This window comes from Mastacembelus armatus, chromosome 24 (genome assembly GCF_900324485.2).
Source record: "Mastacembelus armatus chromosome 24, fMasArm1.2, whole genome shotgun sequence".
NCBI classification, from domain to species: Eukaryota; Metazoa; Chordata; class Actinopteri; order Synbranchiformes; family Mastacembelidae; genus Mastacembelus; species Mastacembelus armatus.
Window position 1 is genome coordinate 17682034 of NC_046656.1, and position 69385 is coordinate 17751418.

General features: G+C 39.4%; 7 protein-coding genes across 24 annotated transcripts in view; 3 read left to right on the plus strand and 4 right to left on the minus strand.

Moving 5' to 3' along the window:
• The window catches only part of nfkbie (nuclear factor of kappa light polypeptide gene enhancer in B-cells inhibitor, epsilon), an 8030-nt gene extending 3953 nt beyond the window's left edge, over positions 1 to 4077 (minus strand). Inside the window, exon 1 of the mRNA XM_026318941.1 lies at positions 3357 to 4077. Coding sequence (XP_026174726.1) covers positions 3357 to 3673 — 317 coding nt within the window. The 5' untranslated portion in view covers positions 3674 to 4077. The remainder of the gene's footprint in view (positions 1 to 3356) is intronic.
• Positions 4078 to 6987: 2910 nt separating this feature from the next.
• Positions 6988 to 11137, plus strand: tmem151ba (transmembrane protein 151Ba). Its single transcript, XM_026318672.1, has 2 exons — positions 6988 to 7071; positions 9704 to 11137. Exons 1-2 carry the CDS (start codon positions 6988 to 6990, stop codon positions 11135 to 11137), a joined length of 1518 nt encoding a protein of 505 aa, XP_026174457.1.
• drc5 (dynein regulatory complex subunit 5) lies at positions 7206 to 21757 on the minus strand. 4 transcript variants are annotated; one of them, XM_026318668.1, is made up of 6 exons: positions 21713 to 21757; positions 20722 to 20895; positions 20061 to 20629; positions 18845 to 19294; positions 17862 to 17969; positions 7206 to 7381 (listed from the first exon to the last, which is right to left on the minus strand). In XM_026318668.1, the coding sequence occupies exons 1-6, from the start codon at positions 21750 to 21752 to the stop codon at positions 7211 to 7213; spliced, it is 1512 nt and encodes a 503-aa protein (XP_026174453.1). In that variant the 5' UTR covers positions 21753 to 21757; the 3' UTR covers positions 7206 to 7210. The 4 variants fall into 4 exon arrangements, with proteins under 4 accessions (XP_026174453.1, XP_026174454.1, XP_026174455.1 ...); XM_026318669.1 differs by having other exon boundaries at positions 21641 to 21714; XM_026318670.1 differs by having other exon boundaries at positions 20722 to 20898; positions 21641 to 21714.
• Positions 21758 to 23956: 2199 nt separating this feature from the next.
• On the minus strand, positions 23957 to 29933 carry rnf8 (ring finger protein 8, E3 ubiquitin protein ligase). Of its 8 annotated transcripts, none has more exons than XM_026319180.1 (10): positions 29727 to 29933; positions 29370 to 29498; positions 28118 to 28545; positions 27780 to 27987; positions 26998 to 27060; positions 26735 to 26824; positions 26531 to 26638; positions 26217 to 26428; positions 25382 to 25431; positions 23957 to 25205 (listed from the first exon to the last, which is right to left on the minus strand). In XM_026319180.1, exons 1-10 carry the CDS (start codon positions 29847 to 29849, stop codon positions 24958 to 24960), a joined length of 1659 nt encoding a protein of 552 aa, XP_026174965.1. In that variant the 5' UTR covers positions 29850 to 29933; the 3' UTR covers positions 23957 to 24957. The 8 variants fall into 8 exon arrangements, with proteins under 8 accessions (XP_026174965.1, XP_026174964.1, XP_026174967.1 ...); XM_026319179.1 differs by having other exon boundaries at positions 23957 to 25208; XM_026319186.1 differs by having other exon boundaries at positions 25064 to 25205; positions 26224 to 26428.
• Positions 29934 to 30631: 698 nt separating this feature from the next.
• Positions 30632 to 37137, plus strand: aida (axin interactor, dorsalization associated). Of its 2 annotated transcripts, XM_026318046.2 has the most exons (11): positions 30632 to 30922; positions 31638 to 31704; positions 31788 to 31841; positions 32369 to 32423; positions 32510 to 32573; positions 32670 to 32773; positions 32915 to 32923; positions 33936 to 34058; positions 34363 to 34485; positions 34645 to 34762; positions 34850 to 37137. In XM_026318046.2, the coding sequence occupies exons 1-11, from the start codon at positions 30816 to 30818 to the stop codon at positions 34947 to 34949; spliced, it is 924 nt and encodes a 307-aa protein (XP_026173831.1). In that variant the 5' UTR covers positions 30632 to 30815; the 3' UTR covers positions 34950 to 37137. The 2 variants fall into 2 exon arrangements, with proteins under 2 accessions (XP_026173831.1, XP_026173832.1); XM_026318047.2 differs by lacking the exon at positions 32915 to 32923.
• A 421-nt stretch (positions 37138 to 37558) lies between these two features.
• mia3 (MIA SH3 domain ER export factor 3) lies at positions 37559 to 52916 on the minus strand. 5 transcript variants are annotated; one of them, XM_026318045.1, is made up of 29 exons: positions 52741 to 52916; positions 51762 to 51895; positions 51583 to 51669; positions 50967 to 51438; positions 48768 to 50405; positions 47432 to 47761; positions 46909 to 47039; positions 44720 to 44851; positions 44457 to 44478; positions 44276 to 44364; positions 44113 to 44190; positions 43864 to 43974; positions 43709 to 43780; positions 43501 to 43605; positions 43164 to 43286; positions 42984 to 43071; positions 42781 to 42833; positions 42567 to 42657; positions 42328 to 42466; positions 41827 to 41989; positions 41691 to 41726; positions 41518 to 41585; positions 41325 to 41410; positions 40936 to 41049; positions 40241 to 40303; positions 40108 to 40154; positions 39921 to 39989; positions 39087 to 39483; positions 37559 to 38319 (listed from the first exon to the last, which is right to left on the minus strand). In XM_026318045.1, exons 1-29 carry the CDS (start codon positions 52859 to 52861, stop codon positions 38069 to 38071), a joined length of 5310 nt encoding a protein of 1769 aa, XP_026173830.1. In that variant the 5' UTR covers positions 52862 to 52916; the 3' UTR covers positions 37559 to 38068. The 5 variants fall into 5 exon arrangements, with proteins under 5 accessions (XP_026173830.1, XP_026173825.1, XP_026173828.1 ...); XM_026318040.1 differs by having other exon boundaries at positions 48768 to 51438; XM_026318043.1 differs by lacking the exon at positions 40936 to 41049 and having other exon boundaries at positions 48768 to 51438.
• A 1130-nt stretch (positions 52917 to 54046) lies between these two features.
• Positions 54047 to 59206, plus strand: taf1a (TATA box binding protein (TBP)-associated factor, RNA polymerase I, A). Of its 3 annotated transcripts, none has more exons than XM_026318144.2 (11): positions 54047 to 54267; positions 54844 to 55043; positions 55261 to 55424; positions 55729 to 55842; positions 55937 to 56135; positions 56429 to 56550; positions 56684 to 56842; positions 57149 to 57215; positions 57414 to 57537; positions 57632 to 57786; positions 58043 to 59206. In XM_026318144.2, exons 2-11 carry the CDS (start codon positions 54914 to 54916, stop codon positions 58093 to 58095), a joined length of 1287 nt encoding a protein of 428 aa, XP_026173929.1. In that variant the 5' UTR covers positions 54047 to 54267; positions 54844 to 54913; the 3' UTR covers positions 58096 to 59206. The 3 variants fall into 3 exon arrangements, with proteins under 3 accessions (XP_026173929.1, XP_026173928.1, XP_026173931.1); XM_026318143.2 differs by having other exon boundaries at positions 54847 to 55043; positions 58043 to 59205; XM_026318146.2 differs by having other exon boundaries at positions 54048 to 54125; positions 54847 to 55043.
• Positions 59207 to 69385: the final 10179 nt, after the last annotated feature.

The following is a 69385-nucleotide window of genomic DNA, read 5'->3' on the forward strand; positions in this document are numbered from 1 at the left end:
AGTTCTTAATTTAGACTAACCTACAGTAAAACAACACAAAGAGGCCTCCTGAACAAACAGATCTGAAAGCATTCAAATCAAAGTGTAACTTTAATTGGTTGAAACTAATTCATGTGCACCACTTAAGGCTTTGTAACCGGCTGAGACTGACTGTGTCAGAAAACAGCATGGACTGTTAAATGTACATTACTGTGCTACCTTAAAGACGAAAAGTGAATTTATCTTCTTTCACAATAAATGTCATTTAACCAAACGCTGGGCGCCGCAGCCTTATTCAGAGACAGACGGTGTGGGATCAAAAGTTTCTACAAACTTTCAAAGCACAGACATTTCATTCAACTTTCCACTTAGAGCAAGTTACTGATTGCCTTCTGAGCTCAAGTTAAATGATTGCATTACTAAGCCAATCGTTGCAGGATTTAATAATTCCTAAAATAATACTAAATTAATTATCAGTACAGTCTCTGATTGGTTAGATCTTAATCTACAATGTTGTGCAATGGTTGACACATTACTCATTACTCAGAAACTGAAATTAATATTCTGACCATGTGCTGTGGACTCTAAATTATGGTTAGGTGCATGGCACTTATTTCAATATATTTTTTAATGTGTCTAGATTTTAAATGAGCCTACGAATGGAAAAGAAAAGAAAAAAAAAACCTAACAGAATATAGTCTAGAAAAGTGCAGTGGACTCCAGTTTGGAGCCACCAGAACTATTCCTAGAGTTGGACGCCTAGTCAAACTATTAACCTGGTGAGGGGAGAGGAACAAGAACAGAAACCAACAGTCACTAACAGAACTCTAGGCATCCTCAGCAGAGATAGGAGAACCAGAACAATGACCATCTCAGCAGTACTTCCACCAATCAGGCCTTTATTGTTGAGAGGACAGATGGACGCCACTTTGAGGTAAAGACGTGAGATCCAAAAGCCCAGATTTAACCCCAGAAACAGCAGTGGACAGACCTGAAGTTGACAGTTCACAGATGCTTCCCACAAAACCAAACAAATGTTGAGATGATCTGCCAGAATAAGGATAAGTAGCCCAAATCCAGATGTGCACAGCTTGCGGAGACTTAGTAACTGTCATAACAGCTCACAAACAGCTTTCTTCAAAATAGTGAATAAAGGGGTTTCAGTTTCTCATAAATAATAAATAAATACATTTTACCCATTTAACATCAAAGCTACAGCACAGAGCTTGTAGAATGTGAAGGGAACTGAATACTGCTTGAAGCTACAGCATGAGTGATATCAATCTTCACAACAACTTTTCACACCCGAGTCACAATTAAATAAATATGGGGACTCAATCCTTCCTTGTTTTGCTGAAAAAGTCAACTACTGTTTTTCGATCAAAACATATTGCAAAATATTAAGAGTGGGACAAAAAAAATTACAGGAGGTAAGCTTCATCATCATCATCACCATCATCAACAACATAAACATAGTTCTACAATGCTCTTGTCGTTACTGCAAGTAAACAACTACAGCCCATCACCAGTTGTAACTGGTTTGGTATTGTCTGTAAAAAGAAGGAACTGGTCATATATAACATCTATGCAGCATATATCAAAATACAGCTACTTTCGAAACAATTGTTATTCAAGTTTTTTTTGTTTTTTTTTTTGCAGTACATTGCTTGCTTGCAGCAGATGATAAGCTGCTTTGTCTCCAGGTCAGTTATAATAACCTGAATATTTTGGGGTTAAAACCAGCAATCTGGATACGTTACCCTACTCTGGGAAAACGTGTTGGGCATTTTTCACTGCAACTGTAAATTACTTGCAGTAACTTATGCATAAGCTTATGCATTATTAAACTTTTGTCCCACCCGTCATTGTTATCACTGATTTAAATGTCTGCAGAATAATGGATTTGCACTTCCAGCAAGTCAAGCTTCTGAGCAACATTTTAATGTGAAAGGGACTTCCTGGTTTCGGTAAGACTTGAATGAATAAGAACTAAAAATCCCACAGGGGAAAATAATTTTTGCATGATTCTCACTCACTCTAAGCAGCACATTGTGGTGTTTTTCAGGTGCTTTTATTCCCTCCCAGGTATCTATAGTTAGGGTGTGAGAATGAAACCATGTGGCCCCAACAATCAGCAACCGGAAATGAAAAGAGGTCAGAGACACAACAACACTTCTGCAACACAGTGACTGCATTACAGTAGTCACTAACGAGCATGCTTTCACGTCAAAACAGACTGATGACATAGCATTACATGAGTGGGACACAGCAGAAGGTCTACATGGGCTGATAAAGCTTTGTGTGGAGGTTGAGATGTTTGGATTGTGTGCAAAAAGCTGCAGTTTCATTGACTCAAACTGAGAAATAAAGAGCAGCAAACAGCCACTGGCATCTAACCAACCGACATTTGATGCCTGGTCCGGTAGAAAAAGAAAAGAAAAAGAAAAAGAAACACAGAAGCTGATGAATTATGAATTTCTTGATCCACCAGTAAAGATGCGTACACTGTCCTATCCTGATCAACAAGTTTCAGGGATCAAAAGCAGACTACTCTGCTGCCTCACAGCATGTGCTTTGTCTGTACTGCATGGGGAAGTCCAGGCCTATCTGTTTCACTTCTGTTTTCTGACGGAGAGAGGCCTCACAGAAGTCCGTCCACATTCGTGACACCAAGTTCATTAAAAACTGTCTGCAACAGGATCACACCTTTATGAAATCCCCTTCAAAACCTGTACCATGGGAAACTGCCACAAAGTCAATGAGCCTGACCAATTCAAAAAAACTGCCATTTGTGGGTGTGTTAAGTTCATCATTTCCAGTGGAATAAAAAAAAAGAATTTATGAGCTAGAACCACCACTAGATCTCAAACTATCTGCCATGAAATTATTTCTCAAATTAGCTGAATCTGCAACTAGTTTGCCATCTGATTGACCAATAAAGACATATTTCAAGCAAAAAAAACAATAAATACTATGTGAGAGAGACTTTGCTGCTTCTTTGTTTTATATCAGTAGGAACATGCCAAGGGAGATATGTTTACTTTTTTGGTCATTTTAAAGATCAAATGATTAATCAGCCAACCAACCAGCTGCTGATGGTGAAGTAACCATCACCTGGCAGCTGACAGACTCTGGTAATTACAGTGGACAAGTTAAAAATGAAGTTATGAAAAGAGTAAATTTCCTCTTTCTAATGTTTATTCACTTTGGGATATTTGGGTCCAAAAGTTGAAAACTGTTTTTGAAATTTGTTTAAAATGCTTTTCACCATATTTGAACTTTTTACCACCTGTGTGCAGCAAAGACTCAGGCAATGTGGGAAAAGTCCGGCAGCTTCTTAATTTCAATAAAAAGTTAGATAATAAACAAAAACCTACGTGTCTCCTTCTTCAGTAATAGTTGTGAGCAGGTTCTCCTCCTGTTCAGACAGTTCAGCGCTTTGTTTCTGCTCCTCCCGGCCGCTGGAAAGTTTGCAGCCCTCCAGACTGTCTGACAGACTCTCCCCCGTGATGGACGAGGAGCCGTACGCCGAGTCCAGGCGCTCTTCCATGGCGGAGGACTTCTCCCTCGGCTCGCTGAAGTCGGAGCTATTCTCCCGGGGCTCCTCCAGCTTCAGCGAGCGATACGAGTCGATGCCCGAGTCTGTGCGGTTATCCTCCAGAAAGTTGTCTTTGCCGCACTCGTCGCTCGTCATGGTGATGAGTGGCCTCGCTGGGTTTCCCTCTCCCGCCTTCCCCGAGTACTTAAACTCTAGCAGCGGATGTTTTTCGGGGAGAGCCCGCGGACACCTGAGGAAACCACCGCTCCTTTGTGAATCCAGAGACTGAGCCGCTGCGTCTCATGCCACTAACCGAAGAGACATTACCCCCAAGCAGCAACAGGCCTTCGGTTATAACGCTGGGATCTTTTTAAAAGTCTCGAAACGCGACACAGTCATCCCCAGAAGTGACGGAAAGTGCTGAATAACAAGCGGCCGCCAGTCGTCTAAAGAGCCGATACCAGCATGGACTCCAGGTGGTGAGCTACGAGCTATGAAAGGCGATCAGGGGAAGAGCTGACATGTGAAAGTCGAAGCTGTTTTTGTCACGCGGGGGAATCCCCAGTGCGCGTGAACGACAGCACACGCGCCCGAGCACGCACCGGTCACCTGGAGAGACGTAACGGGCCAGCTCAGAGTGGAATAAGCGTGATTTTCAAAATAAAAGTGTTTCACAAATCGACACGACCTCGGTGGGATAATTTCAGATCTGGGCTTTGACATGTCAGATCTAGGGTTTAGCGCATTTACACAGAGGTGGAATAAGTTTTCAGAGGTTTTACTTAAGTAAAAATAGCAGTAACACTGTGAAAATACTCCACCAGAGGTAGGAGTCCTGCCTTCAAATCCTACTTAGGTGAAAGTGTCTGCTATCAGCAAAACTTACTGATTATGGAGTAAAATCACAAACAATATTATATGTATGATGTTTAATATTGCATTAATGTACAGCATATGTTGAACTTGTTTAAAATTGGAACAAGGTGAAGTACTTAATAAATTGTGGATAATTTAATAAACAACAGATAGTCTGTTTACTAGGCATGAAAGTTATGAAACATTCATTCATTATACCCCTTTATTCATAACCAGGGTCACAGGGATCTGCTGGAGCCTATCCCAGCTCTCTTTGGGTGAAAGGCAGGGGGACACCCTGGACAGGTCATTAGTCCATCACAGGGTATGAAACATGTAACTTGAAAAGTAACTAGTAACTAACAACTACCTATATTAGACAGTTAATTTCTGTAATACATATGTTGGAAGATTTTTAATGAGTACATGTTAGTAGCTGACACTTGATTTAGTTCAGGTCTATTATTTATGTCATGTGCTCTATTTCTTCTGTGAATCTGGGGGGCTTTAGCTTACATTCTACGGTTAAAATATGATACTCTGTGGCTGTTTTATATTCTGATTATATATATGCCATCAATACACTCAGCACAAGAAACGCTACACATTCAACACTCTGGATACGTTTTTTTTTTAAGTCACAACCGGAAGACACATTCAGTGCAGTAGCAGGCTTGTTAGGCAACTGGTAGCAACATAAAACCACTAACACATGAGTATTTATAGGATTTTAGTCATTTTTTTTCTCAGATGCTGTGAAAGCTGAATTTGTTTTACATAAAGCTTGACTAATTTAATTTGTGATCCCATTGTGCAATGAGCTCCTGTCTAAGAGTGACTGTAGGGTCACTCTGCACTTTGACGTACAGTATTTCACAACTCCACATCATACATAATTGTATACTTGTGTAACATGCAGCTCCAGTATTTTTCCATTAATTATCTTCATATTTCCTGTCTTGACCAAAGGCCCTAACCCAGGAGAAGATAATGCATGTAAGTAGGATGTGAAATTATAATTCTAACCTCAGAAGAATTCAGGAATAACCCATTTCATTTCTTGTTTCACTTTCTTGCTTGACAATGCTTGTTGTGGTTTGGCCTTTAGAGGGCTCATTTCCACAACTGCTGCACTCTGCTTCTGAGAGGACCAGATCCATCATAAATACAGTCTACTGTTGCCATCTGTTTTCATGTCATCTTCTGTTATGTTTACTCATTCCACTTTCTGCCAGCAGTCCAGTCCAATGTCCGTACTGTAGGCTATGAGAAAATGTGTGGCAGGATTGTAAGGTAAATAGTTCTTGTCTAAATGGTGCTGTTTACAAAAGAAGGAATGGAAAGAATGTAAAACATTTTTATGCATGCTTATACGGATTGTGTGTTATTTCTCATAAACCTTGATCAGGCTACCCCATATTCTGAATATTTTGTCTATTCCAGTCATAGGAGGTCAGTCATATCATCTAAAATCACATTAACATTAAGTCAGACCATATTTCAGCTCAAACTGCCACCTCTTAAATTCATCTCTGGAATACCGATCCTCTGCGTAGGCCGTATGTGGAGGAGTGTGGAAGTTGATCGGATATCCAGATGTTTCCACAAATGTGTCTCATAATTTTAAAACAGTGAAATTCCAAGATGCTGCAAAGTCATCGTACTATTCATATCTGATGTGTGGAAGTGGAAGTTTCATCCAGTGGCATAAAGAAAAATAAAAGTCTTTAATCTAATGACTAATAATAACTGAGCGGATGATTAAATTAAAAGTATACTAGTATAATGATACATATGCATAGCTCCACTGTGAACTGTCTACAACTCGGTTCTGAAGATGTACACTGTTATTGCTGTCTCATTTTGTATTGTATTGTACTGTATAAATCTTTTGTCTTGCTGCCATTTGGTACAATACATAACCTATGGTCTTAGAAATGAAACGTAGACATCACAGGACTATTGTACTACACACTGCTTTTTTCCTGTGTTTTATGTCTGTGATGCTGGCTAGTGTATACTGTACAGATTTAATATTTGTTTTTTTCATCTTTATAGCCATCTCCTTTTTAAAAAATGTTCTCCGTGTCATAGTTCAGGATTGAGATATTATGATCTTTTGGTCCAGACTCCATGCAGGTGATGCAGCTAATGGGACGCAGGGGGTGGGTTTGTCTGTGCAGCAGCCTCTTATTTACGTTGTGGTGTCGGGGTGGCTGCTCACACGTGCCGCTGCCTGTCGTCTTTGTCCTGCTCCACAGCTTCACAGGCTGCCATGGACACTGTCTGCAGGGAGCGGAGCTGACTGCCGCCTTTGCCATTTCCTTACATCGCATCCCTTGCAGCTGTCTTCACCATTACACCGCGAGGGGCGTCTCAGGCGATTCTGCGTGTCTTCCGAGCCACAATGACCGGATTCCCGTAGGCTCTTATACCCAGCGTCGTCTGCACACCTGGAAGATGCTGGGATGATGCATCCTTTCACATGGGCGCCGTGTAGCCTAAATTTGGTTTCTTCTGGATGATGCACACAGGGGTTCTCGGTCTGTTTATGTTTGATCCTGATTTGGAACCCCCCCATCCCAATAGGAAATCCATGCACCGTGATCATCATCATGTCCCCAGCATCGGCTGTGACGGCCAGTGAAAGCAGCACCACCACCGTGCCCGAAGAGGAGCCGGACAGCCCGCGGGAGGAGGTAAGGACACATTGTTTGCAGAGTCCGGGCTAATTTTCTTACCCAAACGCGTGTGGGGCAAATTCAGCCTGAAATTAGTGTTTCACACTCCACTGAAACCACAGTGGAATCCCAGTAATGTCACTATAGTGATTTGGGTTTAACCGGAGCTCATCACTGTTTTTATTAGTGGAAGAACACATGAACCTGTACATGCAAGCGCGCACCCGAGGGTGTGAACGTGCATAGATGTCTTCCCTCCAGACAAGAGGTTTCCAAACAGAGGTTTAGGGGCCTGTTGTGGGTCCTGAAGAGGATCCAAGCAAATCGTCTGAAACATGAAACAGTGTAATATCATCATAATATCTGTGGTACAGTGAGAGAACACAATGGCTGCTGCGTGCAAATGTTTCCACACAGTTTTTGCCCCATGAGAAAACCTCTCACAGGAACAAACTATGTGGGTTAAACACTGTGTGAGCACAGATGTACCTGTCAATACTTCACAGCATCTGTCACTTACAACTTCCGTCCATTGTCCTGACGCTGATAAAACAGGCTGAAACATATTTTTCTATACAGGGAAGGTTGGATTCAGTTCATTAGGATTTTTTTGTTTGGGCAATAAATGTAATATTGTTTATCAGTAGGATTTTCTTCGTCTTTACTGTTGCTGTGTAGACACCCCCACCACACACACATGTTGCTCAAGTTACATATCCATTACACAAGAGGGTTTTTATATAACCTAGCTGGTCTTATTATGTCAAGAGAAAGTGTCCATGAGTTTGAGAAGCATTTATTTAAAGACACCACACTGGTCTCATAAATTGTGAAGCTTCTCATGTCAGAAGGTTTTTACTGGAGCAGGTGTTTTGTAAAATATTGATCACATTTCAAAACAGCCTTTTTTTCAAAACAACATTCATTCATAGATATTTCGATTTTAAGTTTTCATATTATTATATGTATATATTATATGCTGTGAAATGTCAGTAAAAAGGTTACTGATATGATTGTAAATTACAAAGGTAAAATTAGGATACACATGGTTCTATGTATGGTGTATATACCCTACTGACGTACGTTTTGTACCATATCTGTGTCAAATACAAATATTTGTTGGTCTAACTCAGATCCTAGATCTAATAGAACTGGTCTGGTCAGAGGAATTTCTGTCTGATGCAACAGAAATGTCAACACCTCTGTGTTCGTCTGGTGAGTCACTTCCTAACAGCTCGAACAGGTTCATCTGTGATCTAAAGCAGGGACTTTTTAATTGGAAAGTCATATTTGTTGCAATACGTAATGTGTAATAAAATATTAAACCACTAATGCAGTTACCCTAGCTTATTTGATATGCAGAATATTTCCTGCTACACAACTGCTCATCTTTGTCCCTGCTACTTAAATAGTGCCTGTAACATGTAGTATGAGCCACAATCTGTGTCATGTTGTATTGATTTATTGTTCTTGAGGGTGTGCAGGAAGCCAGTGAGTAAATACTCCGTTTGCAATAGGTTCACCTCGGTGGGGAATTTCAGTGTTAACGCCTTTTTCCCAGTGGGGTGTAACCTTGGGTTGGTAAGGGACTTAGGGACCATGTGACTAAGGTGGGGAAGATAATTAAAGAGAAATAACATCTATTATTTATGCTTGTCAGTCACTCAAAGAGCAGAAACCTGACTTGTTGAATTCAATACATCGGTGCAGTGATGCTCATTATTTAACTGTGGTCTCTCACATGCAGGGGTTTACTGATAGACTGTCCTATATGGAGAGGAGAACCTTTGTTTATTTACCGTGAGTAAATAAACTAAGGTCTTGCTACTGTACAAATCTAGTGTTTGATGGTGGACTCCACACCCCAATGTGATGTCTGTCATATAGATTTTTTGAATGATATTGAATGATATAATCCATCTTTCCTGGGCCTTCTGAATCTCTGCCGTGTTTGTGCCAGCGCTCTCAAAAGGCGTGGCTAGCTCTAGATGCAGGCACTGGGGCTTGCTGTACCCTGAGGTGATAAAGGATGACACCAGCTTTATGCTGCCGGAGTCAAACGACTGCTGTTTTCTTGTTGGCTTGACATTAAATTGTGGGATCTAGCCCTCTGAATATTTCTATTATACTCCTTCTCTGAAATGTAATTCATGATGACATAAGCATACAGTACTGTATGTATCATATCCACATCCACACATCAGGTAAACAGAAACGCACAGGGTTCCATACTGACTACAAAGTAAGTAACACTGTAGTGACAGTTTTTCTTGAATTTGATAAGATCATGATCATGAGAGTGGATGAAACTTTGATCATAACAAGCACAGACCAAGACATGAGCACAACTCATGCATAAACTATGCAAAAGCACTTTCAACGCAGAAAATTTCCTTAAATATTTTACATGCTAGAGCCGGTGCTTTTTAACTATTTCTAACTTTACACATAACAAATATTTAGATCATATTTATACATCAAAATATTATAATATATGTAAAATGTGTCTAACCCTTTAGAATGCTAGAATTAGAATTATTTAGTCTAGTTGAGAGTTATATTCTGTCAATACACACATTATCATTCACAGTATCATAAAACATATTCATAATTGCTCTACTGACTTGCTGCTTTTCTTTTCATATTGTAGCAGCGGCCCCAGAAGCAGTCCTTGACTAAGTCCCTGTGCCAGGAAACTCACTGGAAATGTCTGCTGCTGTCCCTGCTGATGTATGGCTGTGTCGGGGTGATGGTCTGGTGCCAGATAACCAAGGTCACACGCCTCTCGTTCGACAGCGCTTACAAGGGAAAGTCTATGATGTACCATGACAGTCCCTGCTCCAACGGCTACATCTACATCCCTCTGGCCTTCCTAGTCATGCTCTATGTGGTCTACCTGGTGGAGTGCTGGCACTGCTACACCAGAAATGAGCTGCAGTACAAGGTGGATCTGGACAGTGTGGCCGAGCGCATCCAGCGAATGCAGCAGGCCACACCCTGCATCTGGTGGAAGGCCATTAGCTATCATTATGTCAGGAGGACACGTCAGGTGACGCGCTACCGTAATGGAGATGCATACACCACTACCCAGGTGTACCATGAGAGAGTCAACACCCACGTGGCTGAGGCAGAGTTTGACTATGGGAACTGTGGGGTTAAGGACATCTCTAAGCACCTCCTAGGCCTGGACAGCTTCCCTATCACCAGGCTGAGGTTCACTAAGTGCTTTAGCTTTGCCAATGTGGAGTCAGAGAACTCCTACCTGACCCAGCGGGCCAGGTTCTTCACGGAGAATGAGGGTCTGGATGACTACATGGAAGCCCGTGAAGGTATGCACCTGAAGAATGTAGATTTTAAGGAGTATATGATTGCCTTTTCTGACCCCAGTCACCTTCCTTGGTATGCATCCAACTCCACTTTTTGGGTGGCAGCTGCTTTCACCCTCTCCTGGCCCCTACGTGTGCTGACAGAGTATCGCACTGCTTGTGTACACTACCATGTAGAGAAGCTGTTTGGCTTTGACTATGTGCCAGTAACACCATCTGAGGAGCGGCCATATTGCCGACACATCCCACGAGTCAACACAATTGACAGCACAGAACTGGAATGGCACATCCGCTCCAACCAGCAGCTTGTGCCCAGCTACTCAGAAGCAGTTCTCATGGACCTGGCCCAGCTCTCAGGAAGCTGTAACAGCTACTCCATATGTAGAGGCTATAGGCAGAACTGTGAACGCTGCCACCGTGCCATCAGCAGCTCCTCCATCTTCTCTCGCAGCGCTCTCAGCATCTGCAACACGGGGAGCCCCCACATCCCCTTTAGCGCCAGTCGCTTCTCACTGGGCCGACTGTATGGCTCCAGGCGGAGCTGCCTGTGGAGGAGCAGTGGGAGCCTGAACGAGCAGTCCTGCCCCACAGAGAGCACACGCTGTCTGTCAGACCAGCAGACCAGTGAGGAGAACCCTCCAGCCTATCAGGATGCGCTTTACTTCCCAGTGCTCATTGTACATCGCAATGAAGGCTGCCTCAACCACGACCACCGCTCCCTGCACAGAAATGGCTCCTGTGTAGAGACTTCCCTATGACCCACGGTTCCCACACTTGTCTGAGAATATACAGGAATGGGGAGAAACCTCTTAATCCCTGGGTTGAGAAGATAATAACTTCTGCTCCTTTCTTTTACAACTGAGGTAACTGAGTCAAGTTGCCACAACTACAGTAAGAGCATCAAACAAACAGAGAATAAAGCATGTGTGGGAAGGTCTGAACGGACTTAACAAGTCAGTGAAAAGAGACCTGGTGGTCTTGATGGGATTGGTGTTTAAAAAACAGTGCGGCTTTAAAAGACCATACAACCACACATAAGTGTCACATACAGCACTGCACCCTCGAGTAACAAAGAAATACCATGCAGAATCATGTCCTATTGTAAATGCCATATCTACAGAGCTCACTCATGGAAAATTTGACATGGGTAATACTTCCAAGTATTTGAATCCTAAAATGGGTCTTGACACAGTGGTAGCCTAAGGAATTGCCAAGAAACAAAAGTTAAAGATAAAGATAAAAAATGAATTAAATCTTGAGTGAGAACTCAAGTACTGAGAAATTCCTTGATCCACCCATCTTGGGAGTTATGTAAATTAGGTGAATTGTGATGGAAAAAGATATCAGCACTGCTGTCAAAGCATACTTAACAAAACTAAATAGCTCTGCTGAATGAAAATATATATTTTAAGAATTAAAAAAGTGCAAATATAAACTTCGAACATCTGCATGTAAAAGATTTTGATACTAGGTGATTTAAATCTATTCATTCAAAACCAATGCTCATGGAAATCCATGTTAAAAAGGATTACATTTTCATAGTACAAAAATAAATGTCTTATGCAGATGCTAAACTATATAGTTGGGAGAAATTGACTGGGTTGCATGACATTATACTCCCTGGCTTCCTAAATATAGCAACACAGTCGATGAATAATTAAGCACAGGTGGGCTAAAGGGCACAAGACCTTCAAACTGAATCAACACCTCTTCAAACTGTTTAATTACTACTAAGTGTATCATTTCTATAATGGCCAACTACAGTAATAAACCACACCATAATATTGATGGATAATTGTTAAATCAGCTAGTTAAAAGCTCAAAGAACCATTTAATGTCATATTTGGCAATATTTTTATTCAGCCTACCTCTTTATTTAAGTGCCTAGCAATCAACTCTTATTGACAAGCAGAGTTACCACACCTGAAGTCATCTCATCCCAACATGTTTCCATTAAAATTAGTCAAATTTACCCTGACAATAACACAAAGTACATGTATGTGAGAAACATGATGTATTAGTCGATCGTTTTTTAAATACAAAGGTCCTAAGAATCAGATCCTAAATGCAGATGATTTTTCTTTATAATGGACCATAGCTCTTGAATAGCCAGCTCTGTGTTGCTACTGATGCTGCTGCTGATGCATAGCAGAGAGACAGCCAGAGAGCTGGCCATCAAAGCAGCTAGAAACAGGCAGACCTGGATTCATTACGGATAATGTCAGTTTTAATACTCAACTGAGCGAATGCAGTAGCTTAGTCATGGTGAATTCTGTTTTACAGCTAAGCCATGTACAATACATTTTAAATGGAAATGAAGTGAAAATCAGGCATGAGACAACTTATACTATAAGAAATAATAGGTAACAATTGGCTTCCAAGATGCAACTGCCCATACCGCTGAAAAATAACACTCAGAATGTGCTTTATTTCTTCCATTGTTCCTCAACATTTCTGAAAAGCCTTTTAAAGCTACTTTAATTGATAAAAAGAAGCACTGTGCTTATTTACAAAGTATTAATTTACAAACCAGCCTGTCACAAGACCTGCAGTGAAAGATAATCTGGAATGGATTGTTGGCAGATCATTTACTGCCATTAGACATCTGAATCATTGGATTTCTAAGTACAGTAAGGATCTTGTCTGTGGTCAAGATATTTTGTGTTATTTCCTGTAACAGCTGGTCTTTCTAATAATGGGCTTATACTGTAAATTCTGACCAATTAGCCATATTCATTACATTCCATGTGTGGTGTTAGGTTTGTAGTTGTGAACTGTCTTTATAGCAATACTAGAGAATACACTAAAATAGTCCAAAGCAGCATGACATGATAAAAATACAGATTCTATCAAAACTGACATTTTATTCAACAAATGACAGTTTGGAATAAAAACTCTCTACACAGTTTTTACAGCTGCCTGGACATCTATGCACCCCCTTAAACTCAGGATAGCATTACACCCCTGGTCATTAGTCCTCTGCTCCAATTTTAGGTTTATGCAGTTACAAAGACATTCATTTTGCTTTTCAAAGACTTTTGCATGGATCTCCTGCATAGTAACTGGATCAACAGGTTTACAAACAGTGAATGCTGAACACATAACTTTACTAATGTCCCATTTCACGATACAAGAGGGAAAGGGACAGAAGCAACTCAGAAAAGAGAGATGTCTTAATCAGTTCTTTACCAGGATTTAGGTTGCACCAGCCATTCACAGTCATCACTGAGTTTGTTTGTTCACAGAAACTATGAACTAGTTTCAAACTGATAAATTTTGCACCATTATAATATTTATGTGAAAATTTGCACCATTATAAACATGTGTCATTAAATATCTGTGGCAAGCAACAGGAAAACAGGCCCACAGTATCATGAGATGTACAATAAGTTACTAATGTTTAGGGGGAAATTTATATATTCAGCTTAATGGGAATTACTTTGTACATGTCGATATTTATTTGATTTATGTTTGGATTCAAAGAGCAGTAGACAGTATGCAATGAAATGTAAACATGTATTTAGTAAACACATAAATAATAGCACAGCCAAATCAAAACTTTCTGACAGCTGGTGCAACCTGCTCCTGGTGACACTTACTGTTTGTACATATTAAGATCCTGTTTAAAAGGAAAAGTGTTGTGCGATCTGGGAACAATGCCTAATTACTTTGTTTCAAAAGATTAATGAGAAGACCAATAATGTTCTGGTGTCTGTACGGCAAATAAACTATTGCCAGCAGCAGGCTGGAAATTGGGGAAACAGCTAGCTTGGCTCTTTGTGAAGGTTACAAAATCCACTTATCAACATCAGTCAGACTCACACATTATAGTTTGGCACATAGTATGCTTAGCTGTTTCACTGTTTCCAGTCTTTATGATAAACTAATCGACTGCTGGCTCTACTTTCACATTTAATAGTCAGGCTTCAGTGGTCTACTCTCAACAAGAAAGCAAATAATCATCCTGCAAAAATACTAAAATTATTTCTTTCCTTTAATGGTTTATGGGTTATGCACTACACAACCATTCTGGACAACATAAAGAACATTTTTTCACTAACAGGAAATCAAATGAGATGAAGGGATCGAAATTCATTCATCGATTGATTCTGAGTCGTGGAGGACTGGATCATATCCCAGCTTGCATTGGTCAGAATTCAAGAGGACTTGGATGTCCTTGTACTGTAAAACCCAGAGGACATACCAAACAAGAGTGTGCAAACTCCACGAGAGATTAAAATGTACTATTGAACTTGTAAGAGGTGGATACAGGGAGAGTAAATATTGGATTTCAGCCACAGTTTCATACTGAAGTATCATATTCTCTCATTCATGATTAGCCAACAATCCTCGATGATGGCTTCACTGTGATATTCATATGTAGTCGTAAGGATGGAAAAAATGTTCACCAGTGCAATGTTTACACAACAGTGAAAATAACATTTGGGTGTTGAAAATGGTTTTAAATCTGATTGGAAGGTTCATAGTGAGACATTTTCTCTATAGATGACTGTTAGCAACGTAAAGCATTGAACCCTTTATCATGTCTGTCATGTAGATTAGGTGGTTATACGTAGTCTTTCACTGAATAATGTTCCGGGGCTCATCTTTTTCTATAAAAATGTGGATTTTCAAGACTGTAGGTCAGAAGGGATTTGTACTGTAAGTAAAATAGAGATGGGAGGTTAGAATGACTGTTATGGATTTTGTGTTTAGTTGAGTGTGTCTTACACTGAGGTAACTGGAGCAACATTTTTGATGTTAAACTGAGTTTGTTAAGTCACAAACAGCAATACAAACCCTTTTTAAATGCTATAGAACGCAGTCAACAGTGTCTTTGTGTTACATGTTTGACAGATTTTTGTTTCCCTTTAAACAAATTTAAACAAACACAATTTTAGATACAAAAAATGCTGGTAGAACCTATGACTAGTTTAGGAATGAGGAACCTATGGTATACAAATCTTTTTAAGGGAAGGTTGAGTAATTGGTCTTAGTGATTACTAATTGAAATAACACCAGTAATCATAGATTGATGTATATATTTTTGAATTAGTACATCACGAACATACAGAATAGCTTTGCCTCTCTTCATATGTTTCTACAAAATGACTAGTGATTCCTGAAAAGTTAAAAACTGGGCAAACGTGACATTAATTACACTTGTTTTTGTTGCTGCCTAGCAAATGTGTTACACTATTAACCAGTAGATGTAGGTAGAAATAAAACAACGCAAGTCTGTATGTATTTCAACACCACCACAACGTTGCCTTGAGGTTACATAAGGACTGAATACCAAATCTGTGTAGCAAAGTGGATAAAAACTCCTCAATAAACTGAACTGCTCACTAAAATGTGTCAAAGATTAATCTGACAACTGTTGCCTCAGATGTGATGCTACATATTTTGCAAAGTGTGTATTTTAATTGTGACAGCTGACAATATGACCAAACCAAACTACATACAGTGGGTACAGAAAATATTCAGACCCCTTTAAATTTTTCACTCTTTGTGTCATTGCAGCCATTTGCCAAAATCAAAAAAGTTCATTTTATTTCTCATTAATGTACACTCAGCACCCCATCTTGACAGAAAAAAACAGAAATGTAGAAATTTTTGCAAATTTATTAAAAAAGAAAAACTGAAATATCACATGGTCATAAGTATTCAGACCCTGTGCTCAGTATTGAGTAGAAGCACCCTTTTGAGCTAGTACAGCCATGAGTCTTCTTGGGAATGATGCAACAAGTTTTTCACACCTGGATTTGGGGATCCTCTGCCATTCTTCCTTGCAGATCCTCTCCAGTTCTGTCAGGTTGGATGGTGAACGTTGGTGGACAGCCATTTTCAGGTCTCTCCAGAGATGCTCAATTGGGTTTAGGTCAGGGCTCTGGCTGGGCCAGTCAAGAACGGTCACAGAGTTGTTCCGAAGCCACTCCTTTGTTATTTTAGCTGTGTGCTTAGGGTCATTGTCCTGTTGAAAGGTGAACCTTCGGCCCAGTCTGAGGTCCTGAGCACTCTGGAAGAGGTTTTCTTTCAGGATATCTCTGTACTTGGCCACATTCATCTTTCCTTCAATTGCAACCAGTCGTCCTGTCCCTGCAGCTGAAAAACACCCCCACAACATGATGCTCCCACCACCATGTTTCACTGTAGGGATTGTATTGGGCAGGTGATGAGCAGTGCCTGGTTTTCTCCACACATACAGCTTAGAATTAACACCAAAAAGTTCAATCTTGGTCTCATCAGACCAGAGAATCTTATTTCTCATAGTCTGGGAGTCCTTCATGTGGTTTTTGGCAAACTCTATGCGGGCTTTCATGTGTCTTGCACTGAGGAGAGGCTTCCGTCGGGCCCCTCTGCCATAAAGCCCCGACTGGTGGAGGGCTGCAGTGATAGTTGACTTTGTGGAACTTTCTTCCATCTCCCTACTGCATCTCAGGAGCTCAGCCACAGTGATCTTTGGGTTCTTCTTTACCTCTCACCAAGGCTCTTCTCCCACGATTGCTCAGTTTGGCTGGACGACCAGATCTAGGAAGAGTTCTGGTCGTCCCAAACTTTTACCATTTGAGGATTATGGAGGCCACTGTGCTCTTAGGAACCTTGAGTGCTGCAGAAATTCTTTTGTAACCTTGGCCAGATCTGTGCCTTGCCACAGTTCTGTCTCTGAGCTCCTTGGGCAGTTCCTTCGACCTCATGAGTCTCATTTGCTCTGACATGCACTGTGAGCTGTAAGGTCTTATATAGACAGGTGTGTGCCTTTCCTAATCAAGTCCAATCAGTTTAATTAAACACAGCTGGACTCCAGTGAAGGAGCAGAACCATCTCAAGGAGGATCAGAAGAAATGGACAGCATGTGAGTTAAATATGAGTGTCACTGCAAAGGGTCTGAATACTTATGACCATGTGATATTTCAGTTTTTCTTTTTTAATAAATTTGCAAAAATTTCTACATTTCTGTTTTTTTCTGTCAAGATGGGGTGCTGAGTGTACATTAATGAGAAATAAAATGAACTTTTTTGATTTTGGCAAATGGCTGCAATGACACAAAGAGTGAAAAATTTAAAGGGGTCTGAATACTTTCCGTACCCACTGTACTAGAATCTAAATAGCAGAAAAACCTTATGGCCTGACATCATATACATTTGATGAAGGATCATTGCAAATCAAACAGCAAAATCAGCAAAGAGAAGCAAACTGCAAATAGCAGACAAATAAATACCTGATTAGAGTTAATTTTCCCTCAGAAATGAGATATAGGAACATTAGAACTGGACAACTGCACCTTTTGTGCTTCAGATTAAACCTTTTTTAGTTTAGCTATGTGCTTTGTTCTGAGATACAGCATTGGCATACAAATGATTCTGACTTAATACACGGGGCCAGGATCAATGTCTGTATTAAAGAAAGAAGCTATTAATGTCTACTTTCCTTCTCTTGAGCTTGTTTCTTTTCTTCTAAACTCTGGTTGGTCCAAATCACCTTGTTAATGGCAGAAACGATCTGATCATCAACCTTCGTCAGGCGGATATCACATTCTGTTAGGCTGGTGTTGCAAGACATCGCCTCCTCTAGAGCTTTGCCTCCATTCTGCACATATGAGGAAAGACAACAAACAAATGCCCATGTTGAACACATCACAGGACCTTGTTACCAAAAAGGGCTGAGGAAGGTCTTAATAATAACCTTGAAAATCAATTCTGCAGCTCTCCTACTTTCTAAACTGCTTATTGTAAGTGTCACCAGTGTTATTTTGTTATGTCTGAAACAGGCATTTCTATTTTTGTAAAGAGTAGACCAAGGTCAAAGATACTGATGCTACTGCATGCTGCATTTCTGCTATGTGGGAGATTTTTGATCCTCTGCAGTGTATTCCACTCAGAGATACAGTATACAGTGAAATCTTGAAGAGGAGAGAGCAAAAGGAGTGGAAAGTTTAGATCTACCACTCATGGGGAAACAACACTTACTCAGCTTTCCATTATTGCATGTTTTCCACATATATCTATGAATAATTGAAAATCCTTGTACTTTAAAGCTATTCTGACTATTTACTTCACAGTGCTGTGTCTACGCAGGCACTAGCATGCGTTGGCATAAAAAGTGTTAACTATGATAACATTTTGGAGCGATAGATGAGCAGCAGATCTCCTCAACTTTTTAAATTGATTTTGTGTTAGGTGAAGAATTGATTGTATCAGCTTTATACCATTAACTTCAAAGTACAAAAGAACAGTAAAGTTAAATCAAGTATATCTTGGGCCAAATTATAAGTGTGCTCAAGTGCAGATGCAGTTGACAATCTAACTTGTCAGTCTGCACAACACTGAGCTCAGGTTCAACATTTTTTGCCCCAGTAACAGTAAGGATCTAGTTTTCATTTTTTAAACCAGTCAGGTGGTTTTCTGTTGTGTTAACCACTGCAACAACAAAGAATCAAGTTAATCCCAAATGACTTCACTTACCTCACCCAGATTGTTGCAGGAGAGATTGATGCACTTCAGGGTGTTATTCTGAACTAGCACTTTAGACAGAGCAATGGCAGTCAGCCCCGTCACTTCATTGGCTCCCAGGTGCAGGTGCAGTAAAGTGTTGTTGTTCATCAAGGCCTTACCTATGGCCTGACCCCCTTCATCTCTCACTCGGTTCAAACGCAGGTTGAGGGACAAAAGAGTGGAATTTTTGGACAAGGCATGAGCCAAAGCTTTGGCCCCTGGGTCTCTAATATCATTGTCACACAAGTTCAGGATCTCTAGTTTACTCATGCTGAGCAGTTTACCAATGGCTCTGGCTCCTCTGTCTCCAATCAGGTTGTGAGAAAAGTCGAGCTCCCTCAGGGATGGGTGGTCCAGAAGGTTTTTCACCAGCAGTCGGCACTTTTTATCCTCTATGTGGCTTTGATGGAGCCTTAAAAGCTGCAGAAACAGTACAGTATGAGGATTAACAAGAATCTGTCGTGAGTCTTCCCATGTAGTAGAAAAACTGACACATTAGGACCACAGATAAAATGTCAAACAATAGTGGGCAGTGCTGTACATAATGTAAAATAAAGTCAGAAAATAAAAAAATACCAACTATTACAATTTGTAAATTAGTTGATTCATTTAGAACTTAAGTCATTTATCAGGCAAACATGCTAAACCTATGCTCTGTGATTTTTCATTTGACATTTTTTTAAATTGAGTATCTTTGGGCTTTGGATGATGATGATGTCACCTTATGCTCTGAGCAATTATAATGAGAATTTTAATTACCTTCTGTCTAAATATAGACCAAAATATAGACCAAATGATTTATTTAAAAACATTAGCATTAGCTGCAGCCTTAGGTTTCCATATCACGCACAGATATAGTAGATGCCATGCTCTCATGCAGTAATAAATTCATGTGACAAAACTTTTGCATCAAATAGTGACTTATTTAGGTTGCTGCTAGAGGCTCTTCTATCTTTTTTGATGTAAGTAGAGCATGCATTTAATGCTTAAGTTGTGCCAACAACAATTTTCTTGTTTCATGACAGTGGGAACATTTTTATTATAATGCTTTTTAACTGGCAAGAAAGTATGGAATGTTAAAATACAAGAAACAAAATGTTTCAGACATTAGGGCTCCGTACCTGCAAGGATGCAGACCTACAAAAGACAGCATACCATAAACCACTGAGGAGGAATCAATAGTTACCTTTAATGTCTTACAGGATTTAAGTGCCGTGGCGAGAGACACACAATCTCTGTCAGTCATCTCAAACATCTTCCATTCGAAGTTCATACCACATTGCTTGACCCTGTATACCAAATGGAGCTCTTCCAGGCTTGTCAATTTGTCAAGCAGGATGTTGAAGTCAAAGTGGTCCATGGAGGGTGTATCATAATCATTGTCACTTGCCAACTCTAAGGCATATTCATCTTCCTCTTTCTTGGGCTCTTTGATTGGTGGCAGCAACTGGGAGATGTCCAGCCTTTTAATATAGTTTTTACAATACGACACCATCTCTTGAACTGTTTTTGGCTCTGTTACACCTGGAATAAAGAGCTCAATAATGTTCTCCATGGACCTCTCAAGGAACATTCGTTTCCAGCTGTGGCCATAATGTGAGACATCACAAAGTTCCCAACGCTGCTCACAGCACCGCTTCCAGTAGACACCATCACTGATCATGCTGGCTGTCACATCCAGAGGCAGCGAAGGAGATAGTCTTTCCTGGATTAAGTCTTTCTCGACTGGTGTAAGTTTTTCATAAATGGGCTTTTCTGTAATAATTTTAAATTCTAGTTATTCTCTGTGTAGTGTGTAAAAGAACATATAATTACAATATAATTAACAACTACAAACAAAAGCATACCTTTAAAGTTCTTCACAATGCTTTGCAGGCAGAGGTTTGATAAACAAGGAACTATATTCAGGGACCAGTCTGGATCTTCAGCAATGATCCTCCTTGTTCTTCTGCAGTCCTCAGGTACATTGAGTTGGGCCCCTGGAGAAAAAGTGGACTTGGACATGGTTGCAGGGTCTTCCTCTGCTTAGAAAGAAGAAATGTTAAATTATAGATATAATATATATACAATATATATATATAACACATGTTTCACATGTAAGCATTTGGAAATAGACTTTCTTATTTTTTGGTGTAAATATGTGTCGATAACTTGTTTTAGGGCATGACCCATACCTTAAAAGGTTAGTGAAAACGAATTAACCCTTATATGCATAAATTATGAGAAAATAGATCAAGATTTTTAATGATTATTTATATTATTCAAATTAGAAATTTGGGCTAAAAGGTATTTAACTGTTCACACATTTGGCCACCTTGCAACAAAAGAGTAAAAAGGCCTATGAGCCAGTTGATAATAAGGAATACCACATTTTGTGAGGTTATCTATAAGATGAATGACAAAAAAATGAAATAAAACAATCAAAGTGATATTAACAATTGTAACTACTACAAAATGGATAAACGTGAAAACAAATCCTTTGCTGATGAAAACTCATTTTCAGCTCATTCTTGGTTGAAATATATCAGTTATAAAACTACCAACACCAATTAGGTAACAAACGGTGGACTAATAACTCAAAACCGCGATAATCATGAGATCATGATAATGTAACCTTAAATTAACTGTCCATAATTGTGGACAACATGCACGAAAGAGTTCAAATATGGGTTTTAGCTAAGGCTGACATGTTAGCTAGCTAGCTAACTAGTTATACGTTGGTTCGCGAAACAAACCTGTCTCTAAAATTAACGCAAGTAGACTCACATCAACATAGCTAACCAGGAAATATTTTATTTTTGTCTTCTTCCACTTAGCTAATCCCTGTTTACACTTTACCGTATTCACCTGCAGTGGTCCGGACTTCACCTGTCTCCATGGTAACAGGACGCTCACGGTTTAGTTCACGGGAGTTTGAACTTTGTGCTCTGAACAAGAGGGTCGGTTTACGTAACGTTAAATGACAAACATGTTGTGGCTAGCCTTTACGGTTTCCATTGCCTTATACCATTTCTAAATGAGCAAATATTGGAAAACAGGGTGAAGAAAAACGCGAATTTTTTGTTCGACTGTCACAGTCACTTCTTCCTTTCACAAAGTGCAGTCATTCAGAGTTTGTAACACGTGGATCTGTCTATCTATCTATCTATCTATCTATCTATCTATCTATCTATCTAGTTTGCAAATGCCAAATCTATGTGTGAAAGATTATCTAAAATGCATTATTTATTAATTATCTAACTGAGAAAGAAAAGATGTAAAAACATACACACAAAAATAACAGTAGCCTGCCATTTCACTCTAATTGACTAGTGAATATTTTTACAGTTGGAATCAAAATGGGAACCTTGAATCGAGGGCTGTGGGACTGTGTTTTTAGGCCTGTGTGACAGCCGTGTTGATTTAGGGTGTGTGCTGGAGGTGCTGCAGTGTTCAGCCTGATCATGCTGTGAAAGACATTTGGTTTCAACAAAGTCGGCAGATGGACCCCGGATATGGACCATGGCCCTTTGGATAGGTTGCATACTGGAGTGAATCCATCTATCTCACAAACAACAACACAAAGCAGGTGCAGTACAGTGCAGAAGTGACTACATCTATAAAGTATACAGTATGCTGTACATTTGTTTACATGCTTGAGTTTGTATAGTTTTTTTTTTTATTAAATCTTATATGTCTTAAATCTCACACTGCTCTGTGTGAGCTAAAACTGATCATTTCCAAGTCAGTTGATAAGAGTGGATTACACTCTAGCTTCATTGATTATGCAATAATCTAATTTTCTAAATCTAAATCTAATTTTCACATGACCACGAATGGGCACATGAAATAGTGAAAATGACTCTGTGTTCATGTGGAAGCTCAGAGAAAGAAAACGTGCGTGAGAGAGATGTCTGTTACTGACATCATGAGGTTGCTGTAGGATGGAGGCTTGGACAGAGAGGACTGAGAGGCTCCAACTGTACCCCTGGAGGCAGCCCATCACTGTCGTCCTCACGTAATACACCCTGACAGACACATGCTTCAATCGTACTCCAGCTTTAATGGACTGGCCTGACATCAAGCATCCACCACAAAGGAAGCAAACTCACTCAGCTGCTGTTCCAGTGCACTCTGGGTAGAGGCTGTGTAAAATGAATCACAGTGCTGCACAGGTTCATTAATCAGCCTGGCATGTCTATTGTTGTGGCATAAGGCTGCTTGATTCAATTGTCAAACATTACTTAATGATTATTGGAAAACACACGCTTTGGCCTCACAATAGAAAAATTATAAAACAGGACCATATATATTTATATATATATATACACACTGAAGTCATGAGTTAAAATTGTATTCTATCTTATATTTTTTGATAGCATGCACAACAGCTGGGACCTTAAAATGATGCAGTGAAATTCAGCCTCATTCATTGCATTTTTTACACCTGTGTCATGTCAGATGTTTTCACTGTAAAAGTTCTCGACATTATTAGGAAATAAAGAGTGTTTAATATTGAAATGTTCAGGGATGACACCACACACTCAAAACAGCTGTAAATAAAATGTGAGCAAATGAGCAATCAGTGCAGGAGGATACTGTTTGCAACCTGAATGCAGGTTGTTTTCAAGAGACTTGTTAATGGAATAATGAATACCTGCAGTGATTATTTACAGCACAATTAAAGCTGTTAGTTCTCTGGTGGAGCCTCTTACAGAAGCACCAGCAGAGAGTTAACACACAAACACAGTATTTCTACAATTTGAAATCCTTGGACCACTGTTAGGCTCCGTGCCATCTCACTTCCATTTGCTTTAAAAGCCCAAGGAGCTCTTCCATTAGTTTCTAGGCAACACAGCAGCATATAATTGCCAATAGATGGAAGGATTTAGCAAAATTAAGTCTTTCCAGTATGCAAATCTGTTTTTGAATGTGGCAACATTTCTAGCAAACAGGAACTCAAGCATTTAGTTTTAAATACCTATGCCAATGTCAGAAAGCTTTTTAAAGTGGTATCCTTGTCACATTACACTTAATGTTGTCTTGTACACTGATTATTGTAAAAAGGGTAAAAAAAAAAAAAAAGAGCCTTACACAAAAAAATGTAATCAAACACACTGTATGAGCTCAACAACTGTGCATTCAACAACTGTACAACTTTGCTTTTGCTTATAAATGAAAATGACGTGAACTAACAAAACATTTTTCATACTATCTTATGGCATAAAAGCATTCAGTTGTTTTACCTCAACTCTCACTCCAGTGAGAGTTGAGGTAAAACAGAGTGACTCCAACGGGAACGAATAACCCTCTTCCTTTTTTTTCAGCACAGAACAGCAGCCACTCTGGGGCTGTTCGGTGGCCAACATTAACAACCTGTGTGCCAGGAAGGCAACTCCCAGGCAGGCAAGTTAATGAATGGAAAGTAGGGCAACAAAACATGAAGTAACTGGACAAAATAAAAATGTGACTTGATGACGGCACTTGACAGTAAATTTATCACCAAAGTTATTGCATCATCTTGACAAGAACATAAAATCCGCAATTTCATTACAATCCACCTAATAGCCATTGAGATATTTCTCTGCCAGGGGATCACCAAAAGGTATTAGCCCTCATCAAGTGGAGACCATGAATGTTTAAATGTATTTTGAATTCATCTAATAGTTGTGATATTTCAGTCTGGGCCAAAGTGATGGATGGAACATCAGGTTGACATTGCACAGGTGTGATCCTTTTAATGTCAGCAGAGGCTTTTCTCCGTGTCACCAATTAAAGGTTATACTTTCAACATTGGAAGTCTGGGATCATTGAAAGAAACTCTAAATATTTGAGTTCCTCACAGCCATAAATAGAGAATCTACGTCGAGGTGTAAATCAACAAGTTAATAGCAGGTCACTAAAAAATGCACAGGAAGAAACTTTATTCCTTTCATTGAAAATAAACATAGTAAGACAACTGATCATTTTACAAAAAAAAGAAAAAAAAAACTTTAGCTGAATCTGGTTACTGCAGCCAGAATTGGGACCAAAGTAAACATCCCAGAACATTCCAGGGAAATGCAAACATCAACACCAAAATGTGCAATTCACAAAAAACAGGGCTAATCCTCAAACTCATCAAAGCTTTCATCAGAGTAATCTCTTGAGAGAGGACTGGAGTCCAAGTGAATGCTACTGTCTGTGTCCACAGATACCACAGAGCTGAGGCTGCTCTCTATGGACACCCTGCTGCTGTCACTGTCGCTGTCGCTGCTGGTGTAGCTGCTTCTGCTGCTGTCACTGTCGCTGTTGGTGTAGCTGCTCCTGCTGCTGTCGTCATCGTGGATCACCATCACCTCTGCAGAGTCAGCTGCTGGAAAATACAGAAGAAAACCTTTAATAAATCAGCAACTATGCACAGGAAGAAACTGAGCCACTTTAGGTTCTTCACATGACTGACATTACTCTATTCTATCAACAAATCCCAAAGGGAGATTGAAAACCAACAGCATGTTAGTTCATAAAAAGAGTTTTTGACTTCCCTACCTTTCCTGTGACTCTGCTCAAACCCAAGAGATCCCACTAACGATGTAAATCTTTGGAAAAAGATCACAAATATGTAGTTTAGGTAGCCTTTTTGGAAACAGGCTCAGAAATCAACTAAATTCTACTTGTTTAGCTTGAAACCTCTATGCAGCTTCATGGCACATAAATTACTGAGCTCAGCCAGACATATTGTTAGTGAGTGAGATTTGATTTCTGTAAGGGCCATCCATGTGATCCTGACTGAGCAGGCTACATCACCGTCACATATTGTTGCTTGATGCGTGTTTTCTAACTGAAATTTAATGGACATAACACCCACTGAAAACACAACGTACCTGAGGACGGTGTGAGGAGGTGGGGCAATCTTTACTGTATATCAAGACACACTAATAATCAATTTATTTGAAATTAATATTATATTTATACAACTCTACAAGGAGAGGATAAACAACACAGTCAAATGCTAAAGCTAATGCTAAATATAATTTACAGTTTAAAACAACTTGGCATCAACATGGGGACAATGTTAGAGCACTCTTCACCACCCACTACACTGAGAGATACAGTTATTACTCAGCTTGTCCCTGTTTTCAGTCTGACTCTGTAACAACATCCCCAAAACATCTGAAGCCTCTCCACTGACCTGACCTGATGACATCAACAAAATACTTTCTATAAAAATTAGAAAAGAAATCTTTAAAAAACAGTAAATAGTCTCTTCTTCTATCTCCTATGTGTCCTGCTCATCTCACTTTTTAAACAACAAAAGTAAAAATAAAACACCTCTGAGGGTTCTCTAACTGTAGGCTACTGTACTAATGACTTGATAACGCACCTCTCACCTTTCCTCTCAGAGATGAGTGTCTGACGCCTCGCCTTCATGTCCAGGCTCAGGTTCTCCACCATGCGGTCAATGCAATTATCCAGTGCCAGACAGCGGGTCTGAGACTGGATGGCCTGTCGGCAGATGGGACACTCGTCTTTCTTTTTCCGCCACTGCTTGATGCAGTGAAAGCAGAAGCTGTGAGCGCAGTTCAGGATGACTGCCTGAGGATAATAATACAGATTACACAGATTAACTTTATTTTTAGAGTGTTCACCTTTGTGTCTCTTTGCTATGCTCCATGCTGAAGTGACTCTTGATCCTACCTCAATAAAGAGCTCAGAGCAGATGATGCACTGGAGCTCATTCTCCAGAACTTCAGTCACTTGTGTCACCACCTCTTCTTTTTGAGCTCTCGCCTTTTCTTTTTCTTCCTGCAAGACAAAATAGAAAAAAATAAAACCTCAAAAAACAATAAGCAAATCATTAAAAAATATGGAAAAAGCATACAAAATCATTTTTGAATATACCTTTGTCACTTCAAGCTCCTTGTTTTTGGCCAAGAGAACCTCTTCAAAGCCTTGTCGAGAGAGGGCAAGCTCGTCTATTACCTTCTTTTGCTAAAAGCAGATTTACATAAAAGAACAAATGAAAAATTTAGCTTAATGTTGTGTAAATGTAAATACTATATTTGTGTTACTATATTATTACTATACATTAACTTTGATTAAAAGCGCCTGGCTGCATGGATTGTTGTTCTATGACTTTAAAGCGTAGGTTTTGTTTTTCTTACCTCCTGCAAGGCCTCTTCCAACTGTTTTTTCAAAAGCTCCTCTTGTTGCTGGGTTTTCTCTGCCTAAAAACAAAACAATTTCAACTTTCATTAGGGGGAGTATGTTGTCTCATAATCATTCATACAAAATGAGTTCTTATGGATCCATGCTGCTATGTGATAATATACTGTGCTCTAATGTTGTTAGACAAACTTTCTGGACAAACTTTGGCCCAACACCAGAAACAGAACAAACATCTTCCGTACTGAGGTCAGACACACCCCAGTGTTAGTGCTACTGTTCACACATGCAGCCTTCTTGTAAATGTTACACAGGGTTTTATGTAAGAAAGTGTCACATTCAAAAACATCCTCAGTTCCTGGGTATTTTGTGTTAAAAACTATTTCTGTAAATGTTACATGTAGATGTACACAAAAAAAATGAATGAGCAACTTAAAGATCTGACACCAAATTTAAATATAAAAGCAAGTAAAAAGTAAGAAAATAAGTTTATACTGTTGGTGGAGTGAACTCTTTTTAATTATCATGACAATATTTAATCGGTTTGAATGTTTCTCTATTCTGTAATTTGTTTACTTACTTATTCCAAAAATCTGGCAGTATCATTTAAATATCATCTAAGTTAACTGAGAGGTCATACATGGGCAAACACAATGCAGATCTTTAAAAGTAAAACAACTATATTGATTCAATAACAGAAAGGCACTGTTTTAATTCTGCACATTAGAAGCAGGTGCTGGTGATGTATATACACTAAGGTTTTAGTGGAAAATTCTCTGACCTCCAGCTGCCTCTTTGTTTCACTGAAGGACTTCTCTAACGTCTCCATCTGGTGCATTTTGGCTCTGAGTGTCTCCAACTGACTCTGCAGCTCCCTGACCTGCTCTTCTCTGTGAGGGTCCACCTGCTGGGGCTCGCCCTCCAGGGAGGCTACCTTGCGCTGGGTGTCATGCACCTGCTCCTTCAACAGCAGAATATTCTGACTATACCTGCAGATAAAAATGAACAAACACTGAGAAAAAAGACATTGGTTGTGACAAAACATTAAGACAACAGACAACTATGTGTCTTCAATGTAATGAATAAGAGAGGCACAGACTGGGAATAGGTGGGACATACATTTGCAAGTTGTCCAGGTCACAGGGCTGGTCTATTTCCTGGACTTGTCTGCTGGGTCCAGTCGCCTCTGACTGGCTGTGACTAAGCCTCTGCTGGTGCTTCACTGGAGTCAAAGGGCAGGGCTTTGCAAATGACTTGTCTGCAGAAGAGCAGCGGTAGAGCTTGGGCTTTGAGGTAGATGGCTCAACTTCTTCCATGTTCAACTTTCTCTTGGGCTTCTTGGAAACACTGCCTGCTTTAGCATCCTCTCTGTGTCCCTTTGCCAAATAGAATTTAATGTCTTTGAAGGGCCGCTGGACAAGGATGTAGTCAAACTCAACTTTGGTTCCATTTACAGGAACCCCAAGTTGTATGGAGTCCCCAAGCCTGAGCTGATGAGCTTCTTCAGCGGGAATGCGGTTTCCATTCACCCAGACGCCATTGAGACTCTAAGGAAGAGAACAACTTTAAATGGCTTAGTGACTGATGAATCAACGTAAACCTACGTCACTAGTGGTTCCTACTGTACAGAAAAAGGATCTGCTCTGAAGTAGGAGCTAAAAAATGTCCTCCAAAACAGCCTTCTAAGAACTAATACAGTTCTCATTTCCTGTGGTGTGGACACACAGGGAACTTCCTCCAACAGTTCTAAGAAATATGAAAAAGTTCCTCCGGCCCAAAAGTGATGATTTATAGTTGCGGAATGCCCTGTAAAAGTTGCTGACCCACTAATTATAGTTATAGTATAGTGGTGAGAAATGTCTGAAAGCTTATAAGAAGACCAACATGAAAAGTTGTTTGCGCACAACAAACTGTCACTAAATAAGTCACGGGTGAAAAGTGTTCAATATTCTGACAAGGAAGTTGTATTTTCAGCTCAGAGTGCAGAATCCAACAGTCTGGCCAGAACTGTTGATTTTAATGGCGTCACTATGTGGCTCAAAAAATATCACAAAACTATATCGGCCTCTATAATCAGATTAGTTTAAGCTGCAATAAGAGATTTGTGTAAAAATAGTCAAGGCACATAGATCTGTCAATACATGTTAGAAAGCTTTAATACAGCGTTTATGTGGTAAAAACAATACATACTGATGGATGTTGGTTGGGAGCGTATACCCGAGTATAAAGAGTCCTGATGTTGCGCTGTATTGCTGTCAAATGATTATTTCGTGTGTTTTGAAAAGTTACTAATATGATTAATCGACTCAAAGAGAGTCGATGGTTGCACATCTAAGACGAATAGAAAAGAAAAGTCCTTTCACTCGTCTACCTTCTTATCTGTCACTGTCCACTGTCCATCTTCCTTTTGTCTGAAAACACAGTGCAGCCTGGAGATCATCAGAGGGAAACTTGGAGCCAACAGCTGGTAGACCACATCAGCACCACGTCCGATGGTGACCTGGACAGTCCAAACAAACATGACCAGCGGTCAGTTAGCTGCCAACAGTGCAGCTCGGTCAGTCCATTTAAACACGAGGATGAGGACTACTAAAGCACGTTAGAAAGATAAGATATAAAGTAGTGACGTGTTTTATACGTAAGTCTAAATATAACATGAAGTGCTGCAAACTTAACAAGGCTGATAGCAGTCATGTTTAGCTAGTTAGCTAGCATTAGCAAACTGAACCTCAATGTTGTCGAACAAGCGAAGCCAGTCTGAATTTCTTCCGACTCGCATCAGACAAAAAACCTCCCGGTCTGAACATTCATCCTCTTCAGCCGCAGCAGAATCCGTCGTTACATTATCCATTTTTATCTAAAACACATCAACTGCTGTGTTGTTTCAGACCTGTGTCCCATAGCTAACGATGCTAACAAGCTACACATTGACAGGACAAAGCCGGAACTTCTGATTTATTTTCAAAATAAAGGCGTTCATCATAAAACACGTCAATATCATTTTTATTATTTTTTAAAATTTATTTGTTAGTTCTTTTGGATGGCCTTATGATTTCGGGTATTTTTGGCTCAAAGTAACTTAGTTAATGTACATCTGTGGCTACATGCTGAAGCTCAACGCCCTAAAACTGCTGTTGTTTCCACCCAAAACTTAAATATATTCAGTTTAACGTCACATTAAATAAAACTTCGATGCGTTTAAGCTTAAAATGTGACTTAAAATGTGAACTTTTATACTAAAACACTAACTTTGGAACATTTTCACTTAATTTGATTAACTCAGTTTACTCGTAATGAACTCAGTAGACTCTGGATATTGTCCCTTATCAATTATATTGGCAGCTTAGTGATCAGTATGACTGGAATGTCTTTAAGGCAACAATAAAAACTGGTGAATCTCTCCTTTAATATATGATGAGGGAACTCTTATATTACATATGTTAACGGATCTACTTAAATGTACTGCATGTGGTGAAATAAAAAAACATCTAATTGGACCTTTAATTTAAAAACCACTCGAACCTTTTATTCCACCTCTTTACTTTGCACCCATTTGTGCATACGCCCGTTCAATCGGTCGACCCCGTGTCCCAAAACGCGCGCACCCCAAGCTCCAGGCGGGACTTCCTTTCTCCTGCGGATGCGATATCAGGGTGAGCAGGCAGAAAGGGCTTGGTCGGGGTGTCACCGGTTTATCTGTGCGCCTCTGGACGGTACACAGTCTGACTGACGACGCTGCTGCTGCTGAATCCCCGTAGATGAATCTCCTCCTCGGCTATGCTGCCCTGAGAGCACCGCCAGTACCCGCCCCGCGAAAATGTCTGATGTCAACAAGACTATTCAGAAATGGCACGCCAGTTTTAAGAAAGGCACAGACTTTGACTCGTGGGGACAATTAGTGGAGGCTATAGATGAGTACCAAATGTAAGTTGCATTCAACATGTGTCTCCTGGCTCTCCACACAGCTGGTTTATCCTGAGCGCAGCGCGATCCCGCATGTTTCTTTTCCTCTTCCTTTTAATCCATCTGTCCTAAAATCTGCAGCGAGATAGCGGCACGTAGGAGACAGCTGGTGCATGGTGCTTCACAAGAAGTGAGCCTGTGGGCTGACAGCAGTAAATAAACCCTGACCATCCATGACGTGATGTGGCAGTAAAGGGGAGCAGAGTGGCTGGGTGCATGTTACATCCCAGCTTCATTCAGCAGCAGACTGAGTTGAGGGAGAGTCCTTCCAAAAGCCTGTCCTGGAAAACGATCCCGAGCTGCGTGCGCTGGGTTTCATTATGTGTCATGCAGCGCAGAAACGGGCCAGTATTCCTCAGAGTATTGAGAAATAGTCAGCCACACCCTCTCATTGTTGTGGGTGGGTTTCATTTGTTGAGTGAGGAATGTTTCCTGCTTTTCAGAGGAGATCAGTCTGTTTTGCATTTATTTCTAGATGCCATCTGGTTTGTCAGCCAATTAATCTTTTACTGCAAATTAAACTAATAATTCAAAATCTGTATCTTGACGCCTCTACTCACTGGCCACAAGGGGGCGCAAATACACATAATGCAGTCACCTTAAGTTGCAATGCATCTGCAAGAGTTTGACTTTAAACAGATTGATTGTACATCTAACTATGTTCTCACTGGTTTAGACTAGCAAGACAACTGCAAAAAGAGGTCCAGTCTACAAACTCATCAGACTTCACAGAAGAGCAGAAGGTAGAAATCACTGCACTGCAAAGCCCAGTGTTTTTTCCTGTTTTAGTCTTCACTTTCCCCTTTTCTCTCTCCCTTTTTTAAAGAAAACCTTAGGGAAGATTGCAACATGCCTGGAGATGAGAAGTGCCAGTTTGCAGGTTTGTGTCTTTCTGAGAAACGTCCACACACCAGACACATTTTAGAAAGACCAACACCGTTGTTCTGAATCTTAGAAGAGGATGCAACATGGTGAACCAACACACCTTTGGTCGGCTACAGTACAGAGTCATTGTCGCAGGGCAGTAGTGAGAACACAAATGAATACATGCAGACTGAGGGGAATGTAAGAGATGCAACTAAATCTAAATTAAAATACATACAAAATACACTTTCTGTAAATCTCCCAGTTTAATGAAACTCTAAAGTCAAAGCATCTTCACACGCCAGGGAAGGAAAAACTAAATTTGTTATTAAAATGATATTTTTCTATTTTTGCTCAAGACATAGACATTAAAAAGTCCAGAAATATTCAAATCTGCTTTGAAAAATGACGTTTTTCTTCTTAGAACATCAAACATACAATCATGTGACCTTCAGGGTAGTTGAGTGAATTTGAACTTTACATAAATACTTATGAACGAACCTTTCTAGAGCTGCACACTATTAAATGTCTTCTTTTCCTCAGTGCACACAGTCAAATGAGGAATTCAAGTTAGAAGACCTGAAGAAACTGGAAACCAGTAAGTGTAACTGGGTTAAACTCTCCTGCCATCCCTGAATATTCTGACCATTTCTCTGACATGTGACCTTTTCCATTTGTCAACAGTCATTAAAAACATATTGACCTACAACAAAGAATTTCCTTTTGATGTGCAGCCAGTGCCCTTAAGGTAAATATGCATCTCTTAACGTCCAAGGTGCTTCCATCCTGATTTAAAACTACAACTGAAATACAGTTTCAAAACTTGTTTTTCCTCCTTTGTCAGGAAAATCCTTGCTCCTGGTGAGGAGGAGAACCTGGAGCTGGAGGAGGAGGAGGATGCAGCAGCAGGAGTGGGTTCTACAGAGGCTTTTCCCCCAAGAGCTCCAGGTAACTGTCGGTTCGCCAATGTGTGAGAAGATGTTTGCCTGGTTGTGTCGGCCTGTCCTGTCTGACTGTGTCTTTTTGCTCTCTCTGTCGGTGCTGTGCATGGCTTCGTCGCTCATTCCCACCCGCCTGCTTCATTCGCAGCTTCGCAAGGTACAGCTCTAATCGGCGAACGGCTTCTGAATTTGATTTCTGCTGCATGACAAGTGGAACTGTCACAGATATAGTTTGTTCCTGACCTGATCTTAGAGTTCAATGCTTTTTGACTGTAGGCTAAATTTATTTAGACACAATTTTAACATACAGTGTTTACTGCTGTGCCAAGAAGCTCATAGAACAATTAATCTTGATAATACTTCCTGAAAATAAGTCTGCAAAACATTTCCAGGGTCAGTAACTTGTCGTTAGGTGCAAACCATTATTGTCTCAGCATTCAACAACCACAACTCCAGAATGGTTTGGATGCTGCAGCTGTGCCTCAATGTCTAATATGTGCAGCTGTAACTGAGTTGCAACAAAATAACTTATTTTAGTTGCAGTACCAAGATGCTTAAATTTTAAAGCTGTTCAAAGACACAGTTTAGATTAAAGTGGCACACAGCCGTATTGTTTCATTGCTTAATGGAATATGAGCTGCTCACAAAGTCGCATGAATCGTCTGTTCTCCTCAGTGCGTTGATTTGGTTTCACAGTTGGCAACTTGAATTATTTTTGGTTCTTCAGTTCTGGCAGCTGTTTGCCACAAAACCACTCTCACCTACAAGCTGCTGCACACAGTGGAACAAATTACTGCTAAATACTCAGATATTTCCCTTAACAGTACTGGACTTGCCTAGAAACATGGCTCCACATGAATGGTGATGGTGGTCCATGTCTGCCGGGTAGGTAAATAGAAATCTGAGTTGCTAACAGGTTTGTTAGGTGATTATATGTCAGTGCTCTTGTAGAAACCCCTGTGGGGAAGAACTGGAGGTAACCTGGGAGTGTAGTGAGGCTGGATGTTTATAACTCATTCATTTTTAATATGTAAATGGTAACTGAACACTAAAGCTTGTCATTAAATGTGAAAAGCATGCTGTTGGAAACACTGTTGGTCGCTAGGTGTTGTCATTACCTGTTGTTATGAAAAGCTGCTGTTAATGTCTTCAACCTCTGTGCTGTACAGGTACCTTGTTGCCACGGTTACCCTCCGAGCCTGGGATGACACTACTTACGATAAGGATTGAAAAAATTGGGTTGAAAGATGCCGGGCAGTGCATTGATCCTTACATGACCATTAGCGTCAAAGGTACTGATTCCATCTTACCCATCTTACATGTGATGTGTGGGCTGAAGTGAACAGTTGGGTGATGTGGTGAACTCTGCCACAGCTGCTGGTTTCAGATTGCAGACACACCCTTTTGTCTGGTTTCTCTACTCTCTCACCGACTTGGAAATGATACTCAGGAACTGTGTTTCATTTTCCTTTGACTTTGAAGTCTGGAAAGATACCAACGTCAGTCGTTTACAGAGCTGGTTAAATCTATACAGTACACGTGTGAATCTCCACTGTGGCAGAACCAAGAGCATGTTCTGCGTTTCTGTCCTTACAGATGTGAACGGTGTAGATTTGAACCCAGTGCAGGACACACCTGTGGCCACTAGGAAGGAAGACACCTATATTCATTTCAGTGTGGACATCGAGATCCAGAGACACGTGGAGAAATTACCAAAAGGTAATGCTGGAAACTAACTACAGTGGGGCCAAAACCTACAGGGGCCCCAAATCCAAGTTTCACAGTAATTTAGATGGCTTTGTTGATATGAGCAGTTACTAATTTATTAGGGAAATAACTAAAGTGGATCAGTTTAATCAATGCTATAACTTTTTCCAGGAGCAGCTATCTTCTTTGAATTCAAGCACTACAAGCCCAAAAAGAGGTTTACCAGCACAAAATGTTTTGCTTTCCTGGAAATGGATGAGATCAAACCCGGACCCATCGTAATTGAACTGTGAGTCACTCGATAAATGTTTGTTAATCAAAAACCTTTTGTCTTTTGGATGATGAAGCATGTGCTGCACCTCCCTCCTTGTTTCAGGTACAAGAAGCCCACAGATTTCAAGAGGAAGAAACTGCAGCTTCTAACAAAGAAACCACTTTATCTCCATCTCCACCAGACATTACAGAAGGACAGCTAAGTCAGAGCACAGCTTGAACTCTGAACATCTCACATTATTACCCCTAAAATAAGCCTGTTTTGACTATTTGGAGATCCAGAGTTTTTTATGACAGCAATGATACGTTGAGACAGTTAAACCGCCTCACCTCCAGTCTTCCACTGCTCATTGAGTTAGGTGAAGCACGGGACACAACATGAGTCATTGCAGGTGCTTAATTTGAATTTAAGACTAAATAGAATTTGACTTGTCACGTTTGACTTGTCGATCATTGAACCTTGGAAGTTTAATTCAGTGAAAAATTTAAAACGACCTTCCTCTAAGAAATAGACTTGTTGGGGAGAAGATGACAGATTTTGTGAAGCGGCAACACAAACATTTTCTTCAAGCCACCAAAAGGGTATTCTTAAATCTCTGATCGTCCAGGACAGTTTATGGAGTCTTGAGTGTGCCAGACTTATGTTTTATAACTCAGTGGATTTAAAACTAACTTTCCAATTAAGTTTGCATTTAGTTTCTGAATTCTAATAATCACTGCAAGTATATAAATACTTACCACTCAGTAATTCAGTTTTATTTATTCTCTTAATTGATTAATTGAATTGTGAGTGGAATCAAAATTAATTTCAAAAAAGAGTTGTTACTACTACTACTCTACTAATGAGTATTTTTTCCATCTGTTTAAAAACTTTACCAGCTAGTTTCCAATTTGTACTTTCTTTAGTAACCTGCATTAAGTGGCAACACAACATTGATGTATTATCACCCTTTGAGTTGACCCTTTGAGTTTATTTACATCTAGCAGTGACAGAGCTACACTGCCGTTCATTTGGAGTCCTGTTAAGTCCAATATTCACTCACTTTTTAGCCCTGACAGCAGTGAGACTGAACTGAAACAAAGCTGTGAAACCAAACTGACGACACTAACAAAATGCTCCACAGAGCTGAGCTGTAGCACCAGGTGATAATTCTCCGTGGGGCTTCCCTGAGTCACTTGGCACGCTACCTAAAGTCATTTGACTCCTGGGTAATTTACATTTAAAAAAAAAAAAAAAAAAAAAAGTAGTGATTGGTGGAGTTTTATTTTAAAGCAGCAAGTAATCAGAGCTGTACCTGCTGCTCAGAGAGCTGGACTTTATCTTTCAGGTGGCACACTGCTTACACATCTTTAATGGGAAAATGAATTAAAATCATACTGGCACACTTCAGACTTCACAACTGTTTAGTGTAAAGTTGTCATAGTATTAGATTCAGCAGTGGAAATTCAGCGTTAATGGTGCGACTATACAGAGTAGCTGTCTTTGAGCCTCTTCATTCTGCTCTGGCTTTAAGAGGAATTTTTTTTTTTTTTTAAAAAGGTGTTGACTTTTGGCAGAATCTCTTACAATTTAAACTCAACTCCAGATTTTCACTCTCTGAAGCTCTGTCTCTCAATTATGACCCAAAAGGAATAAAACATCCCATAATTCTGTCACCACATTTTTGTGTTCATGCTTCAGTATCTATTGAATTTAGTATGTTTAAGTACTGTGGAGAGGAAAATGGTTGCAGCATAGTTTACATGCTGTGTATTTTGTATACAGTATGAGCCTCTGGTTGCAGCCCTGATGTTTAACACCAGATTTTTTTTCTAAACAAGCAGAAATGCAGTGGATTACACAATGTTTGTCACCTGCCAGATAGTGGTGTTTAATCTCCTGCTATTTGCAGATCAAATTATTTCTGTATACATACACACATGAATGAAATGCTTATGTGGGACTGTGTCTAGAGGATGCATCTTTAACAGCAAAGGACAGATCCAGACTCTTGGACTGACTTTTTAAAGACTGTTTTTCTCTTCAGTTGTTACTCCGAAAAGCTTACTATCTTTATTTTGAAAATTCATATCACCCTGTTATAAAGGGCTTTTTAGAAAAAAAAAAATGAAGTTGCATGTAACTTTGTTTCCATTCTGACTCTGCAGATGTCTTCACTAAACATCTACATTGTAATATTTGATTTTAGATTTTATTTTTGTAACGTCTCAATATTCAGGACTGTAAATTAACTGTAAGATACACTAACTGATGAATATACAGTTAACTGTGTGTATGTACAGTATGAAGCGCTATGATATGGTAGGAGTGTTTTAGTTTTGCTGACAGACTGAGGGGAATTGTACCAAACATTTACAATACTTTTAATTTCTAATAAACTCCAAACGAGGCAGTGTGGTGGGTAATTTCATCCAGAGCATCAAACATGAACAGTTTTTAAGTTTTAAATGCGTTAATTATACAAATACTAGGCACCTAAACACTATTAAAAACTCCTGCATCATTTTAGTAAATATACATTCATGGTCTGCAAAGGACTGTCAAAGTTGCAAACTGGACAAAAACTCTTGAATATTGTTACTGTTCATTAATCTTTGTTCTGCACAATCCAACAGAACAGTAGGTTTTTGAATAACAAAGCATATCATCAACAGCCCTGAAATGAATGGTTCTATCTTGGTAACAGCACAGATGAACGCCTGACGAGGTCTCAAAATTAAGGCATTAATACACACTGTGAAAGTACATCAAGTGCACGTAAATAACATCCTTGCTAAGCGAACTGTAACCAGCTGATAACATAACACAGACTGCTTTTACATTCTTTATTATTAAAAGTTCTACCAACATAGTAAAATAACTTATACATCTGCCCATCAAATTACACATTTGCTCTGCAGTTTGTTGTAATGCATCAGCTTTGGGAAATTGTAGTATTCCTGAAATGCTAGAAGCTAAACCTTTCCTCCATTTTTCTATTTTAAAATAATTTCCACAGGAAATGACATAAAAAATGCCCCGTTAAAAAAATGACTTTTTTTTTTTTTTTTGAACGATCAACACAAATAAAAATCATGGCATATAATTGTTATTACACAATAAGCTGTTTAGAAAGAAGTGGCAATTTTTTAAACATATACTGATTTCAGATGCATGAATACTAATGATGTAGTTTATATCCATATCTATTTAATAAACATTTATTGTATAACTGAAATATGAAAATAATCATGACCTATATTTGGATTGGATCTGGTTTGTTAACATAATGGGTTTAGGGTAACATAGTGTTCAAGTCCTCTATTGTAGCTGGTAGCATTTTTAAGGCTTGACCATTGCTGGCCTCGCTGGGTCCTGAGAGGCCTCCTGCTTCACATGCAGGTCCTGCCCAGGGCCACCATGAGCTCCTGCTGAGTTATGAAGAGCATCGGGTGGGGCCTTACCATAAGCTTCACCAGACTGGGGTGGGACACCTGGGGGCATGTCCATTGGTGGGACGGTGTGATCACGTGGCCCTGGTAAGCGCATGTCAGCAGGGAACGGTGGACGTGGTCCAACTGGTCCCCGGACACCTGAGTGGGACAAGTTAAAAAGGAAATATTAGCAACCACTGAGAGAGAAAAACATCCCAAGAAAACAGGTACTGATGAAAACATCAAGGAATCTTTTCTATTCAGAATTACTCAGGTTTTCGTATATGCAGGGGCTTCTGGGAGACGACCTCAAACTCTAAACAAGTGTCTTTACTACAGTGTAAAGCAACATGTAACTTTGGAAAGGCAATTTGCAGTATGCTTGTATTTATACTGTGGCCACAACAGTGGCAGTGTGGCTAAGAGATTACTCAGTGCCAACAACCGTGCTGACGTTGGATTGAAATACTCGGCTAAAACAAAAAAAACACTAGTGTTGAACGGGTCGACCTGGTTTACAATATTTACATAATGGAGTGAATCACGTTCAAATTCAGCCCAGAAGAACACGTTACCTGGCCAACACAGATTCTTTACATCTCCACCTTCAGACTGAAGTCTGCAGAAATAAGTATATATGTCTGTTTTTCCCTTCATGTCAAACATCTTCAGGGTTATTATAGTGTTAATTTTGTTAATGCTCCCAAGAAATGAAAAATCAACAAAAACAAAAAAAGTATAAATGATCAGCTTTATGTAAGAAATGATCAAAACTAAACTGCTGTACTTCAACTCAACACCAGCACATCCTCTTAGTGAAGCATGAATTCTTACAAAACACTTAAAATCCTTAAGCTGCAGGTGTGATGTAGTCAGAGATCCAGACCAATGATGTGCTAAAAATAAAACTAAAAGGCAAAATGTACCATGTGGCGGAAGCATAGGTCCAAACTGAGGAGGCAGAGTGGGACGGAAGTGAGGTGGTGGTGGACCTCGAGGATCAGGGATGTGGGAAAGGCCTGGTCTGGGGTGGAATACATGTCCATTGGTAGGCCGAGGCCCAAATTCCACTCCAACTGGTCCAGGTAGAGGCATGCCTGGATGTCCATTGGCTGGTACTGGAGGCCCGTGAAGAGGAGGAAGACCATGAGGTCCAGGTGTGGGGTGGTAGAGTCCAGGTCGTGGAGATCTGTAAGGTGCAGATGGTGGCATTCGGCCATGGGGTCCAGGAGGCAGCAGCAGGTCACCAGGGCCAGGTGGAAGTCCTTGAACCATGGGGCCTGGTGAGTCCCTTATAGGAGATGCCAGGAAGGACCCAGGACCCTGAACAGGACATAGAATGATTGTGCTGTTTTTAAAATGCACTCAAGACTCCCCCCTACCCCCAGTACAAAGACTCTTGGTCATGCACTGACAAGACCCACAAACTGCACAATCCCAACAAAAAGTTCATTTAGCCAGGGCTCAATCACATGACCAGTAACCACACACCATGATTCTCTGTAAAAGCACTTTGATTTTCATCCAACCCCACAGCTCTGACACACATAACTGGAACACACAGTTTTACACGTCCAGACATTCTTATCTTGTTTAAGATGAAGTTTAGACTCTGCTCAGGGTTGTGAGAACATGTAAAACACACACAGCCCAAAAACTTTAGTCAGCCCCAAACCAAATCCCGCTTTAGGGAAGCAGTGATGAAGTGTTTGCATACACCTTCGCTCCAAGCACCTAGACTGAGCAGCCTCTGTACTCACTGGATCTGGACTCTCTGTGGAGGCCTCAGCCTCAGTCTCTGCTTTAATCTGTGGATCTACTGCTTGTGTCTGTTTTAGAGTGAATAACACACAGTGAACATGAAGGTAGGAACTATCTGCCTGAAGACGGAAGAAGTGAAGAAATTGTAATTTCAAAATGAGCCTGTGTAATTAGATTAAGACTTACAGATCCATCCATGTTGGAAGGTGATGAACTGCGAGGACCCATGATATCTGAAAGAGGAAAAACAGCACAGCGATAAAAGACAAGTTACAGACTACTGTGAACTACTGAAGTACAGAGACTACAGGGGACATACCCATCCCAGAGATGTGTTTGTTTTCAGGGTACCGGCTATGAGGATCTGATGGAGGTCTTGGACCTGCGATAAAACAAAAACAAGACACAGCAAAGAATGAAAATGTTCTGGACTGTCTGTAGCACTTTTCCAGGGAAGACAGTTTAAGAAACAAATCAAAACTAAGGAAAAGACTGGCCATCTGTATTCGATGAGGACAACCAAAAGAGGAATGAACCATTCAGGAGGAATTTAAAGACCCAGTAATCTTTGTTAGAAACGAAAGGTTTTGTAATTCAAAACTTAAAATATAAAATAAAAAAATAATCTTAAAATAATCTCAGCATGTAAACATTTAGCTAATCTGTTTCAACAACACTAAATGGGTGCAGGACCCTGTTGCTCATAGGATTCAAAATGCAAATATGGTCAATTTCATTTCAACAGCAACATAAAAATCTTCCTCAAAAGGACATTTCTAACTGGTCAACAAAACAGTTCAAAACAGGAGCAGAGAAACGGAACTGAAGACAGGGTACCAGGAAGATGCGGGATGAGAAAAACACTGGGAAGAAAGAAAAAGGGAAAAACTCAAGAAGGTGAAGGAGCTGAAAAGAACAAAGTCGGGCAGGCAGGAGAAGACTGGTTGTAGCAGAGGAATGATGTCCAACTGTAGTGAAAATTAAAAGAGGGTGAATTAAGCCACTTGGACTCACCATACGGATCAATTCGTCGCCCCACTGGGGCAGAAGGAGGGCGCCTGGGACCCTCTATCATTAGTGGAGGGGATGGCGCGCCCCCACTCACAGGAGAGGGCCCATATGAATCACCTGTTATGATCAAACCATCGGTTTACCAAAGGAAGAGAAACGACCAAAAAAAAAAAAAGTGTGTGCATTCAACAGGTACTCATTTTAGGCTCTTTTCTTCAAGTCTAACACTTGAAGTGACAAATTGTTGTTGGCAACGCTGAAATCCTCCTCCTCAAGCAGCAAAAGCAAAAATGCTGGAATTCATTAGAAATCAACCTTTCCTCAAAACTGTCTAGAATGAGAGCAGTCCTAGTGGTGGGAAAATGGCTGTGAAACAGCTGTGGTCTGCTCACCTTGGCGAGGACCTGCAGCTTGTCCAGAGTTCGGTCTGAAGAGAGGAGCACGGCGCTCATTTAGTTGGGATGTGAGTACGGCAAGTCTGTCAAGGGGTTAAAAACAAGAAAAGAAACAAAATTAAAGTTCAGATATTTTAGCTGAACTGTAAAACCTAAACACTTCAAGTCAAGCAATTCTGGCAGCACTTACTTTTCACGGAGCTTTGAGGTTTCAAGCTTCTCTTGATTCAGAGCTCTCTCCGCATTACGAGCATTCACCTGGAAACAAAAGTCAATTAGTATGTAACAAGAACCTTCCCTCAGCTTATTAGTTATCTAAATATACCAATTCATACTGGCAGCCAAGGATAAACTCTAACATACCCAGTTTGAGTGTGTTTTGTTTTCCTGTTCTTTTATCTAAAGAGTGAAGGAAAAAGCATTTAATTAGGGTTCAGACTTCACTAAGATTTTTCTCTGTACTTGCTCATCTAAAAATATTAGTCTGTGATTAGTCTACCTGCTCTTTGTAGACCCCCTCAGTCTTCTTCATCTGCTCCTCCATTTCATTAATGCGCTGCCTTAAGACTTTTACCTGCTCCTCTGCCTCAAGAGCTTTTCCTCCCACCTCAGACAGCAGACTCTCTTTGCTGCGTCGCTCCAGCTCCTCCTTCGTTAACCTCCTGTGAAGCCACAGAAACACACTCCTTTGAACAGCAGCAGCAGCAGAACAGGCTTCACACACATCATTTCCATTTCAAAGACACATGCTTTTATCCATGGGATGTTTTGCCAGATTTAGCCTGAAAACAGTATAGCTTATTCTTCACATGGCAGCAAATCAAAGTAAGAACTATAAAAAACATTTCCAATAATATTCTTACTTTTGTATCACAAAACTTTCCAACACTGGAAATAAAAAGTATAAAAGCATTGATACTGGTCCCACATTTAAAGCCTCACAGACACTGTCTGCAATGAATAACAACTCTGCTGAATGACTGCTGCAGGCTTCACTTACTGCTGTAGAGCATTTTCTTTCTGCTGATACATTTCAACCATGATTTCATTTTTCTGCTCGAGGATCTTGAACTGGTTTTCCACATGGCTCTTCTCACTTTTTAGGGTTGCAATTGCATGCTCCAGCTCCTGATGTTGTTCTATTGCAAAACAACGTTTAGTAGGAGGTAGTTGTATTCAAAAGCAATTCCACATTAAAACCTTTTTAAAACGTTTTTAACCCAAAGAAACATGACCAACCCTCCAATGCCTTTCTAGTCTTTTCTTCATTCAGTAGTTTGCTCATAAAGCGGTCACGCTCTTCTTCAACTACTGAGAGAGTGGTCTGAACCTGGAAACACATTTTGTAAATGACAATAAAAAAGAAATACATTATTATAGTGTTAGACAGCTTCTATGTAGCAGTAAAATTTGTCTTCCAGACAAACTACTGTGAGCTGTAATTTTAACATACCCGAGAAACATCCATCATCTGTTTGATTCTGTTCTTAATGGCTGTCTTCTTATCTGTAAAAAATACCAATAACCCATTATTGATATGCCGACATACACCATACACACTGAAGACAAACGTTTGGACAAAAAATTAGTGATGGTCCTTACAGAGAACTGAATCTATTCGCAAGAATAACGTCTCAGTGACCGAGTTGGACTTACCAGGTGCAACCTCACCATTAGCTAAAACTTTGGTGTCACCTTTCTGTAAATCACAAGTGTCGAGGTCGGTCAGAAGTTCAGATAGCACCTGCCAGGAGACATTTTTTGTAGGATGAGTCCATGATTTAATTCAATTTAAGGAGTAATATTGTACCACAAAGAACTATGAGTGAAACTAACCTCCACATTGTGATCTTTGAGAACCACAGAGTCCTCAAGCTCTTTCTGGGACTTGTGATAGACTTTAATCTGCTCACTCAGCTCTTTGTGTTTGTCCTCCCAGCTCTTAATAGTAGCTTTCAGCTGTAAGAATTAGCAAGATCAGGAGCATGCCTCACAAACTGTTTGATTTCTGAATAATCTAGTAAAAGTGCTTTGCTGTAGAGATTGTTTGTCTTATTTTAATTATAAATAAAAATCTGATTGTAAAATATAATAGATTAGTAATATAATTTAGTAAAATACACTAAAAGGTGTCTCACACATCAACGTATTAAAAGTGTACAAGTCATCTTACGGTTTTGTTTTCTTCTTTTAGTGCTGCATATTCTTTCTCAAGACATTTGTGTTGAACGTTTCGGGCATCTTCACGAATCTTGGCCTCATCCAGGAGAACAGTAGTCTGTAGCAAAATGATTGGAGTTCATTGGATATGCTGAATCTAAAAGCTTCATTTAGCCTAGAAAAGTTTTGCAATGTGCAAAAAAATGTGCAAGAATTTTTACCTTAGCGAGTGCTTCCTGAATCTTTTTCCTATTGAGCTGTAGCTTCTCATTGGACTTCTCCAATTTCTCAATCTATTAAAATAAATCATGAAACACCATAAATCTGAGAATAAAATAAAGTAACAACACCCAGGAGAAAATGTTTAAACAATTACCCTGGTTTGATTTTGTAGAGACTGTGCCCTCTCTTCTTCAAGTAATTTTGTGTATGTGTTCTTTTCCTCAACCATCTGTTCATTCTGTGCTTCTGCCTCCAAAACTTTAGTCTGCAAAATGGTAACAGAATAAACTCCATAAGCCATATCATAACATCCATAAGCCATATACATGTACGGATGGGGCACATCCCCATTCTTAAAAGTTATTTTCAAATAAAAAACTGAGTAGTTCAGTTCAGTACTTACCTCAAGTTCCAGAATTGTTTTTGCTGCACAACTAACTGTTTCCTTTGACTGCTTTTGGTTTTCTTTCAGTTGCTCAGTCTTTTAAAAAAAAAAAACTACAATTAAAAACTTGTAAAAATAATAATAGCTAAATACTTGGTCATACTTTCTTCTTGTTACTCACCTGTTTTTGGAGTTCAGACACCTTTTCCAGGGCATCAGTCTTCTCTTTTCTGAGTGCCTGGATTTGCTCTGTGAGCTTTTTTTCATCCACTTTTTCCAACAGCACAATAAGAAAAACATTACCCATTAAGACTTTACACATTTGTAAATATGAAACATGAAAAAAGAAAGTAAAAACTTACCAAGGTATTCTTTCTTCTTTACCTGAAATTTTTCAGAAATGCAATTACTTTGATGTCACAGCAAAAGCACCAAATACATGTATTAATGTGTAAAATAAATGATAAAAAATAAACTTTCACTCAGTCCAGAGGTAGGCAGATCCACAGACTAAGGTTTTAAGGACTCAAAAAGTAATTAAATCTAATTCTATACAGGTATTATATGTAATATTTATACACGTAAAATAGATCATAGATGACAGCACCAACATTACAACACTTACTGCCAACACAGTCCTCCAGAAGAAGAGGGTGAAGGTCAAAACTCCAACCAACCCAGTGAGGATAAAAGGTTGCCAAGGCCAGCCAAACAACGTTTCCCCTGGTTTCCACTCTTCTGGCAGTAGCGAAATCATCTGGAGATGCACAAACACAAACATGATTTAGGCATATAAGCAACAGAAAGGTAAAATTTGTTAAAAATAATAAATTCAAAACATAAATGTATGTCAAATTATGGGAGACATACTTTTTTCTGTGTTTAAAAAGATTAAGCAATACTGTACAAAAACTGAAACTGAAGGCAAGTTACATATTTATCAGGCAAAACGTGACAATGCAGCAGGCCTCATACTGAGTTTACCCCTAGAATGAGGTACTGTGTATTCATTAACCAAACTCCTATCTGTTATTCTATTCACACCACTAAGAAAGACTATCAAGATATCACAGCATTGCCATAAAATAAGTATTGTATGCACCAAACAGTAGAAGGCAGAAAACTGTTTATAGCAGTAAACAGAAAATCAGCTTGATAGGAACAAAAAGGCAAAAGAAAAACTAAATCAGGTCTCTTGGAAGCTTCCTGCCACTTCCACAATCAATTTAAACCAATAAGGAATTGCACTACCAAAAGTAGTATTGATAGTATTAAATAAGATTGTTGTTAAACACCTTGCTAGCCTGTTGTGGTTTGCTTTAGCATCAATCAATCCTCACACAATAGTTGGTCTTTTGCTGCCAAAAGACTGGTGCACTGAAACATTATACCAGTAACAAAAAATACTATAATTTTACCATCACTTCCTGTGTCATATCAACAACTCTGCATGATGCTCCAACCAGAGAAACCTTTGAACTGAGCATGTGGCAGTCCAGACAGGAACAAACATACACTATGGGTCTAACTAAATACAGCGATTATATATAAATTAACACTTCACATTGCCTGAAAGGGCTACCATGGTCTTTTCAGCCCAAACAGCCAGCTGCGTTTCAAAGGGCTACTTGTTTAGTAATTGACAAGGCAGGACTATGAGCATACAACATGTCAGGATGTTCAGGAAACAGGTTGTTCTTACATAAAAACTTTAGTGATGTAAGAGATTCTCTGCCAACAATCAACTGCACCTGTTTCCAATGACAAGCAATGTGAGGATGCTAAATTCAGTGTTTACCATTAAAGTCAGTGCACATCAGCCATATAGTCATAAACAGCAGGCCATGATAGCGTGATAAATATTTAACACTGGGGTCCTGTTGACTCCATTTTCACTTACATGCTGTATCTCATTAAGAAAAAGCATGTATACATGATCCAGCTCCATTACAGGTCGAGGTAAAACAGCGTCCATGCCAGTGTTTGTAAACAAAAACGGAAGTAGCCAAAGTAACGTTACCCGAGTTTGACAGGTATTAGCTAGCGCGTTAGCACGTTAGCTACCGGTTAGTACGGTAGTTACCGGTAAACTGACGTTATCCGGTAAAGGCTATGGTGTCTGAAAAAATTAAAAATACGACGTTATAGACAATGACAACGTGTGGTTGTCGAGACAGCTGGTAACTTAAGTAATACGCCACGACAACAGCAACAACAGCGTGCTAACGGTAATTAGGATGAGTCGTCGAATCCAACTCACTATAAAAAACAAAACAACCGAGAAGCTGGAGCTGGGCTGGTGGTCCAAAGATGGAGAACACCTTGAGGACAAAAAGTCGACTTTAATTTGACAGCACGGAGCGTATGTTAAAGCTGTGTGCTGTTTTAATTAGCAGCGAAGGTGAGGCCCGTCGGTTGTGCTAACAGCCAGCTCAGCACCGGCTGTGTTGAACTTTGGCCTTTACCGCGACAGTGAACACAACGGGAGAGGGAGTGAGACGTTCAGGAGAAATCTGAAATCAGAAGTTTCTCCGATACAGAACAAGAAGAAACCTCAGGATTCAATTATCTTATCTGTATTCTTTAATACTGTGGGTGACAGTACTGCTTGACACCCAGTGTATCGTGCTGATAGATAGATAGATTGGCAACCATCAGTTTAGGTGGTGGTTAAAGTCAGAGTAATGTTTTCAGTTAAAAAAGTCATAATAAAAAGCATTTTTCTGTATTATTGATTTTAGAGTTTGACATGTTTCAAATAGGCAGCACAACAGTGCAGTGGTACATACTGCAGCTCAAACTTGTTAGACTTACCACAGTGGTCCACTCTACAACTTTACTCTTTATCACTGAAAGGATGCAGACAATGTGAACAATCCCAGTAGAGAATAATCCACCGCCTTCTTCATCAATTTCTGACACTGGTTCCACTGAGTCCAAAGATCCTGGAAGAACAAAAAAGACCTGGTATGTCAGTTGGACACAAAGAAAATCCTCTTTTGAATCTTGTCATCTCATGCATTAGAAATAGAAAATCATGTAACTACTAAAGGCAAAGTCAAAAACAACAATTTGACATAATAAAACATTAATGGACAGATTTGCTGACCACTACAATGAACATTTGAATTTGATTGTTTGACATTTTCATGTCAGGCAAGTCAAAAATGTTCCAAACAGGTTTAGTTTCTCATTAAGCCACAAATTTTGAGGTGATAGAAATAGAAATGTCAAATTTGTTTATGAAAGAAAATGCATACTAGAGAAATTACATTTTATAGGAATGGTATGAAATATATGTTCTGACTTAATTACATTCATCCATTAGACTACCAACCTGAGGCCGAAAGCTCTGCCTCAACACCAAGGCCCATGTCTAAAGGATTTTCTAGACTGGCTTGTGGGACTTTCTGCATTTCATCTGATACGCTGAAATCTGGCTGATTTTCTTTGTTTTTATTGAAGTGTCCACCATCCACCTCCATACTGATGTCTTGCCCAGTGTGCACTTCATCCAGAACTCTCTGCTCCTCTTTGGTTTCTGCTGGCCTTTCCTCCTGATCTGTTGTTACTGTGACGTTGTCATCACTCTCAGTCTCAGAGACACTCTCAACCTTGCCTTCTTCAACTATGTGGGGCACATCTTTAACATTCAGTGCATGTTCACCTACAGTGAAAAGAGTCAGAAATAAGGTGTTACTCAGAAAAGTGGTTTTGTAGGTAAATAAGAAACATCCTTGTAGATAAGAATTTATTTTTTAAATATGTATTGTGTTTTTAGCAGGAGAGGTGTGCCCTTATTAACATTCACACATAATCTGAGATGTGGGTCTATTGTCAGGAGCATGCTATTTGCCAAGTAGGAGGTCAGTCGCTTTCCCTAAAGTGAAAAGAACAGATTAGCAGTATCAAGGCTTGAACAATCATCAACTGGAGCCAAACCATGTTAAATGTGTCTATAATCAGACTGTATGCCATGACATCTAGGGTTGCACCAATCTTATTTCATCTTGTACTTCCCTCTGCTGAACTCATCAGGATGATAAAAGTGTAGACTCATAGGGCTAAACAAGTTGGCAACTAGCCAAAAATGAATAATAAAACCAGTAGTATATGATCCAATGGTAACTGCAGATGACACTAAGGTTCAAATAGATTAACTCACATGCTAGCTGTCACATGGATTAAATTTTGCAGAGTGCACGATGTTAAAGGCACACAGGTAGAGAACACTGAATATGCCAAACAAGTAAAGCAAGTTTTTCAAAATAAAAAGGGTGAGGTATCAAATAGCCAGTGCAATCATTTATACACAGCATAAATGTGTTTTTTTTCCTTTCTAGTAGAGGCTGCAGTTTAGTGAAATTTGATCACAAATGCTCACTGGTGTGACATGGTGTGAAGAGCAATCCCTTCTTAAGTGCAGAGACAAAGACAAAACATATGTGGATATATCTAGAAACAAGAGCCTTGTCTGAACAGGACCTACAAAGGAATGTCAGGGCTGCATATCTATGGTGTCACAGTATCAGCTTCTTTGTTACTGTTAGAAGAAAAGCTGATGCAACAAACAGCACACGTCTGTTAAAGGTCTCATATCAGAATGGAAAATGCAACAATTCTTCAGTCCAAGAATTTTAAACATAATATTTTCAAAATCAAATCAAACATACCCTGGTCAAGATCTACTGCTGTTTCTGGTGCCAAAGGTGTGCTGTCACTGGCTGCTGAATATTTCTGCCGTAGGCTGAACACAAGTTCCTGAAAATCATCCAGTATTTCAGTTTCTTCATCAAAACTACTTGTGTCCATTTGAGGGTCAAAATTGTCTTTTGTGTCCCGGTTATCTAGCATCTTCTCAATCTCGTCTAAGATAGTATTTTCTGAGTTTTCCACAATGCTCTCAAGTGCACTTTCGATGTCTTGTATAGTGCCTGTGTGTGACTGACGGGTAGCCAGTAATTCTGTGTCCAAGTCAGAGAACATGGCCTCCACTCTGTAAAGATTCTTGAGACCCAGAATCTTTTGGAAGCGTTGCACGTACTCTTCTGTGAAGTGGTCCCGCAGCAAAGTCAGTCTCATTATACTATCACTGTATTCAGGCTCGGGGGTCGACACAGGAGGCAGAGGTTCAGTTTCAGGGGAGGATTTGTCAGACTCAGTGCCATCAGATTGTGAGATTAAAAGTGCATTTTCATCTTCAAGTAATTCTTCTTGATTGTCATCATTCTCTTCCTCCACTTCCGCATGACTCTCATCTTCAGCCTCCTCTGAATTTGGTTCCTCTGGAATCTCTGGTTCTTGAACAAAGGCTTCTGGTTGGGTGTTAGTACTCTCTGAATCTGTTGGTAATTCTTCATTTATCTGATTAGGCAGTCTTGCATCCTCTATATTTTCATCGTCTTTGACTACATCCTTTGATTGCATCTCATTAGAGGGGTCCTGATCTTTTTCATTTTCTACAGTGGTCAGTTCCTGAGTGGTCACATTTTTTTTGTCATCCAAAGCATTGTCAAAATCCTCTTTGTGCTCATTTACAACGCTTCTCTCTTGTGTGTCTGCCTTATCCTCACTGATCTCTGAATTCACAGACACCTTCTCCTCCTCTTTGACCACAGTGGGTGGTCCAGGAGTTGTTTTAATATCTGATTTTTCAGCCTCAGGGGGGCTGGATATAATACCATCTTGCAATATTGAATCTACTGGTATTGCATCTGGTTCTGTTTGTTGCTGTACTGGCTTGTCACTGGATTTTAATGTTTCATCCACATCTTCCTCATGTCCTATCACTTCATCATTCTCATTCTTTGTTAAATATAAAGGTTTCTCAGAATCATTCACTGTTTCTTTATTTTCCAACTGTACAATGCTGGACCTGGGAGGACTTTGAAGAACTTGCTCTGTATGTTGTGGCTCTCTAGGTGACTCTAATGTTAGAGGATCTTCCACATCTTTATTTGTTTCCTCTAAACTTTGTTCTTGTTCTCTAAACATATTCTTGTTCTCTTCAGTCTTTGTTTTATCATCATGTGTTTCAAAAGGAATCTCCTGCTGTTTCAGGGAATCAGATACTGGAGTATTCACAGATTCTTTAGAGAAAGACAACAATGGAGTTTCGTCTTTAACATCATCGTCCTCTTTTGGCTGATCTTCTACATCTTCACGTTCCTCCACATCTTCACGTTCCTCCTCTACATATGTGGTAATTTTCTTGGTGATTTCATCATCGGTGGTTACAGCGTCAAAAGTTGTTCCAAAAGAAGTTTTCAACTTAGGGATTTGCACTTCTTCAGAATTTGAGACTGGTATATTTCCTGAAACAAATATGTTGTGCTCCGTATGTTGTGGCTCTCTAGGTGATTCTAATGTTAGAGGATCTTCCACGTCTTTATTTGTTTCCTCTAAACTTTGAGGGGTAGTCGCAGCAGCTTCTTCTTTCTTTTCTTCTTCATCTCCATCTCTTCCTTTATCCTCAGTTGCTGAATTCACATCTTGCACTGTCATCTCTTCCCCATTAACAACTGATAAAACATGGTCTGCTCTGGATGTTGCCATGTTCTTGTTCTCTTCAGTCTTTGTTTTATCATCGTGTGTTTCAAGAGGAATCTCCTGCTGTTTCAGGGAATCAGATACTGGAGTATTCACAGATTCTTTAGAGAAAGACAACAATGGAGTTTCATCTTTAACATCATCGTCCTCTTTTGGCTGATCTTCCACATCTTCACGTTCCTCCACATCTTCACGTTCCTCCTCTACATATGTGGTAACTTTCTTGGTGATTTCATCATCGGTGGTTACAGCGTCAAACGTTGTTCCAAAAGAAGTTTCCAACTTAGGGATTTGCACTTCTTCAGAATTTGAGACTGGTATATTTTCTGAAACAAAATCATCTTTAGGCACAGACTCCACTTCAGATTTTGTGAGTGTATCTTTGGTTTCATTTATTTCTGACACAACATTTTCAAGAACTGGCTCTCCTGCAGTTTTCTGCTCAACTTCAGCAGTTCTTTCAGTTGAACCAGGGGTAGCTGCTATATCAGGGTCCATTACTTTTGTTGGAGGTGGTTCAGTTGCCACATCAACATCAAGTAAAGAGGCACTTTGATCATCTTGAACTTTATCAAGATCCTCTGAGTTATCATGCAGCTCATTTTGATTTTCTCTGTCAGCTGCCTGTTCTGCTGATGGCTGTGTTTCTTTTGGAGTGTCCTCTGCCACTTGGATTTGCTCAGATGTTTCATTATCTTTGCTACTATTTTCCTCCCCTAGAGAGGCCAAGAGTAAGTCTATGTTGTAACTGTCGAACTTATCAAATCCAGTGTCAAAACAGACGAAATCTGTTTCCTGCAAAGAAGACAAAAAAATAAAAATTACAAAATCACATGCAAGTAGAATTTATAACTGCTATTATGTTTGTAGATCAAGAGTGTCATTGTATTTTAGATTGCACTTTGATTAATTCAGTTAGTCAACAACATATGTTCATACCTGTGATGGAACTTCAAGCTCTTTGTCAGTATAAACATGGTTAACAGCAAGAAGATCCTTTGGGAAATAGCCAAAGCGACTTCCAACCTACAGACAAGTAAAATAAGCCAACATGATGAGGAAAACGCCAAACAAGATGTTATCCAGAACTGAATTAATATTAACTACAGCATACGTACACTTCCAGCCCACATGTCTGTCCTTCTGCCTGACAGTTTGTAGTACACATAGACAGTTTCTGATGTCTTAAATGACAGGAACCGACAATCAGGTCCTGAGAAATCTTTCACTGCTTTCCCCCGACAGAGAAGCACTGTGAGAGCAAAATATGAAAACAAGGTCCAGTTTAACATATTGTTCATCTCAGAAATCGGCAAAATGCAGTCAAAAAGTAAGCACACTGTACATTTTTAACTTCACTGCATCCCAAAACTAAGTAATTTTATCTACTTGTGCCTTTCTCCTTGCTTGTGTTGCTGCTGTGACTTTGTTTAATGCCTCTAATCTTTATTGTTGTATGACTCCAATATGTCATTCTCTGGCGATATAATACAGCAACTTATCTCCTACACCAGCCTTTAGGGTTATTGTTAACACTTTATCTAACAGTCCCCTCAGGCTTCACCTGCATTTGGATAAATCTAGCAGTGCAAACTGGAATATAACAACACGTTAACGTGAAACACCATCTTATATTTACTAGGACAGTAACACAATCCGCAGTGGTAACAACATGAGCTAATGTGGCTTAACTAAAGTGTTGGCGAGGCTTGTGCTTTGATAACTAACATGAACTGCTGTTTTTATCAGGACACTAAATTACCATCAGCAGAGCTTCTGTACAAGCCGGTCGGTGGCTAATTAGCTGCTAACATTAGCTTCCACTAACCGGCTGGCAAAACAGGCCGGAGCTGCGGGCAAACAGCCAATCCAGGATGAGTCTCACCGCATAACCTTCCCGAGCTAACACGACCCTGACCTGTTTTCAATAAGCACCAAGCACCTGAAGAGCATCATAACGACTACGGGAGCGTATGCAGGCAGCTCATATCGACCGGCAACAGGTCAAGAGATAAGGCGAAGTTTATGGCTAGCTGTAGTGTCGGGATGGGGAGGTGAGCTAGCTAACCTAACGTAAACACAAGCCAACAAACTTACTGCTACATTCCGAATCGGCGCATCTTTTAAAGTCGGAGAACCTTTTGTCCAAGGCTGCAGTTGAAATTAAACTGAATAATAGTAATAAAAAAACAGGTCGGTAAAAGTGTTTTGCTGCCATGCTGGCAGTTTAATTGACTGGATGGTTTCTGCTGCTGGAGCATGAGCACTGGGTTGAAGGATCCGACACGTCAGCACATCAGATCCGGCTTGGGTGTTTCCACATGATCCAAGGGTTTGGATTTGACTGCTCCAGGCGACAACCGCAGAGAGATAAGGGAGACAATGCACAAGCATCCAGTCTCAGCTTTTTTGTCTGTAAAGCTTCTTCAGGATAACCCAGTGCAAGAGCATTATGCACAAAAGGATTTAAGAAAAAGTCAGAACCAGCTCAGACTTATAAGTTGCATTTCCTGTACAGTACATTGCATTCGGGATGTTTTCAGTTTGATGTTGCAGCCTGATATTACAGTTGTTTAAATGTATTTTTTCCTCTGTAATCTACACTCAGTATCACAAAAACAGAACAGAACAAAAACAGAATTTTAGGAATGTCTGTAAATTTATTAAAAATAAAAAACTGAAATATCACATTTACATAAGTATTCAGACCCTTTACTCAGTTACCTTTGACAGCAATCACAGCCTCGAGTCTTTCTTGGTACGACACAACAAGCTGTGCACACCTGGACTGGGAGATTTTCTGCCATTCTTTGGAAATCCTCTCAATCACTATCAGGTTGGATAGGGACTGTCTCTTCAGAGATGTTCAACAGCTCTTGGAAGTGTCCTGGTTGTCCCAAACATGTTCCATTGGAGTATTATGGAGGCCACTGTGCTCCTGGGAACCTTCAGTGCAGTAGAAACTGTTTTGGAGCCTTCTCCAGCTCTGTCCCTATCAACAATCCTGTGTCTGAGCTCTGCAGGGAGCTCTTTTCACCTCATGTCTTGGTTTATGTTCTGCTGTGAGGCCTTTTCTAGAGAGGTGTGTGCCTTTCCAAATCATGTCCAATGAATTTAATTTACCATAGGTGTACTTAAGACAACTGGTGCAGTTGCAAAGCAAGGTCACCTCAAACATTAATTTAGATTTTCATTTTGTCTGCTGTATGAAGTCACTTAATTGATGCAACCTTACGTTTAGTGCCTAAAGCTTTTGCACAGTACTGGTTTCGTTGTCATCTAAACATAAACCTGAGCGCCTGTGTATTATTGTTGACAGAACACAAAAAAAACAGGCGAAGAAGTCATTGGCCCCGCCTTTTCCGGTCACGACAACCAATAGCTGTGTAACGTTTCAATTTACTTCCCTAGCCAATGTACAGCAGCGTGTATGCGAGTGTGATGAATTGTTAGCGAAAACGTGGAAAGTACACACAATCCTGGTACAATATACCGCATAATAGTAATAGTAATAATAATAATAACAGTTGTTCGCTATCAGCGGGAATTCAAAATGTAAATAGGATAACAATTTCTCTAGTGAAACTTAGCATCGGCAGGTTGGCTAACAAAACATAACAAAAGGTAGGAGCTAACAATTTTTACATAAGTTACTTATTAACTTGCCCATACTCTTGTAATTTAAAACATTAAACGGTAACTAAATGTAGGTGGCGTTAATAAAGCAGCTACATATATACAGATAGTTGCGTGGTAATTTAAAACAGTGCTACTAAAGCTGTGTTAGCTTGTAATTACAAAAAAATCATCTCATCGCAAAGGTCAGCTAAGTGTACTAATAGTGGGCTGCTAGTGTCTGTTCATCCTAATAACGAGATGTTTGCACACTACATGTCTCCTGCTGTGAGTATCAGGCTTGGACACGATGTTTATTGATAGAAAGCACTAGCTGTATGAAGGGAGCCTGTCATGCTGCATGTACAGTGTAGTGCAAAGGTTTGAGGCCCTGAAAGTGAAGTATGAAAGCTTTCAAAATAATACCATGAAATAGTTTTTATTTAGCAGCTAACTCCATATAAACTGCTTTCAAATCAGTATTTGGTGTGACCGCTCTTTGCCTTCTTAGTCAAACTTGTGCAGTTAAGCAGGTTGTTTAAAACATTTTCGGAGAACTTATAAATGAAAGCTGTTTTGTTCCAGCAGGTAGTGAGCACACACCGCCAGTTTGACCAAACAATAAAAAGTGACTTTCATACCTAAGTCTGTGCTGATGATGGATGATTTGGATAGAGAGCTGGGGTCTCTTGAACACTCAGAGCATGACGATGACACCTCAGACAACAACTCTGTAAAACGAGGCAAAAAATCCAAACTCCCTCTGGCTAATCTAACATATGCAGGTAAGTTGTACTATATGTACCTAAACCCATTGTTCTGTGGACAACCTAGAACCTGTTAGAATTAGACTGATAAATTAGTACCTGTGTGTACTCTATGTATCTTGATAAATAACAAAACATGCAGACTAAACATGTAAAAAGTAATTTGGAAATCTGGGTCACTCAGTATAATTTATTGCAGTTTCAAAGTCAGAATAACCTTGTTGTTTATCTTCAGAGACACCAAAGGAAACTGGGTTTCACCAGAGCACAAGGGTCTGCCTGGAGAAGATCAGAGAAGCCCTGCTGCATCACAGATGGCAAGAGGCTGCAGAATACATGGCATGTTACCCACAAATATTAGAAGACACAACTAGGGGCAGTGCACTGCAGCATAAGGAGGTAGGTTTCTTTGTGTTTGTTTTGTATCAGTGATAAGCCCAAATGGGCAAATAAGACAGAAACCAAATGAATTACTACACATAATTTTACACTAGAGGTGGATAAAATGTTTTGTTTTACCTTCTGAGTTGTGAAAGAACAAACCTTCAAAGCATACAACCTAATTTTTGTAATCTTAAAATACATTTCCAGAGATTTCACATCTTTACTAAGGCAGTACTTATGGAAACAATGATGAAGCAATACAAGTTTCTTCATCCTAAATATATATATCCTATACTCTTTTTTGCATTTCTCAATCCAGCTTATTTGGAGAATGAGCACAGAGATCCTTCACCATCACCCCAACTCAAAGTTGGAGGATTACAACAACATCTATGAACGAATGAAACATTCAGGAGTTAAGGATTACCTGATGGTATGTGTGTGAATAGAACCGACCTCACAGAACTCATGTTTCATGTTTTTTTGTTTTTTTACATGCAATGGGGTCTGTTGCTTTTTGTCTCCAGGTCAGTCTGGAACATTCTTTCCACCTGCTGCTCCATGGTCACATTGAAGACGCAAAGCGTCAGCTGTCTGTAGCTGAAAGTTGGAGGTATGGGAAGGAGTCAGCAGTTCAGTATCAGAACATCAAACTGATCCAGGCCTACAAGAGTCTGCTGGATTATATTATCTGGTGTGACAAAAAGTTCACACACTCTAACCCTGGTAAGGCAATACACAACATAGCACCCAAAGCATCCATTATTTACTTGTATCGATTATATTGCAACAGTGCAAGCTCTTGTGTGGTGTCACACTGCCACCTACAGGTTTAGCCAAGTAACTGCACATATATCTGAGGAACTGAAAAGCTGATTGCATTTTGAAAACAATATTTGTGTGTACAGTCATGACATTCAATAACCTCAGATGCGACTTAATTTTTAAATAAAAGTTTCAGCATTATGTGTCTCAAATCGTATGGAAATGTCTCTGAGTCGACTCTTGTCTGTTTTCAGATTATATTGACTCTGGTGACAATCAAGAGATGCATAACTACTTCAGACAAGCCTCTGTCAATCTAAAGGAGATTCTGAGGAATCCTGGCATCTGGGATCCCTTTATACTGTGTTATGTTGAGGTAAGAATCTTTTACCAACTGCCTATTTTAAGGAAAGAAATATTTGTAATAACAAAAGATGAAACAATAGACAACCAGGGCAACATTTAAGTGATTAATTAACTGTATAATTGTTATTTGTTATTTTTGGCAGATGCTGGAGTTCTATGAGGATCATGAAGAGGCTTTAAAAGTCCTGAATGACTATGCCTACGACAACAATTTTCCACCCAATCCCAATGCGCATGTCTATCTGTACCAATACTTAAAGCGGCATGATGCTCCAGAGAAGAAACTGATGAAAGTATTGAAGGTGTAACTGCATACTGAAAGTACTCCAGCTAGTACAGAAATACAGTATACATCACACGGAGCGTGTATTTACTGAAAAGTACTTAACATATTTGTGTCGCGATAAAGAAAGATGTATAATGAAATTGTTGTGAAACTGTGTATATGTATATATATATATATATGTATGTATATATGTATATATATATAATAAAATTGTGTCATTAATTTGTTAAACTAGAACATATCATGTTTGTTATCAGATTTACTGCACATAAAAACACACTGTGACTAATGCAGCTATAACCTTTACTTCCTTATGTCATAGATCCTCCGGGTATTAGTACCGAGCCATGAGTTGATGCTGGAGTACAGCTCTTTCCTGCTTCAGTCAGGTAACAGCAGATTTCATCCAAAATAAATGTCAAGGATTCTGCAAAAAAAAGTTCAATCTTAGTTATTAATGATGAACATCAGCAATCAAAGTACAATTTAGTGTCAATTAAATAATTGTTCTGTTCATTACTGTTCAGACTGTATTATGCAGCATCAGGTTTATTGTTTTAATAAAAAATGTTGTTTATTGTTTTTAGAGAAAACAAGTGATGACCAGAAGGCTTTAGGAGTTGTTCTGGAAATGCTGGACTTTGCCTGCTGGAGAAGCAGCCTGGACGTGTGGAAGTGTTTAAAAAACATTATTCAAAAATTACAGTTAGAGTATGTATGAAATGTTTGGAAAACTGAAGGACTGCAGCTTTTATGATTATATGAGTTAAAGCTATTGTTTCTGTATATTTGCGTATTACAACAGAGAAGACTGGAAGAACATTGTCTCTGAAAAAATGGCTGGAAGACAAGACTGGTGGCCTGCGCTGCACTTCACCAGCTTCCACGCCAGGAAAGATGCAGAGGAAAACCCAGAGCTAATGGAAGTGAAGTCATCGCTGACAAAAATCCTCTGCCCAGGTAAGTCTATGTACAGTATATGGGTAAAATGAGATGGATTGTATCATCATTATGGTTTACTGTATGTTCAAATCAATTCAGAATGTTATCTGTGATGACCAGTTCTTTGCATTCAGTCAAGGTCGCTGTACTGATGCTAATATCAGATTTTAGCTAGTCATAACTGTTAACTGTCCTCATGAATGCATTCCATGTGATGTAGGTCTTTATGTAACTTTACTGTTCAATTTATTTATTATTTTTTCTATTCCTACAGAACTAATGCTGAAGTATGATGCTGAATCAGTGACCAGTGGAGAGCAGACTTGAAAGAAATTCAGTGAATATCAATTTTGTATTCAAACAATCACGAAAGCTGAGATAGGAGTCATGTCAAAAATCCTGGCAAAGGCATCATGATAAAGACTGAGTCTTCATAAATACACCGTTAACAAAAACAGATCTTTTTTTTGTTTCTGATATACAGATTTGTATTGTACCTCCATATTTTTCATGAAACACTGTCATATTGGTTAACTTTGCTTCAAGGTTTATTTTAAAGGTACAAGCAACATTGTCCACAAGGTGGAGCTGTTGTGCTGTATTTGTGCCGTCATGATCTGGAGGGTATAACCATCTAATTTAGACAGAAACTGACTCTGGCTCTGAATGTTAGTGTTCATGTTGGTTTCATGGATTCTGGAAATATTTTAATTAGAGCAGAGTCTCATTCTGACCTTTGACCACAGCGTGAAGCAGGTACCAGCCTGGAGGGATTTTCTTTGTCATTTCTGTTGTCACATCAGAATATGTGTCACACACCAGGTCATCTGTGACAGATCACTGACAGGTGGTTAATAATAGCTTTAAAATATTAATATTATTAATGTTTCCTCTGCTGTTTCTGCTTTTCCCTTGAATGTGAGAATTGCTGACCATAAAAGATCATAATTAAGTTGTGGTCATCTTGTATGAGAGTTGGTATGTTTCACAGATACTGTATATGCGTCACTGCCAGTTATTTATTTTACAAAGCTCTGACTGTACAATGTGTCTTGTAGTAAAGAGGCTCAATATTTTGATGCCATCTATTCAAAAAGGAATTATTTTTGTCTGAAGAATATTTTTAACAGCATGACAGGATCCTGGCCTTCAAATGCTGCACTTACTCCTGAATTCTTTGCACTGAACCATGAATAAAACGAGGCCTTTCATCCAGCAGCATGCCAATTTAATAAGTGAAAGTGTTTGTAATGATTCTGTTTCGCCTTGCCACAATGTTGGCCATGCAGCAGCTCAGTCAGCTGTACTGTATGTGTGTGTGTGTGTGTTGCTTTGCAGTCATTACATAAACCAAAGCCCAAAGCACTTGCCCGATCACAGGAGCAGCTGCAGAAGGGATCTGGGAATGCATAACACACATCGTTTGAAAATTCAGAACTCTGAAAGCAATAAAGAGGATTGAGTCAGAAGCTGGTTACTGCATTGGAGTGTCTCTGCTTGTGACCTTTTTACAGCTTTTTTCAGGTTTTTAAAAAAATTTTAAATCACAGATGTTTGTGTTTGAGGCAGCCATTGCACTGTCCTGCTCATAGAGTTGCCCTGGTAGGAGTGACAGTTTAGATCTAATTTTTTGTTTGGGGATGAAAAGTGAGACTCTCAGGCCCTTTTGTACTTTTTACTCGTACCCTGGACCCTGGATGTCATAATGTATGGCAGTCTTCATAATTGATTTGTAGCATTACCTATAATAGTCCAGTACAACCAGAGATGTTAACAGTACAACTACATTGAAATCGAGTTACTTGTGGTATAAGAAAATGTGTGGACTGTGATTATATAATCTTCATGTATCATCTTCACTAACACACTGGAATCAACAGACTAATGGCAGGTGGAGGGACTATTACTCATCTACATGCTGCTGAATATGTCCACTGGTACTAATGGTCATTGAGCAACTATACTGGTTTCACCAGCTTGTCCAGTGCTGAGTCTGGGTGAAGCAGCAATGTACAGGATGTTCATCTGGGAATGCACCTCATAGTTGTTGGGACATACTGTACTGTAAAATCTATCAAAAAAGAAAAAAGAACTGTCCGTGTCTATCTGATGACTGTAACAGGCCCTTTAAAACCTCCACTAGGCCAGGGAAAAATTTACTGATATCTTTTGGCTTAACCCCACTGTGAACTGACACGAATAATAATTGTGTAATTAATCATCAGTGCAGTTGCAGACTGAATCTATTTACTGCCAAGAAAAAAAAAAAAAAAAACAAATAATGTAGGAGAGATGTTTTAATTTTATGCCTGGCATAGAAAGGCCCTTGATGTTGCTTTGTTGTGTGAGGTTGACATTAATTGAGTTTTCACTTCCCTTACAGTTTCACACCCTGTTCCCTGAACACAAATACACACAAAGAGACACACACTGCAGTTGGTGACTAAGGGTTTAGCTTGGTTGGGCTGGAGGGCTCTGAGGATTTGTAACATAAAATCCAGACTCGCACAGTGACAGTGTAACATCTCAGTAACTCTGCAAGACATTTTAAGTCTCATATGGTTTGAAAGTGGAGGAAAAGAGGAAGATGGAGGGAGAACACAATAATTCAGCCATGCAATTTGGACCCAGCATACTGATGTGTTTGCCAGTGCTAAATGCTACAAGCAGAAAGGGAATGAAACGGAAACAAGAAATCAGAATCATCTTCAGATTATAACTGAAGCTCAAACTAAAAAAATGAAAGGAAAATAAAAATCAAAGTCATGAATTAAATCTTCATAATTACATTGGCCATTGTGCAGAAAAGGCAGCATGTAATGAGAGTATTCCAAAGACACGATGACCCTTTTGAACAGCATGACAACAAAAGGCTTTCGAAAAACTCAAGATACTAGCAGATGGTAAAGAAAAACAGCTTGAGGGGAGTCAAGTCTGGAATTTTCAGCGAGAGGGAAAAAATAAAAAGATTCCCAAAATATCCTCCTGTTCGGTCTGTGAAGTTGAAAGTGACAACTGCAATACCTTTGTTCTCAGAGTGCAGCTGCAAAAATAGCTTTCAATAATGTATTAAGAGAATAAAGGCTGTGAGCTGATTTCTGGGGAGACGTTTGGCTCAGTGAATGTGCCAAGACCAGGAGCTTTCTCTGCTGTGCGTCTGTGGGAACAGATCAGGCTGGTGAATCTGATCCACTTAACTTCTAAGATTGCCCCACTTATACAGTGTGGAATTAAACTGTGGCCTTGGAATAAACAGCCTCCCACTCTTTGTATGTTTGACCACATATCTTCATTGAAACAGGACAATTGTGCAGAAATTATGAAATGTTTTTCTTGTGTGCATTTCTTCTGAAAAGAAGCCAAGCAATGCAGAACATCAGTGTAATGACTACAAAATACCAACAGAGCATTCACCTGAGGCTATGGAAGTTTAATATAATGCATGCCCAAGTGGCAATGTTGTGACAAGCTCCACAGATGCCTGCCAACTGGAGCACAAGTGGGGAAAAACTCCTGAACAACAGAATTCTAGACAGGCATCAATTATTAAGACAAGCAAGACAGATGTGACAAAATCTGCAGATGATACCTTTGGAAGGCCCTTTTTTTTGTTAGCCTGACAGTATCTTGGGTGGTTTCAGAAAGAAAGATTGCATCTAGAAGTAAATACTGTAACAAAGGTAAGAGAAAAGTACAGGAGTACATTTTTGAACCATTGAGGGCACAAGAGGAAAAGTTAAAGAGTCACCAAAGCTATTTCATTACAGAGGGGACATGAATATTAAAAAACACTTTTCATGACAATCCATGTGATCGCTGTTGACACACTGACGTCATTCCAGCAACAAGGCCAAACATGTTGAGTCTCAAGTCCAAGCCAAGATATTTTTTAAAAACTTGATAAAAGCCCAGCCTGAACAGTATTCCTCATGATTAGTAAAACAAGCTTTATGTGTAAAATCAGTGATAGTTTCAGACATTCTGACATTTGACAGGAGGCAACGCAAAAGTGGAAACTATAAAATGAATGATGGCTGATTTTAGTATAAGTTTTTTTTCTTTGGGTTATCATGGCCCTTTCCTGCAGGGGGCACTCCAGCGTCCTGCAACATACAGCCTGTATCTGATGTAATGCATTTATAAAGCACCTTTTCATGGCTGTTTCTTGGAAGTTCTAGTTCCTTATTTAAGCCACAAAAGGTTTTTTTAAATTTGAAAATAGCTATGCTGCAGACTGTTGAATGTGTGAATAGAGCATCAGGAAGATCAGATTTGCTTTTACTCAACATGTGGGTATCTTTTGTGGGAATTCACATGATGTAATCTTCTAATTTATGCCCTTTTCTTATACTACCAGGGAGTGTTATGACTTTACAGAGGAGAACAATAACTCCAGTTTTCAGTAAACATGTAATTTTAGATTATCACTTCCCATTTAGTTTCCCTTACTCAAATATGAAGAAAACATAATGTACATTTATATTACGTGAGCGGTGTGATATCATCCACCAACACACCCACACAATCTCTTATCAAACCTACAGTCATATTTCACACTTGGTGAACTCCTCTAAACCTCTACAGGTCTAATACCAGGTAAAATGAATGATTCTTTGAAATGGTTTTCCTGAATCCAACCTGTCGAACTACCACACAACTTATGTGAGAATATGGAACCACAGATATGTGTTGCTTCTCTATGTCTGTAGATTCTGTGGGATTGTACCATGAGCAAAGAACAGACAGCTGAGCTGACCCCAAGAAGCCTTGCTTGTCAGTATACCAGGGCTACATAATGGGGGATTGTGTGTGGCTGGAAAATACAACAAAGCCTGTTGCACTTTGAATGAATGTGGGAGCTGGAGAACGCGGCCTGCCTGCCTGTCTGCCTGTCTGTCTCTACATCTCTGTGTTTACTCATCCTCTCAATTAGCACTTCCGCTCCCCCCCTGTATATCTGGATGGTTGTTAGTGCAGATAATGTGGTTGAACTTTCCATATTATGTAACTCTGACATCAGTTAAAATTTGTCATTCTGATACTTAATGCCTAAAGGGTGACAGGTTATCAAATGCATTAGCAGAAAAGCTTTTAACTCTTTATACACACACTGGGGAAACAATAGTAGGATTTATGGATAGAAAGTCTTTCCAGAGGATGGATCTTACTGTCTTTGGTCAATCACTGAGATTTCCTCTAGAATGAAGTTCACATTTGTGGTTCAGAATGAAATGTCTCAACAGTTATTGGATGGATTGTCATGAAATTTGGTTCAGCTATTCAAGTCATCCTCTGGGTGAACAGTAACAACTTTGGCAAGTTCCTGATGTAGCATCATTATCAGCAATTGTTAACATGCTAAACAAGATGGGAAATAGACACAGCAAAAAGATGATTTGTAAGAAATAAAGCCGAAATTATTCAAAGGGGTGGCCATGACACAGACCTGTAGTATTGCTACAATTATGAGGTAGTGATATGTTTAAAATATAATCAAAACAAACATTATAAATACTTATACACACCCATTTGTTCCTTCAGAAAAAAGTACATGCTTTTTCACAGGTCACAAATATAGTAATTTGCTTTAACAGCTAGGCCATGTAGTTTTTAATAAACATTACTCAAGCTGGAATAAATAATCACTTTGTCAAGGACTAATTACAGGCATTGATTAATACAAATGTGGTGCACTGGTGAGTATTTACAGCAGCAGAGCGGTTTGTTTGTGTAAGACTGACTCAACATTGACAAGATGCTCATATTAATTTGTAATGAAGGAACGTGTCACCCAGTGCAACACTGTGACTTGATGTTTTGAGACAACAATGCATCCCAGAGTTTATGAGCTTTTTGCAGGATTCGCTGACAATATAATCTAGAATTTCACCAGCCTTGTCCTGTGATGAATGTATTGTATGTACGCCTTTATAAACTTTACAGTCAACATAACAGAAAAGCCAAACTGTGCATTAAACAATTCAAGCATTGTAACTTCCACTGCTCCTGTCTGTTAGTAAATTTTCATTTCATGGATGCCTGACCTCACTCAAAACTGTGTGCTTTCCTTTTGTATTCAAAAAGCTGTAATGGTGTATTATAGGCTGACACGTCGCTGCTGGCCTTTTTCTGTGCTGGCCTTTAAATTTGTGGTTTGTGTCTCTTTGTCCTGTGTTTAACTGTGTGTTAGGTCAGATTAACAAATGGTAAGGCCGGTGGCAGGCTGAATAACAGCATTAACCAGAGGACAATGGGAGTGTGGGACTAAGCCCTTTCACAACCTGTCTGACAGCTTGTAGAGTTGATGTCATCCTCTGACTCAGGCTGTTACCATCGCCCCTGTCACCCTGGACTCTCGGATGCATGACATCACCAAATAACACATATCACTCACCACTACTGCCTCTTTGCTTTCATTTCTCTCCTTTTGTCAACTGCATACTCATCAGCTTTCCTGCCTTGTAGTTTTCCACTTTGTCAGTGTCTGTGAACAAGGAGGAGACGAACATCACCAGTTTTCCAAGGAGATTCAGATAAAGGGAAAATACAACAACAAAATTGTTGGTTCATGTGATTTTTTGTTTTTTTACAAATGTAAATGATTTCCAGCGTGTTAAAATCAGAAACAAGCGTCAACGTTTTTGGATCCTGTTAAACAATTAACCATAGATCTTCAAAACTGGTGATGTTGACTCTTTTGGAAAAACTGAAGAATTAAATATTGATTGAATTTGATAAGTAACATCCTACAGTGTAGGTTTGAATCGCATGCCAGGTTTGTTTTCATGCAGTCTTTATTACTACCTTTCATACTACTTGTTATACTGGTCCAGTATATGCAAAACTGTAATGATATGAGTCACACAACGTACTACTTCACTCAGCGTTGTTAAAGGAAGAAATTCCTGTACATGCAAATTCATTTTCACAGCAGGTCAAAGCCATCCCTACAACCGGGCTTTGGAAGACAATGCAGACATTTACTATCGTCCTTATATGGCACATAAGACCCAGTGTTCAAATGAAAATAATCATTCAGAAATGTTTTTTAACCAACTATAATGGAAATTCAGGTCAGTTTTAGTTCATGTTTATAAAGTTAATATGCTGGTAGGGTTTCAAAATATTCTACAATGTCAGGTTTATGTGTCCCACATTAACAGTGATCATTGCTAAAGGTCAGTCCAATTAATTGAATCCTACTGCTAAAGTTAAATGCCTGTTTGTTATTCACTCAATAACTGAGCACATCTGTTATTCCGTAGCTGAATCAGGAAAGTTTTACATTTGCTGCTCTATACGCCAGGTGTCTAGTACGTTTCTCCATGCAACATCATCCTCTGTCATGGAGGAAGTGAAGCGTTTTACATTTCTGACAGCTGCAACAGCTTGTGGAGAAAAATATATGGAAACTGAAGAGTTAGTAGGAGCAGTGTTAGTGGCTGTGAATCTAAAAAGAGACAGGAAAGAACAACTCCAATTGAAAATCTTGTTCAATACAGACATACAAATCTTACAGTTTCACATTTAAACAAGCCCAGACAGCTGTGGACTTTCAGCAAAGGGTCCTGTAAATCCAAACTTGCCATATACCCTTTTTCATTAATTTACAATATTATTGTAGCAGATGCTGCCTAGAGTATTCTATTCCCAAAACATGGAGACAGCTGCCAGCAGAGGCCAAACCTCTGCCCCTCTGGGACAGCGATGCGGAGCTAAAAGGCCCTGGCTCCCACACAGCCATGCGGCAGGTGACTCCTGTCCTAGAAACAGTTGCTATTTAGATGTGATTAGCAATGGGTGCAGAGAGAGTCATTGTTATTTATATTGTGTTATCACAGTGTTTGTTTCAAAGGTTGAGGGCAGTGAATACTTCTGATAAGTTACTCCACTTGCTTGTCATGGCCGAGAAGTTTGGTTTATAACCTCTAAAAGACATTTAATAAACAGACGCTCACGTTGTACGATGGGTATAAATATCAGTGGGACATCATCCCTCAATACCCTCAGTCGTGTAAATCCATCCATGCGTAAGATATACTTCCTTTCTGGGATAAGGTCCGAAATAAATTGGACTCCCACTGCAGGCAGAATGACAATGTTTGCTATTCTTGAGATCATTATCTCTCATTTCATCAAAACATGAGGTAAACCCAAATCGCTTGTTCACACACAGCCACTAAACACATGGAGCACTATATTTTATCAAGACTAGTGGCACTTCAGTGTCGACTGTGAGCACTATAAGCGCGAGTATAAATGTGAGCAAGCGAAAGGGAATGTTTAAATTTTTTCATAATTAACTAAACAATATTTAGTTGTTGCTAAGTGACCGTGAGGATGAATCAGGCCTCCTCAGGCGAAGGGACATGCCAGCTTGAATGAATAATACTGAGCAGACAAGCCCAACTGAGAGAAAATAGGGTTGTTATGAGTTCAGTGATGGAGCTGTTATTGTTAGGTGTAAACTATACCTCTCCCGTTAATCCATCACAGCAGCTGGCCTCCTCTTACCAGGAACACTTAAAGGAGACATTTGTCTATTTAGCAGATGATTGTTTTTTTTTATTTTCACTGCCTATAATCATCAGCTATTTTCAGTAACTCTCAGCCATCAGGTGGAACTCCCCTCTGAGTTGTGAGATGGTGTTGGAGGAGGTGGGTATCAAAAGATGACTTATGAATTAGAAATGTATTCCTAAAAATAATGTCAGCAAGGTCTTTTTTATTTCTATTGTTTCTGACAGCTTTTTGTTTGTTTTAAGGTTGTTTTTATTTACCATTAAAAATGTATAATCTCACATATATTTGATTCTCATATTGTTCCATATTTGTGTTGGTCTTGCCCTTAAGTCACCGTTATTGTTGCCTGTTACTGTTATTGATGGCGTTCCTTGGCACTGAGGCTCACCTTGTTAAATAAATGTTACATAAAATAACTAGAAAAACTTAGTTTTTCTGAAGAAAATCTACGTGTGCTGAAAATTTGAGATGGAAGTATATGAAATTGTTTAAACTAGGGATGTCCTGATTAGGTTTCTTTTTACCCCAATCCCAATCTGAGCCTTGATCATTGGGTATCTGCTATTCCATATCTGATCCAATCCCTAAATCTACCATAAATGGTAAAATTTGCTACGTTGGTGTTGCCTTTTACTATGAGAGGATGCTATATTCAGTTTTGAATCTAATCAATCTCAACATCTCTAAAAGTTCAGCCAATTTTAGTATAGCTAATTTATGAATCTAGAAAAAAAATAGCATTTTTTTTTCAGCTCATTCACAACAACTACCTAATATCAGCATAGTGAGCACCATGTAAACATAAACTTGTACTGGTTTAGGGGAGAAAAGGAAAGAGCAAAGCAAAAGCAAAAGCAAAGATATTTCTGCTCATTTGTGTCCAACCTAAAATTTAATCACTGAAAGTGCAGGTGTTTGTTTTCCAACTATCTCTGCTCTACCCACTGTTAATATCCTGGATCAAGTGTGTTCAGTCAACCAGAAACTGGACAATAGTGTCTCAGATGAGGGTGGAAGTGGGAGAAGACAAAGTGAATCAGGAAGTCCCTTGAGGAACATGGTTTGGGCACCCCTGTTCATAGATGAAGACCTGAAGCCTAAAAGGGCCTGAAGTGTAAATGTAAGTGCTGAAAGGATTTTAAATGTCATTTGAACAGAAAGAGATGAATAAGTGTTTATCATTTAATTCTAATTTTATTGAAAATTTAGTGTTACGTGTTTTATGTTGTAATGACCCTGAAATAAGTTTCCCTTGTTAAATAAAAGTTAAATAAAATAAAATGAATATGAAAAAGTTATATGTTCTAACTGCTGAAAATTCACTATTAAACATTTAAAATAGTTCAAATAGGGGGAAAAAATAAGTTACTCACAATGCTGAAAGAAGTTGAAATGCCAGTCTAAGAGTAGATGATTCTGGATATTGGGCTGGACGGCTCAGTAAAAGTGAGTGTCATGAAAGAAAGTAGATGTGAGTTGGAGCATAAACAAAACACTTCAAGCTGTTTGGGTAAATTGTGTTTGGCCAGTTAAAGTTATTTGAGTAAGAAAAGTTGAATAAGTTTAATTTTGATGTTCAAAAGCTAAAGATGTGAGGCATGAAAGGATGTGAAGTGTCAGTTCAAATGTCAGACGATGTATAAAGCCGATAAACTGTGCGATGAATTATACAATAAAAAAATAAAAGTTAGTTGAAAAGTAAGCAGTTCAAATAGTTCATGACTCATTTTTTGAAACTAATTATACATTGGTTTAATGGTGAAAAAAAAGATTTCTCTGACTGGAGATGAATCTGAAGATATGTTTACCAATTTACATGTTGGGTACTGTTACCGATCTTATCAGAGCTTCAGATATTACTTGGATATTTTGGGGTTTTCACACCATGTGATGGCTTAGTCTTTAAATACACTCTAAAACCCATGTTTGTCACATGCTGTCAATTTGTACAAAAGTTTCGACAGGAAATCAACTTTCCAGCCAACAAATTATAAAATAAACAAAGGCGGTGATGGTGTGACAGTATTTCAGAGGGAGGCACCATAATGCATCGACAGACTGGGCTGACAGTTTTTTTTTCTGGGCTCTCAATGCTCAGACAGTTTGTATAATGATGAACAGAATGTTATTTTGAAAAGCTGTGTCAGTGCCTGGTTAAGATCTTGCTCATTCAATTAAATCACCTAATGAAGCTAATGAAATAGATTTAAAATGACAATAAGAGAGATAATACCATCAAGTCTCACGAGATGAAACTGTGTTGTGCTTTGTTACACACAAACAGACAGGAAGCTGATAAATATGCAGAAAGTAAAGGGCCATAGGTTGACAGGCTGTTGAATCTTTGGCAGTGTCCCTACTTGACATTGCTGGACATGTTGCTTTTCAAGCTGTTGAGTCTGCAGTAGGCCCATCTGTGCCGTTCCCTCTTAAAAACCATCAGTAACAACGTTATTTCTTTTTCTTAAATGCTCAGTGTTGAAAAAGAAATGAAGTTAATGGACAGATGGGGTGAAATACTGGGAGCAATAGGGCAGCCTTTTGCATATTAAAGACTGAAAAACAACAATTAGTAAATTAGCTAATTTGTAATTCAAACTGAACGAAAGTAAGTGGGGCAACTGGTTTCTAAGGTTACATAAGGCTGAGATCTTCCTGTGCTGCTCTAAATGTGACATTGAGTCTGCACCTTGCTGAAGACAGGAAGTGGTTTGGGTCTTTCATCTGGGCCAGCGAATACCACACCACAACCTGTCACATTTTCCATGCTGAGCATCAAAAAAAGAGCTAACCACTTGACTGTGTTTCACATCAAAGTTTCACATTATCTCATTTCGTGTGTGATCTTTGAACAGATACACAGCCACACTCTGTCATGTTTTCCATGGGCTGACATTTACAAAGGAGGATAACTCAATCCAGCTCAAGAAAACCGTTTTAAAACAAGGTTTCCCATCCTGTAGAGCTCTCAGAAAGACACAAAAAACGGTCTTTAAATCAGTCACTTTCAAATCCACCTGCTTTCCAAGACAACAGCTCAGAGAAATCAGTAATTTAGGTATCACAGTATTTTGATATATTTTCATAACATAAT

Bases quoted from the DNA above. Each gene is read 5' to 3' on its own strand.
- taf1a (XM_026318144.2), top strand. From the start codon at position 54,914: ATGATGGATGATTTGGATAGAGAGCTGGGGTCTCTTGAACACTCAGAG. The intron at 57,216-57,413 runs GTAACAGCAGAT...TATTGTTTTTAG, and splicing joins CTCTTTCCTGCTTCAGTCAG to AGAAAACAAGTGATGACCAG. The intron at 57,538-57,631 runs GTATGTATGAAA...GTATTACAACAG, and splicing joins ATTCAAAAATTACAGTTAGA to AGAAGACTGGAAGAACATTG.
- rnf8 (XM_026319179.1), bottom strand. From the start codon at position 29,849: ATGGATAATGTAACGACGGATTCTGCTGCGGCTGAAGAGGATGAATGT. The intron at 29,499-29,726 runs GTTCAGTTTGCT...TGGACTGTCCAG, and splicing joins GCTTGTTCGACAACATTGAG to GTCACCATCGGACGTGGTGC. The intron at 27,988-28,117 runs GTATGTCCCACC...TTTTATCTGCAG, and splicing joins GACCTGGACAACTTGCAAAT to GTATAGTCAGAATATTCTGC.
- mia3 (XM_026318040.1), bottom strand. From the start codon at position 52,861: ATGGCAGCAAAACACTTTTACCGACCTGTTTTTTTATTACTATTATTC. The intron at 43,975-44,112 runs GTAAGTACTGAA...ACCATTTTGCAG, and splicing joins AAACAATTCTGGAACTTGAG to ACTAAAGTTTTGGAGGCAGA. The intron at 39,990-40,107 runs GTAAGTCTTAAT...ACTCTAAAACAG, and splicing joins CTTCCAACATGGATGGATCT to ACACAAGCAGTAGATCCACA.
- aida (XM_026318046.2), top strand. From the start codon at position 30,816: ATGTCTGATGTCAACAAGACTATTCAGAAATGGCACGCCAGTTTTAAG. The intron at 32,574-32,669 runs GTAAATATGCAT...CTCCTTTGTCAG, and splicing joins GTGCAGCCAGTGCCCTTAAG to GAAAATCCTTGCTCCTGGTG. The intron at 34,059-34,362 runs GTACTGATTCCA...CTGTCCTTACAG, and splicing joins CATGACCATTAGCGTCAAAG to ATGTGAACGGTGTAGATTTG.
- drc5 (XM_026318668.1), bottom strand. From the start codon at position 21,752: ATGGAGACAGGTGAAGTCCGGACCACTGCAGGTGAATACG. The intron at 19,295-20,060 runs GTAACTATTGAT...CTGTTTCTGCAG, and splicing joins AATCCTGTAAGACATTAAAG to CTTTTAAGGCTCCATCAAAG. The intron at 17,970-18,844 runs GTAAGTGAAGTC...TCATATGTGCAG, and splicing joins CCTGCAACAATCTGGGTGAG to AATGGAGGCAAAGCTCTAGA.
- tmem151ba (XM_026318672.1), top strand. From the start codon at position 6,988: ATGTCCCCAGCATCGGCTGTGACGGCCAGTGAAAGCAGCACCACCACC. The intron at 7,072-9,703 runs GTAAGGACACAT...TTCATATTGTAG, and splicing joins CGGACAGCCCGCGGGAGGAG to CAGCGGCCCCAGAAGCAGTC.